We start from the raw sequence: 72,089 nt of genomic DNA, 5'->3' as shown, positions 1-72,089 counted from the left end.
GAAGCCACCATTGAGGTGGGGAAGAAGATCGCCAGGGCTTCCTTTCACATCCGAGATAAAATCAGAGAACAGACCAAGAGCAGAACGTTCGACCAGATGGCCCTGCAGGCCCAACTAAGTGCAAGCTTTATGAAAACCATCCCTTGAAGGAAAAGACCACCATGGGATGCAATAAATGGCAGATGAGATCATGTGCGGTAATGATGGTTATGACGTGTTTATTAGAATAGCAGACTATATGGAGCCGGTTAGAGCTCCCGAGAAGTAGCCAAGTCCAGATTCAAAGAACTTCTCTACACATAGAAGAACAAAACAGCTTTTTGGACTCAGTGTCAAAAGTTTAGGTATATCCTGACTTCTAGTGAAGAACCGGCCAAATACATGTCAGAAAATGGCTTTTTGGGGACTGTACGATATATGGCCTTCTCCCCCTGATCTGAGGGGCTCCCTAGGTTTGGACTCCCAACCGTTCACACATTGAAAGCCATCAATCTTAGACATGTATGTTTTTGCTGGATCCAGCAAAGGAGCACCAAAACGCATCCGATAAATAATACAACGCTCTGCATCCGTTCAGAACGGATCCGGTTGTATTATCTCTAAAATGAACAGTCGGGGAACTAAAACCAGTGTAAGTCAATGGGAGCCGGATCCGTTTTTTTTTCGTGTCTGGAAAAACCGATCCAGCACCATTGACTTACATTGTGCTTCATGCTGGATCCGTCTTGATCAGTATCCCATGACGCACACAAAAACCCTGTCCGGCATGGGAACGCAACAAACAGGAACGGAATGGATTCTGGTGCGTTCCATTCCGGTTTGTTCAGTTTTGTCCCCATTGACAATGAATGGAGACAAAACGGAAGGAAAAACTCGGATGTGAAAGTAGCCTTACATCCCGGAAAAAACTTTTTTTAGGGCACATCCACATGGACTGTATTTTGCTGAGAAAAATCTGTGGCGGATTTTGCTGCAACGAGTCCGAGTTGAAATTTCTGCGCGGATTTCACCCTGTGCAATACAAAGGGTGAAATCAGTGGCGGAAGTCCACAACGCGCTGATTTTTTTCGCAGTGCATTGATACTGTTCTGCGGATTCTCCACCCTATGTTTCTCAGCAGAAAAATCGCAGCATATACGCCCCATGTAGGTAAACCCTTAGGGTACATTCACACGTCCGTATGTGTTTCGCGGATACGCAAAACACGGACACCGGCACTCTCATAGAAAATGCCTTTTCTTGTCCTCAATTGCGGACAAGAATAGGACATGTTCTATTTTTTTGTGGAACGAAAGTGTGGATCCTCAAATGCGGATACGGACAGCACATTCCGGCCCCATTGAAAATGAATGGGTCCGCACCTGTTCCGCAAAATTACGGAACGGATGCGGACCCATTTTGCGGACGTGTGAATGGATGCTTAGGGTATGGTTGCACATGGCGAATGCGCTGCTGTGGACTTTTTGCACCAGAGCTGTGTGTGAAAAATGGGTGACATTTTAAAAAAAATGAAAAAAAATCTCATCCGCACGCTGCGTAAAATTTCCGCAAACAGAATCTGCACTTGTAACTTGACCTGTGGTGTCAATGTTAAACCTGCAGTGGTGCATTCACACGACCGTATGTATTTTTCGCGGATCTACAAAATACGGATGACGTCTGTGTTGCATCCGTTTTCTTTGCAGACCCATTGACTTCAATGAGTCCATGAACCGCGTTTTGCGGCCAAGTATAGGACACATTCTTCTTTTCTTCAACTTTTGTGGAACAGACATCCAGATGCGGAGGGCACGTGAATGTCTTCCTCTTCCGTGTGCTTTCTGCATCCGTATATCCGTTCCGCGGACCATAGAACATGTTCTGTTCTTGGCCGCAAATATGGTTCACGGACCCATTGAAGTCAATGGGCCTGCAAAGAAAACGGATGCAACAAGGACGTTATCTGTATTTTGCGGATCCGCGTCTTGAGCGGTGGTGTGAATGCCCCCTTATTCGCGGATTTCATCCTTTGCCATGCAGAAGGTCAAATCTGCGGCAAATCCTCGTGTTACTCTTGCAGATTTTGCCGTCTTCGGGGTTTTCTCTGCTCCAATACACGTCCCAATTCGAACGTATCCTGAAGAGGATTTCCATAAAAATGTTAACATTGACCATAATTGAATGTAAAGCAAGAGTGCCGCAGACACCGCAGTACCTGGCATAGAGCCGCCCATGTCCTTGTGGCTATGTGTGGTACTGCAGCTCAGCCCCAGTTCTAAGTTGTAGTACCAGACACAACCACAAGGACGAGCATGGCGCTATCTCATGTGCTGCAGTGATGTGAGTTCTGGCGGTCTCTTTCTACTGATCGTGGTGGTCCCAGGGGGTCGTACCCCTTAAAGGGAACCTGTCACCGGGATTTTGTGTACAGAGCTGAGGACATGGGTTGCTATATGGCCGCTAGCACATCCGCAATAACCAGTCCCCATAGCTCTGTGTGCTTTTATTGTGTAAAAAAAACTATTTTATAGATATGCAAATAACCTAGGATGAGTCCTGTCCCTGACTTATCTCAGGGACAGGACTCATCTCTGGTTAATTTGCATATGAATCAAATCGGTTTTTTTTACACAATAAAAGCACACAGAGCTATGGGGACTGGGTATTGCAGATGTGCTAGCGGCCATCTAGCAACCCATGTCCTCAGCTCTATACACAAAATCCCGGTGACAGGTTCCCTTTAATGACCGGTCCAAGGACAGACCATCAATCTTACATCCAAGAATTCTTCGTCTATGAAATTTAAATCTAATTTTCCGCCTTCCCTCGCGGTGTCTTATTACATTCAGGCGCCGCTAGGGATCTGCTTTACAGAAACTAGCAAGCATCGCAAACCTTTAATTCCGTTATGTTGTACGCCTCAGCCTGAGAACGGCATGCTGGGAGATTGCCTCCATGTAGCCTATCCATTTTCTGCCCCACTATTACTAAATTAAGTCACAGCGCTCCGCTCCAGTAGTGGCTGGGCCCGGTATTGCACCTCCGTCTTGGCCGTGCACATGATTCTCAGCAGAACCCACAGCTATGTAAGCCTAAGGCGACTTTCACATCTGCGCTTTCCATTTCCGTTATTGAGATCCGTCATAGGATCTCAATAGCGGATGAAAACGCTTCCGTTTTGTCCCCATTCATTGTCAATGGGGACAAATCTGAACTGAACTAAACGGAGTGCTCCAGAATGCGTCCCGTTCCGTTTGGTGGCGTCCCCATCGCGGCCAGAGTAACGCTGCCATGTGGTGTGGAGCAAGACGGATCCGTCCTGACACACAATGTAAGTCAAGGGGGACGGATCCGTTTTCTCTGAGACAATAGAAAAAACGGATCCGTCCCCCATTGACTTTTAACGGTGTTCATGGCGGATCCTTCATGGCTATTTTATAGATAATACAGCCGGATCTGTTCAGAACGGATGCAGACGGTTGTATTATCGTGACGGAAGCGTTTTTTGCTGATCCATGACGGATCCAGCAAAAACGCTAATGTGAAAGTAGCCTAAGGCCTCATGCACACGAACGTATTTTGTTTCCGTGTCCATTCCATTTTATCTGCGGATAGGATGCGGACCCACCCATTCATTTCAATGGGTCCGCAAAAAACGCGGACAGCACGCCGTGTGCTGTCCGCATCAGTATGTCCGTTCCGTTGCCCCGCAAAAAAAAATAGTGCATGTCCTATTTTTTTCTAGTTTGCGGAGAAGGATAGGCATTATTACAATGGATCCGCAAAAATAACGGATCCGGAAAAAAAAACGGATGCCATACGGTCATCCGTTTTTTTTTTTGCGGACTACAAAACACATACGGTCATGTGCATGTAGCCTTAAGGTTGTACTTAAGCTTAAGGCCTCATGCACACGAACGTATTTTGTTTCGGTGTCCATTCTGGTTTTTTTTTGCGGATAGGATGCGGACCCATACATTTCAATGGGTCCGCAAAAAATGCAGACAGTGCACCGAGTGCTGTCCGCATCCGTATGTCCGTTCCGTAGCCCTACAAAAAAAATAGAACGTCCTATTCTTGTCCGTTTTAGGCATTGTTACAATGGATCCCCCCCCCAAGAAAACGGATGGCATACGAATGTCATCCGTTTTTTTTTTTGGGCGGACCGCAAAACACTTACGGTCGTGTGCATGTAGCCTAAAGGAGTTCTCTGAGCCTGGAAACCAGGCAGGGTGCAAGGGTTAAAGAAAACGCCTGTCGCAGGACTCCGGCTCCAGGGTCACGCTCCCTTATCCACCACTTCGGGTCCCTGCTGAATCGGGAGTGTGACATGCCGGCTGCACATTCGGACAGAGCGGTGACAGAGGGCCGCGCTTGCACACGTCACCGCTGAGGACGTTGCTTGGCCAGCAGCAGCGACGCGCATAGACAGCACGGACTGGAGGTGGAGGACAAGGGGGCCTGGCACTGGAACCGGAGGCCCCTTTTATATCAAGGGGTTGGCGATCATGGAGAACCCCTTTAAATCAGGATCGGTCACCTCTCCTGACATATTTGTGTTTAGTAAATAATTGCATCCTCCATGAAATAACAATTCTGGAGCATCCTTACTTAAAACGGTGCATTGTGCCGTTCCCCTCTAATTCCTCCTAGAAATTTATGGCTACATTTCCAGTCGGGTGTCCCCTGTCCGAGGAGGGACTCCGCACCGTGTAGCATTGTCCAATCAGTGCTGACAGTTTCAGACTTTGTAAAGACAGAGAAACAAAGACGCCCAGGTGTCATTTTATTCCGACATATTCAGGGGGAATAAAAGAGGAACAGCGCGATGCAGAATCAGGAGAGAAGATGGTTCAGGATTGTGAATTCATGGGGATCACAAAGTATTTGCTATAATAGACATGTCAGGAGAGGAGACCCTTCCTCTGTGTTGTAATACCAGGCACGGCCACTACTAATGCATGGCGCTGTGAAGGGGAAATGGCACCCAGGCAGCTCATCTTCCGGGCTGCTGACAGCTGGACCCCTGTTAGGCCTCCTGCACACGAAGGTTTTTTTTTTCCGTTTCCGTTTTTTGCATTTCGTATATGGACCGTATATGGAACCATTCTTATTACTGGATCCGCCAAAAAAACGGAAGGTACTCTGTATGCCTTCCGTTTCCGTATTTCGGTTCCGTTCAAACATAGAACATGTCCTATTATTGGCCGGAAATCGCGTTCCGTGGCTCCATTCAAGTCATTGGTTCCGCAAAAAAAAAACGGAATGCATCCGTATGTCTTCAGTATCCGTTCCGTTTTTGCGGAACCATCTATTGGAAATGTTATGCCCAGCCCAATTTTTTTCATGTACTTACTGTTTAAGGCTACTTTCACACTAGCGGCAGGACGGTTCTGACAGGCTGTTCACCCTGTCGGATCCGTCTTTCCACTATTTCGCCCGTGTCGCCGGACCGCTGCTCCGTCCCAATTGACCATTAAGGGGGGCGGAGCTCTGGCGCAGCACGGCAGTTCACAGCGAAAGGCCGCCTGACTAAAAGTACCGCATGTCCGACTTTTTAGTCCGGCGGCCTCTCACCGCGAACTGCCGTACTGCACCGGAGCTCCGCCCCGTCCCCATTATAGTCAATGGGGACGGAGCGGCGGTCCGGCGAAATAGCGGAAGGACGGATCCGACAGGGTGAACAGCCTGTCGGATCCGTCCCGCCACAAGTGTCAAAAGTACCCTAAACATTATTGTATGCTTCCGTTTCCGCAAAAAAACGGATCACAAATGGAAAAACGGAACGGCAAAATGGAACGGAAATGGAAATACTACTGAAATAAAAAATAATAATATGAAAAACGGATCAGTTTAAAATGGACCACAAAACCATACGGTCGTGTGCAAGGGGCCTTAATCTGATGATGGCCTATACTAATGAAAGGCCATTTTTGGGGGTCCTGGAGAAGAACCCCTTTAATGTTTAGAGTCTGATAAAAGCCTGGGTTGTATTATAATGGATTTTATGTTGCTCTTTACTGTAAAAGTCGCCATCGCCATTGATTTGTATAAAGCTAGTTTTCCCGCACAAGCAAAATGCAAGCCGGAGCCAAGAGTATTGATGAGCCTGAGACGTGCATGACGCTGCAGACAGGCCGGTATCGCCATGTTATTTCCTGAACACTGGTCTTTAGGATGAACCTTTGTGCTAAAACATTACTCTCCTCCCGTCAGTGTGAAAACCTTCTTACCGACTCTCTGTTTTTTCCCTTCTAGTGATAATATGAGGATAATATTCAGCTTTACTACAGGCTGTAAAGTGAGGCGGCTCTCTGCTATCAGCCTGCAGTCTAATACACTGACATCTAGTGGACAATAATGAGCACTGCAATCACTGGATAATATGTTTTTTATATGAGTTAAAGAAAAATATGGCTACAGTATGGCAGATAACAGTGTTTGAAAAATAGTTAGGCATTTTTATAAAATCACGACTAAATAGAAGTGAAAGTGACAATAGGTTTTTGTTTGAATCTGCACTAAAATCATCAGTATTTCCATGGTACATAACCTGAAAAATAAAGGGCATCTGTCAGCAGTTTTGTCCCTATGACATTGGCTGACCTGTTACATGTGCGCTTGGCAGCTGAAGGCATCTGTGTTGGTCCCAAGTTCATATGTGCCCGCATTGCTGAGGAAAATTATGTTTTATTATATGCAAATGAGCCTCTAGGAGCAATGGGGGCGTTACCGTTACACCTAGAGACTCCTCTCTCTCTCTGCATTTGCCGAGTCCTCTGCACTTTGATTGACAGGGCCAGGCAGTGTAAACATCATCACACCTGGACCTGTCAATCATAGTGCAGAGAGAGCAGAGCCTCTAGGTGTAACGGCAACGCCCCCGTTGCTCCTAGAGGCTCATTTGCATATAGTAAAACATAATTTTTCTCGACCGTGCGGGCAACATATGAACATGGGACCAACACGGACGTCTTCAGCGCACATGGAACAGGTCAGCCGGTGTCAAAGGTACAAAACTGCTGACAGATGCCCTTTGAAGTGTGATTGCAAGGAACTCCAAATATCCAACTACCACACAACTGAGATATGGGGTGCTGTTTGATGAGCTCCTCATATTGCCTGTGATGTGAAGGAAAAAGAAAATCTCAGGTGACCTCAGCGTTTCCTCCATGTCACAGAGAGCACATGACAAATAACCGTGGAGCTCCAGTTATTATAGAGATCACCAGATCCACCATCGAGATCCAGCTCTGTTACAGACCAGTTACGGATGGCACATGGACGGCTCAACCAGTTCTACCTCATCAGACAGCACCCCGTGTCTCAGCTCCTGTCAGTGCCCTATAGGGCGAGGGTTTTAGGGGTTAAGTGGAGTCACCGCTTAATGCTCAGGTTTTGCACGGCGTGAGGTTGTGCTGCAGGAAACCAGTAGGCCGCGTTCATACAGAGCAGATTTGCGGTGGCCTCAGTGACCGTGTCATTTATTATATTATGATGCCTGATTGTGAATTGTTTTATATTAATATTAGATCAAATTATTTTAGAGGTTTATTTTTGTATGTTTGATACTTAACCAATAAATGTGTTGTTATACGGCTGGTGTGAAGCTTGTCGTGTGTGCGGAATAAGAAGAGGGAGAAGGATTACAATGGAGCTGAGAGGATCTGACCTGGTAACAGGAGCATCCATTGTACCCCCATCCAGTTACCAAAAGTCTATGGGCCAGATTTATCATTAGCTCAGGCCAGAATAATGGAGTGAAAAAGTCGCAAAAAAATGCGCAAACGCTAAAACTGCGCACAAATTTGCGACTTTTTTCTGCTCTGCACTATGCTCGCCAGTTTTCTGAAAGTGGGCGTGTTTTCTTATGTAAATGAATCTCTAGACAGATTTACTATTGGGACTATTTAAAAAGTCGCAAAAAAATTCGCAATTTCACTCCAGTGACGACCATGCTTATCTTATAAGACTTTTTAAAAGAACATGCGACTTTTTCATAAAAACGTGCAACTTCTTCATAAAAACATGCGACTTTTGTAAAGCTGCTTACTGACGGATAAACTGCTACCGTCAAACCACACTTATTACAGTCTTAAAAGGTCGATCATAAATCTGACTTGGCTAAAACTGACTTTAGCCATATGTGAAAGTGGAGTGAGCTGTCAGAGTCATGATAAATCTGGCCCTATGTCTACCTCTCAGCAGACAGAATTAACCTATAATCGTGAGTTACATCCTGTCTTATACTCCAGAGCTGCACTCACTATTCTGCTGGTGCAGTCACTGTGTACATACATTACATTACTTATCCTGTACTGATCCTGAGTTACATCCTGTATTATACTCCAGAGCGGCACTCACTATTCTGCTGGTGGAGTCACTGTGTACATACATTACTTATCCTGTACTGATCCTGAGTTACATCCTGTATTATACTCCAGAGCTGCACTCACTATTCTGCTGGTGCAGTCACTGTGTACATACATTACTTATCCTGTACTGATCCTTAGTTACATCCTGTATTATAATCCAGAGCTGCACTCACTATTCTGCTGGTGCAGTCAGTGTGTACATACATTACTTATCCTGTACTGATCCTGAGTTACATCCTGTATTATAATCCAGAGCTGCACTCACTATTCTGCTGGTGCAGTCAGTGTGTACATACATTACATTACTTATCCTGTACTGATCCTGAGTTACATCCTGTATTATACTCCAGAGCTGCACTCACTATTCTGCTGGTGCAGTCACTGTGTACATACATTACATTACTTATCCTGTACTGATCCTGAGTTACATCCTGTATTATACTCCAGAGCGGCACTCACTATTCTGCTGGTGGAGTCACTGTGTACATACATTACTTATCCTGTACTGATCCTGAGTTACATCCTGTATTATACTCCAGAGCTGCACTCACTATTCTGCTGGTGCAGTCACTGTGTACATACATTACTTATCCTGTACTGATCCTTAGTTACATCCTGTATTATAATCCAGAGCTGCACTCACTATTCTGCTGGTGCAGTCAGTGTGTACATACATTACTTATCCTGTACTGATCCTGAGTTACATCCTGTATTATAATCCAGAGCTGCACTCACTATTCTGCTGGTGCAGTCAGTGTGTACATACATTACATTACTTATCCTGTACTGATCCTGAGTTACATCCTGTATTATACTCCAGAGCTGCACTCACTATTCTGCTGGTGCAGTCACTGTGTACATACATTACATTACTTATCCTGTACTGATCCTGAGTTACATCCTGTATTATACTCCAGAGCTGCACTCACTATTCTGCTGGTGCAGTCAGTGTGTACATACATTACTTATCCTGTACTGATCCTGAGTTACATCCTGTATTATACTCCAGAGCTGCACTCACTATTCTGCTGGTGCAGTCACTGTGTACATACATTACTTATCCTGTACTGATCCTAAGTTACATCCTGTATTATACTCCAGAGCTGTACTCACTATTCTGCTGGTGGAGTCACTGTGTACATACATTACTTATCCTGTACTGATCCTGAGTTACATCCTATATTATACTCCAGAGCTGCACTCACTATTCTGCTGGTGCAGTCACTGTGTACATACATTACATTACTTATCCTGTACTGATCCTGAGTTACATCCTGTATTATACTCCAGAGCTGTACTCACTATTCTGCTGGTGGAGTCACTGTGTACATACATTACTTATCCTGTACTGATCCTGAGTAACATCCTGTATTATACTCCAGAGCTGCACTCACTATTCTGCTGGTGGAGTCACTGTGTACATACATTACTTATCCTGTACAGATCCTGAGTTACATCCTGTATTATACTCCAGAGCAGCACTCACTATTCTGCTGGTGGAGTCACTGTGTACATACATTACTTATCCTGTACTGATCCTGAGTAACATCCTGTATTCTACTCCAGAGCTGCACTCACTATTCTGCTGGTGCAGTCACTTTGCTACTATACCGACTAGTTGTCATGGCAGCTTGGGGCCTCCGATGTTCGAGAACCTGTTACACCCGGGTTTATAGACTGTAGGTAATTTTCCCCGTATACTGTATTGTCTGTTTCACACTAACTGCAAAACAGATCCGGCTGGTTTGTCAAATATGCCGAGGAGCGGGCAGACGAAAACTGCTGCGTGCAGCGGTATTAGTCCGCCGTTCCTCATCATATTTGCTGGGTTGCGGCTGGATCTCCACCGGACCCCAATATAGTCAATGGGGCCAGATGGATTGCCAGCTGCGCCCGGCAAGGACGGATCCGACAGCCCTAAAGCCTCTTTCTCACAGTCAGGCTACATGCACACGACCGTATGTGTTTTGCGATCCGTCCCCCAAAAAAACGTATGCCATCATTTTTTTTTGCGGATCCATTGTAACAATGCCTAAAACGGACAAAAATAGAACATGTTCTATTTTTTATTGCAAGGCTACGGAACGGACATACTGATGCGGACAGCACAAGGTGTGCTGTCCGCATTTTTTGTGGGTCCACATCCTATCCGGAAAAAAAAAACTGAATGGACACGGAAGCAAACAACATTCGTGTGCATGTAACCTCAGTGTTTGGTCAGTGATTGCGAGCCAAAGAGAGGATTGGGGCCTCCACACGGATAAGGTATAATATAAAGATCTGCACCACGTCTGTGCTTTTGACCTGCACCTGGCTTAGGCTACATTCACACTTGCGGCAGGACGGATACGACATGCTGTTCACCATGTCGGATCCGTCCTGCGGCTATTTCGCCGTGGCGCCGGACCGCCGCTCCGTCCCCATTGACTATAATGGGGACGGGGGCGGAGCTCCGGCGCAGCATGGCGGTGCACGGCGAAAGGCCGCCGGACTAAAATGACTGCATGTCAGGCTTTTTAGTCCGGCGGCTTTTACCGTGCTGCGCCGGAGCTCCGCCCCGTCCCCATTATAGTCAATGGGGACGGAGCGGCGGTCCGGCGGCACGGCGAAATAGCCGCAGGGCGGATCCGACATGGTGAACAGCCTGTCGGATCCGTCCTGCCGCAAGTGTGAAAGTAGCCTTAGGCTACATTCACACGACCGTAAGTGTTTTGCGGTATGCAAATTGCGGATCTGAAAAACACTGATGCTGGCCATGTGCGGTTCGCATTTTGCAGACCACACGTGGCCGACGCTATATATAAAAAAAATGCCTAGATGGCGGACAAGAATTGGACATGCTCTATCTTTTTGCGGGGCCGCCGAACGGAACAACGGATGCGGACGAAATTGCGGAACGGATGCGGACCCTTTCATACATTCGTGTGAATGAGCCCTTAGGCTCATAATGATGGAGATCACTGATCAAACTCTGAGGGTGCTGCTGCCACACGTCACAGCTGTGTTTCTTCCAGCAAAGGGAAAGACATAGCAGACTGAGGCCTCTTGCACATGACCGTGGTCCGCAAAAAATACGGATGACGTCCGTGTGCATTCCGTATTTTGTGGAACGGAACAGCTGGCCCCTAGTAGAACAGTCCTATCCTTGTCCGTAATGCGGACAATAATAGGACATGTTCTATATATTTTTGCGGAACAGAAATACGGGAACGGAATGCACACGGAGTACCTTCCGTTTTTTTTTTCTGCGGACCCATTGAAATGAATAGTTCCGTATACGGCCCGCAAAAAACCCGGAACGAACACAGAAAGAAAATACGTTTGTGTGCAAGAGGCCTAAAATGGGGACTAGCTTTTCAAACAACTTCTTCTCGAAGGTCAGTTTACAACCTGAACGATTCTGCAATTCATTTTGATTTTGGGTTGTCATCCACCCTAAAAACATTCTGGAATTTCTGCCACTTGGGGTCTCCCTTTTAGCAGTTTTCCACTCACTGTTGCAAGGTGTATCCAGCATAGACTGAAGGATATGGGTGTATCTTCCTTCTGTGGCCAGAGCTCAGTGCAGAGGCCCCTTCCCCATGCAGCGTTCAGAATGCTCAGCATCTCCGCCTGTTGTTTCCTGTGCATAGACAGATGCGTCTTCCCTTCAGTACAAAGTAAGTGCAGTTCTCACTCCAGTCCTCAGCGTCTCTACATGTGTGGACTGACCCCCAATGCACGGGCCACCATTCGCGTGGTTTCCGCAGACGGATGCAGGCCCATTCAACTTGAAGGGGTCCACGATCCGTCTGCACCACAAAAAAAAATTGAATAAGTTCAACTTTTTTGCTGAGCGGAGGCACGGAGAGAAACACCACGATAGATAGATCCTTCTATCTACATTCAGCAGGACCTGCGCTCACGTCACCGCGCTCACCATGATGACGTCAGCGAAGGTCCTTTTGCAGGTCCTTCAAGAAGAACAAAGAAGAGAATCCCGGCTGCGCCATCAAGTGGATGAGGTGAGTAATGTTTTTATTATTTTTTAACCCTCAATTGACCTTGTACTATGCATTCTGTATTAAAGAATGCTATTATTTTCTATTATAACCATGTTATAATGGAACATAATACAGTAAATGGGGTCCCGGGGACGCTCATCCCTCATCTCCTTACGTGAAAATCGCACCACCTCCGCACTTGCTTGCGATTTTCACGCAGCCCCATTCATTTCTATGGGGCCTGCGTTGCGTGAAAAATGCAGAATATAGAACATGCTGCGATTCAGGAACGTCCATTCAGAGATAGAGAACCACCTCCCGGACGTTTTTAGTCTATGGGCGGACGGGAGGTGGTGAAGGAGCTAATGGTAAGTAGGTTTTACTTGTACTTGCATGTAGTGGTTTGACATAGTTGAATGCAATTTAATGCTTTACTGCCATCTAGTGGCCATATTACTGATTACATTACTAGTGTTAACACAAGTTCGACGTACAATAAGTTATGGTCTTAGGTAGCGGAATCTATAACAGAATTCTTAGATATCCTGAACCTTTACGCCAAACTTAAAAACACAAGTTCGTTCATCCCTTGTTACCACACGTCAGTGATTCACGGATGTCACACGTCCCTATTCGTTTTATTGTGTGTATTCACTCATCAGTGTTTCAGCACGGGGGCATGCTCTGGTTTTGTCTGTGTTTACGGATCCATCAGACCCATTATAGTCTACGGGTCCGTGAAAAACAGATGCCATCCCTGTTTTGTCCGTGTTTCACAGACCATATATAAGAGATGCTCCTAAAATACATTTTCGGTGTTCTTGGAACATGGATGACACATGGAGAACAAAAAACAGACTATAATGGAAACGGCGGGAGATGCGGCCGCACCACGGCAAACATGCCAAGAAAAACCACACCTTTTTTTTTTTTTTAGAGGTCAGTGTTTTGTTTTTCTAATACAGAGCTCCAAATCCACTGCACAGACATGAGATTAAGAAAATCCAGCCACCACTAGGGGGAGCTTAGGTGCTGTTTTTACATTGAACTCAATAGTAATACAGTGAGCTCCCCCTAGTGGTGCCTTTAGAGCTAGAATTATTTACTTTAAAGGGGTTGTGTCATCTTAGACACTGGTGGCATATCGTTAGGATATGCCACCAATGTCAGATAGGTAGGAGAGTGCACTGTGCCAGCGTGGGGCTAGGTGCCCGGATGTTTTGCCCAGGGTGCTGAACATTGCGACTGCGGCAAATTCAGCTGTATTGCTGTGCTCAAGACAGCAATACAGTTGAAAACTGCGTGCAGCGTGGCTCACCATTCCCTCTAATATGCCACAGGCCACTAAGTCTGAAGCCCATTAGAGGACATAACATATCTACTGGGGCGCTATAGGGGTCAGGGGATGCATATCTACTGGGGCGCTATAGGGGTCAGGGGATGCATATCTACTGGGGCGCTATAGGGGTCAGGGGATGCATATCTACTGGGGCGCTATAGGGGTCAGGGGATGCATATCTACTGGGGCACTATAAGGGTCAGGGGATGCATATCTACTGGGGCGCTATAGGGGTCAGGGGATGCATATCTACTGGGGCGCTATAGGGGTCAGGGGATGCATATCTACTGGGGCGCTATAGGGGTCAGGGGATGCATATCTACTGGGGCGCTATAGGGGTCAGGGGATGCATATCTACTGGGGCGCTATAGGGGTCAGGGGATGCATATCTACTGGGGCGCTATAGGGGTCAGGGGATGCATATCTACTGGGGCGCTATAGGGGTCAGGGGATGCATATCTACTGGGGCGCTATAGGGGTCAGGTGATGCATATCTACTGGGGCGCTATAGGGGTCAAGGAATGCATATCTACTGGGGCACTATAGGGGTCAGGGGATGCATATCTACTGGGGCACTATAGGGGTCAGGGGATGCATATCTACTGGGGCACTATAGGGGTCAGGGGATGCATATCTACTGGGGCGCTATAGGGGTCAAGGAATGCATATCTACTGGGGCGCTATAGGGGTCAGGGGATGCATATCTACTGGGGCACTATAGGGGTCAGGGGATGCATATCTACTGGGGCGCTATAGGGGTCAAGGAATGCATATCTACTGGGGCGCTATAGGGGTCAGGGGATGCATATCTACTGGGGCACTATAGGGGTCAGGGGATGCATATCTACTGGGGCGCTATAGGGGTCAGGGGATGCATATCTACTGGGGCACTATAGGGGTCAGGGGATGCATATCTACTGGGGCACTATAGGGGTCAGGGGATGCATATCTACTGGGGCACTATAGGGGTCAGGGGATGCATATCTACTGGGGCGCTATAGGGGTCAGGGGATGCATATCTACTGGGGCACTATAGGGGTCAGGGGATGCATATCTACTGGGGCACTATAGGGGTCAGGGGATGCATATCTACTGGGGTACTATAGGGGTCAGGGGATGCATATCTACTGGGGCACTATAGGGGTCAGGGGATGCATATCTACTGGGGCGCTATAGGGGTCAGGGGATGCATATCTACTGGGGCGCTATAGGGGTCAGGGGATGCATATCTACTGGGGCACTATAGGGGTCAGGGGATGCATATCTACTGGGGCACTATAGGGGTCAGGGGATGCATATCTACTGGGGCACTATAGGGGTCAGGGGATGCATATCTACTGGGGCACTATAGGGGTCAGGGGATGCATATCTACTGGGGCACTATAGGGGTCAGGGGATGCATATCTACTGGGGCGCTATAAGGGTCAGGGGATGCATATCTACTGGGGTACTATAGGGGTCAAGGGATGCATAACTATTGGGGCGCTATAGGGGTCAAGGAATGCATATCTACTGGGGGCACTATAGGGGTCAGGGGATGCATATCTACTGGGGCGCTATAGGGGTCAGGGGATGCATATCTACTGGGGTACTATAGGGGTCAAGGGATGCATAACTATTGGGTCGCTATAGGGGTCAGGGGATGCATAACTATTGGGGTGCTGTAGCCATAAGGGGGTGCATAACTACTGGGGTGATTATAACTACTGAGGCATTGAAGGGGGCACTATAGGGGAATTTAAACTAGTGGTTGGCACTACAAGGGGGCCTTATTACTACTGGGGGCACTATAGGGGCCTAATGTCTACTGGGGCACTATAGAGATGCTGGGTGCACTATAGTGGGCACTACTACTAAGAGCCCACTCTTGGAAAGCAGTATTATTATTGGGGGCATTGTAGAAGGAATTTATTACTAACGAGGGCATTCTGGGAGAAAATTACTACTATTGGTGGGACTTCTGACGAAAAGCAGCTGGAAGAAGTTGTCATGGGCGGAATGAAGATGAGGAATAAGCACATCAGCATCAGAGGAGATATCACCTGTGATGCGCTGGATGTAAGAGGTATGTTTGGTAGTACTGAATGTAGTTTTCATTTAGCAAGTAAAATACTGTAAGTCCTTCGTGGTAGGATGGGTGGTGGGGGAGCGATTGGTTGAAAAATTTGGCATTAGGGTTCAGGCTCCAGATCTTTTGAGACCCTGGATACAGTCCAATAGTGCATTGGAGCAGAGGAACCAATGGTACCCGGCCCCACCGTTCACTCCCATAGGCCACAGGCAGCTGGGCCTGAAGTCTATCAAGCAGTGCAGACAGTCGAGAGGTGATGACATCGTTGTGACCATTGTACCAGGTCTCTGGTGGTCACGATTTGGCACTAATATTATTGGGAGGGCACTACTACTAAAAGTGTCACTCTCAGGGAGCATTATCACTGTAGGAGGCACAATAAGTAATGAGGGGGTAGCAGCAGGATAACACTGTTGGGGCACCAGGAGGGGGAGGATGATAGAAAAGTGATGAATCAAAGATGTCTGTGTGGTAAACTGCAGCGACGAGACATGGCTGAAAGATGTTATCATGGTGGTCTGCTCCCAATTGAGAAGACGAGGAAAAAGAACATCTACATTAGAGGAGACATCAGTGGATGTAATAGGTATGTGGTGCAGTATTCTACTGTATGTTTGGTAGTGGTGAATGTAATATCTATCCAAATATACCATTATCACGGGGTATATTTACCACACACAACATGGCCCTGCATGGTGGTCACTGGAAGTCTTGCTGTTAGGGTCTTGCAATAGTACAGTGGTTGCCAGCTGAGCACGCCTGGTCCCACCCCGGGAACACAACCAGACTGTCCTGCCGCATAGGATATGTAGAACTATATGGCACCCATTCTTACAAAACTCCATCCATGTAATGTAAGGAGTATTTGAGTCCACCAGAATAGAAGCCACATTTTCCCCATGTCCCTTCTATTTGTGGCTGCCAGAAAACTAAAACTGTGGGACTTACCGTATGTGCCCGGTCTCCTATTGCAATCAGTGCGTTGTGGGAGGACTTCTGCTGCAACCAGTTGTCTTACAGCCAAAGATCTAAGGTTTGTGTTTAGCTGGAGGGTGGCTGATCTCCCGAGACACATAGGGGATATTTATCAAGACCTTTATCATTCCACTGCTTGCTGTAGATGCACCACAATTATTAAGAGGCACATCCCTCTTAGTATTTGTGGTGCACCTGTACAGGTCCATAAGCCAAAGATAGGATCTACACCATAGGTTTCCTATATAATCTAGGTCAGTTTCCTGGTGTAGATTATGATAAATGTGATGGACCTCCTACTCCGGGCCCCTTCACCACCCACCGTAAAACCCCAAAACAGTTGCAAAGTCTAGCGCAACAGCAGCGTGCACCACAGTTTTGATTGTTGTATGAGAGAAGATGGGAATCAAAGAAAAGGAATTGATGGAATATACATATATTTTTTTTAAGTGTATTGTCTAGAATTGTAGCCAGAATTCCCCCTCATTGTTTGTAGGGAATTTTTGATGAATGTAATAACTAGTAAAGAGACTGGTACGAGGAGGACAATGCCCGGCATTCAGAACTATCTGAGTCATGGGGCATCACTGCCCTGAGTAATCTGATGATCTTTCTATCATCTGTAGCACATTTAAGGGGTGGTCTTGGGGATTGCGGTAGATTGCAAAGTTTTGACTTGAACTTTTTTTTTTACTTTTCTTCTTATTTTTTTGGGCAAATTTCCTATTTTAGACCCACCTACACTTTTTTTTCTTATCTAGAAAGCTCCCCTTAAATCAATACCATACATCAGTGAGTTTTCCATCTGACACGTCTGGTAAAAGCATCTTTTGGTTTTCTGGACTTCATTATTTAAAGAGTAATTTTTTTATTTTAGCATATGTTACTGCTGCAGCAGCATTATGCCTAAAGCAATCTGTAGTTTCTTCACATACCACTGTTTTCCTTGAGTTTTTCCCTTAGTTATGGCTGTTTAAACATTTTTGCAATATGAGGACCTTCTCAAGATGGCTCCTCTGCCAGTTCTCTGAGGCCAAAACTGCTTTCCCTCACTTCCCTTACACACTTGCTGTAGCCAGCAGCTCACTGCCAGCCAATCAGATTGGATCACTGAGAGACACGCCTCCTCACTCTGAAGCCTAATGCAGGCATGCAGGGTGAAGGACCGCCCCTGTCTTCTGTTTATACTAAAGGGAAGACAGACAAGCCCTAGCAAAGGTGGAAAGGGACAGAGGACATTAATGAAAGCTGTTATTATAAGGTAATTACAGATCTTTTGACAATCAGTGACAGAATAACTCAGCTCTAATAGACTAGCAAAAAAATAAATAAAAATATGACAGTTAGACTTTAAAGACATACCACGAGCTAGTGCTGAATTTCACATCTCCATGTTGTAACATGACCTCCGAGCACATGTTCAGCTGTAATAACAGACGCCACTTCCCAGTGACTGGAGACACCGGAGTGTTATATGGTATAATGGTCTCAGCTCCTGGAACTAAGAATATAAATGACCATAAATTGCCATATAACAGCTGGCTCTTAGAGTGTACACCACGACCACCCATGATGCCAGGATGCAGTTGTTTGATGGCAGTGCTATTTAGTATAATGGTTTCCGCTTCTGGAATCTGTTCACCTCTGATATATTGTACTGTGCCATGTACGAATCAAAAAACTATGGGGGGCATTTATGAAGACCGGTGATTTAGACTCCAGTCTTCGTCCTGCGCTGGCGGTTTATCCCCCTAAGTTATATAGAGGCCCCGGCCCAAAAGTGTAAAAAGTTGCAAAGAGTGGAGTATATCTGTTCTTAAATGACCCCCTATATGTTTTATTTGGTGCAATTTTTTACCATAAATTACCCCATAACAGCTGCCTCTGTGTCATGTACACCATGACAACCCATGATGCCCGGATACAGAGATTACATTGTCTAGGTCAGGCATCCTCAAACTTAGGCCCTCCAGCTGTTGTAAAACTACAACTCCCACAATGCCCTGCTGTAGGCTGATACCTGTAGGCTGTTCGGGCATGCTGGGAGTTGTAGTTTTGCAACAGCTGGAGGGCCGCAGTTTGAGGATGCCTGGTCTAGGTAGTAGTCTTCTGCTGGGAGAAGGGAAGGCAAAGCTTTATGGTGAGATGACCCAGACCAGAGGGGCACCTGAGAACATTACAGTTCTTACAGTCCTCTCTATATTATGACATAAGTAGCGTTGAGCGACCTTGTGTTTCAAGTTCAGCATAAAAAGTTCAGGTTCGGGTTAACTAAGAATTCCGTTATGGATTCCACTACTATGGACCATAGTGGTATCGGAATCCATAACGGAATTATTAGATAACCCGAACTTTGTATGCCGAACTTGAAACACAAGTTCGCTCAACACTATACATAACTCCATTAGACTCCATACTACAATATAAACTGTACTAAGTTCCCACTATACCCATGGGTGCAGAAGAAGACGATCACTGCTAAGGCCCTATTGTTTTTCTGCTCTTCTATGGCTATTAGGGATGAGCGAATCGACTTCGGATGAAGCATCCAAAGTTGATTCGCATAAAACTTCAGTCCAATACTGTACGGAGCGAGCACTCGGTACAGTACTAGAATGTATTGGCTCAGATGAACCGAAGTTATTACTTTGCGAAGTCTCGCGTGACTTTGCATAATAACTTCATAGATTTTTTTTTATTTTTTACAATAAAAATTAAACATTTCCCAACTCAGGGTCGGTTCCAGAGTTTGGGAAATGTTTTTTTTTTGCAGTATAAATAATTTTCTGACGTTATTATGCAAAGTCTCGCAAGACTTCGCAAAGTAATAACTTTGGCTCATCTGAGCCAATACATTCTAGTACTGTACCGAGTGCTCGCTCCGTACAGTATTGGACCGAAGTTTTATGCAAATCGACTTCGGATGTTTCATCCGAAGTCGATTTGCTCATCCCTAATGGCTATGATTTTGCAGCCACTGGCAACAACAACTTTCTTCAATCCTCGTGCTCATGGCCTTTGATAAAAACTTACAAGTTGCCCCTACGGTCCCATCTTAGGTCTCCATAGTAGAGGACACTCTATTCGTTGTTACTCACCTGCTTACAAAGACATATTTGCATACACAAAATGTTACCATAGGTTTTATTAGAAAAATACATTTTAGCTGCGAAAGACTCACCGGACAGTTTAATTTCAGTTTCTCAAATATGAATAGAATGCGAAATACAACACGGATACGTACTGACACAGCCTACAGTTAGTGTAGGAATGACAAAATGAGAATGTGAACAAACACTGGAATGTTACAGCCTTACTCTACTATAAACCAAAAATTCTGGAGTGATACCAGTTAAACCCATCCCTAACCCCAACTGGGGATCTAGGAAGCCGAGATATCGGACGATATCTGGTCCCTGGTGCTTCCCCCTCCTCCTGACTTACAAAAATACCAACTTCATAGGGTTAGAAAATAGATCGACTACTAACCCCAGCAGGGCACCTATTTACTGCAAGGACCTTGCAAACAGCTGCTCTTATCTCCGCTTCCTGAAAAGTGTCACATTGACGGAACGGGATGTTAACTGCAGCCTCCAGAATTTTTAGGTTAGGCTTTAAAACATAGTTAAGTTAGGCTTTAAGAAAAAACTTACAAAAAAAACAAAAACTGATATTCTAGTAAATTCTATACCCCCCCCCCCCCTTGCCAGCTATAATCACTCAATTGACATTTACAGAGGAAGCACCAATTTGGCCCGATATAGAAGAGGCACCGAGTTACTGTTGTTTCTCCTGGTTCTAAAAGAGTGACAGGTAGGGGCCCGACCTCCAAGTCCTCATTTGGGATCAGACAGCTGGCCATGCTATTGCCGCTGATCTCCACTGAGAAAATTTGGTGTGAAGAGGACAGCCCCCTTAATAATTAGAAAGTCTGATGATCATATGCCAAGAGAGGATCCCCCTTCTAGGTAATTCCTATTTATAGTTGCTACACCATATCTACCCCGAGCCTACGCCTTGGTGCTCAGATACAACATAGCATACAATCTTCCTTGCTGCGTCACATTTTCCACCCATCTAACCAGTGGAAGGGGCCTACAATAATTCAATATAACATGGGAATGACTTGTACATTAGGTAGGACTTCCTGTGGTCACATGTAGACAGATGGTGGTCACCCAGACAGGAAGTAAGCGACTGGTAGGCAACCCGAACTCACAATATCCTGTAGAGTAAAGGGAAGCTGTAAGAAGAGAAATTCAGATACAGTCAGGTCCATAAATATTGGGACATCGACACAATTCTAACATTTTTGGCTCTATACACCGCCACAATGGATTTGAAATTAAACAAACAAGATGTGCTTTACCTGCAGACTGTCAGCTTTAATTTGAGGTATTTACATCCAAATCAGGTGAACGGTGCAGGAATTACAACAGTTTGCATGTGTGCCTCCCACTGGTTAAGGGACCAAAAGTAATGGGACAATTGGCTTCTTAGCTGTTCCATGGCCGGTGTGTGTTATTCCCTCATTATCCCAATTACAATGAGCAGATAAAAGGTCCAGAGGTCATTTCCAGTCTGCTATTTGCATTTGGAATCTGTCGCCGTCATCTCTCAAGATGAGATCCAAAGAGCTGTCACCATCAGTGAAGCAAGCCATCATTAGGCTGAAAAAACACAACAAACCCATCAGAGAGATAGCAAAAACATTAGGCGCGGCCAAAACAACTGTTTGGGACATTTTTAAAAAGAAGGAACGCACCGGTGAGCTCAGCAACACCAAAAGACCCAGAAGACCACCGAAAACAACTGTGGTGGATGACCGAAAAATTATTTCCCTGGTGAAGAAAACACCCTTCACAACAGTTGGCCAGATCAAGAACACTCTCCAGGAGGTAGGTGTATGTGTGTCAAAGTCAACAATCAAGAGAAGACTTCACCAGAGTGAACACAGAGGGTTCAACACAAGATGTAAACCATTGGTGAGCCTCAAAAACAGGAAGGCCGGATTAGAGTTTGCCAAACATCTAAAAAAGCCTTCACAGTTCTGGAACAACATCCTATGGACAGATGAGACCAAGATAAACTTGTACCAGAGTGATGGGAAGAGAAGAGTATGGAGAAGGAAAGGAACTGCTCATGATGCCAAGCATACCACCTCGTCAGTGAAGCATGGTGGTGGTAGTGTCATAGCGTGGGCATGTATGGCTGCCAATGGAACTGCTTCTCTTGTATTTATTGATGATGTGACTGCTGACAAAAGCCGCAGGATGAATTCTGAAGTGTTTCGGGCAATATTATCTGCTCATATTCAGCCCAATGCTTCAGAACTCATTGGACGGCGCTTCACAGTGCAGATGGACAATGACCCAAAGCATACTGCAAAAGCAACCAAAGAGTTTTTTAAGAGAAAGAAGTGGAATGTTATGCAATGGCCAAGTCAATCACCGGACCCGAATCCGATTGAGCATGCATTTCACTTGCTGAAGACAAAACTGAAGGGAAAATGCCCCAAGAACAAGCAGGAACTGAAGACAGTTGCAGTAGAGGCCTGGCAGAGCATCACCAGGGATGAAACCCAGCGTCTGGTGAGGTCTATGCGTTCCAGACTTCAGGCTCTAATTGACTGCAAAGGATTTGCAACCAAGTATTAAAAAGTTTGATTTATGATTATTATTCTGTCCCATAACTTTTGGTCCCTTAACAAGTGGGAGGCAAATATGCAAAGTGTTGTAATTCCTACACCATTCACCTGATTTGGCTGTAAATACCCTCAAATTAAAGCTGGGAGGTCTGCAGGTAAAGCGCATCTTGTTCGTTTCATTTCAAATCCATTGTGGTGGTGTATAGAGCCAAAAAATTTAGAATTGCATCGATGTCCCAATATTTAGAGATTCAGCAAAGATACAAAGGCCAAGTAGAGCACAAAATATTAGAGACCAAGAATCTACTGTGTAAAACTAGTTGCATTTTGCCTGACACTCATTCAGTAATTAAAGGGATAGAGAACTCCACCTGGAATTCTAACATTCCTTCCCATTGGCAGAGTAAACTTGGCCTTGGAAGCTTCACAGGCAAGAAAAGAAGGCCTTAGAGCAGGGATCAGCAACCTCCTGCTGCTGTGAGACTACAACTCCCAGCATGCACATTTGCTTGGCTGTACTTGTAACTCCCATAGAAGTGAAAGAAGGACTCTGTGAGTAGTTGTAGTCCTAGAACAGCTGGAGCGCCAAAGGTTGCTGATTTGCCTTAAAGGCCTGGGTTTGGATCACAAGAAGTCCTACTACTGGAACCCCCATTGATCACCAGCCATTGGCATGGGAACCTGGCAGCAACTGCTCGATTCACCTGCAGCGCCACCATAGGAGAAGTGAAGAATTACACTGGCTCGTGTAATGCACAGCTGTGTTGGTCCTCCAGAGTGACAGCTGCTCTTCAGCACTGATGGAGGACCTTCCACTATTAATTCTGACGTCTCTAATGGGCATTTTGAAATAGGTGTTCTTAACTACTTCAAAGGCAACCTCCAGGTTCCTTTTTTTCATCTTACATATTCGCATTTACTCTGAGGGTAAAAACCACATATTTCAATTCAGCCTTACCTTTCAGGTCTCAGTGACCACTGCTGTGGCCTGTTCATCAATATGCCACAATGAAAGTTAACCCAGGGCCTCAAACCCTAAAATAATAGGGCAACATGGTCTAATAAGAGTCCATGAGTCCACGCCCTGACACCCCATAACCTTCTTGAGATGTTGGAAGTATACCACCCATTACTATTACTACTATGAGGAGCATACAGTGAAGATGGATTTTTATATCTAGAGTGACATCACTTCCCAAGGGGCTTTCCGCCCACAGGGTCCTTTTCTTTGTTACTGCATGTGGTATCAACAAGGGTTCAATTAAATGAGCCTAAAAACATTCAATTAAAAAATAATAAGAAAACAGTCCCTCACTCATCATTTTATGTCCCCGTCCTCAGAAATACTGCAGCACTTATGTTGTTACTACACTACAACTCTCAACATGTGCATCTTAAAACATACAAAAAGTTTATCCCAATGGATTGAATGCTTCATTCACCGGTCATTGTTGTGCATCTCTTAAAAAAATGGCAGCATCTACTACAGGCACTATGAATGGAGCAGACGCTCCAGACATTTTTTTCAGCCATCGTGAAGTCCTAAGGAAAGCAGAACCGGCAGGAAAGCTCCAACCACCAGCGTCAGGCTCTCCAAAAGTCCTAGGCCTTGAGGTCTGTATTCTGATTCTCCTTGGTGTTGATGGTGCCCCCTGCCGCTAATCTCTGGTAACACGTGAACAGTCGCCACGTAAAGGAAAGTCCCGGCAGAGAACAACATCCCGTTTCCTGTTGCACTTAGTCTGTGCTGTAGGGAGCCCCCCGTCTGAAGAAAACAAGAAAAACAAAAATGAGTAATAGGTGCAGATGGAAGTATATAATAAACCTGTAATTCATCCCTATACCCTGCTCCACCATTCTGTTGGGTGGGAGGCGTATTGTCCTAGGTGGTCTAGATGGTTATGGTTCCTATCAAGTGGTCCAGTTCTTTACCTTCCCTACCTACCTCTTCTTTTCAGGTGATCCAGTCCTTTTGCCACTTCTGGATATCCAGGGATCAATAGTGGTAGTCTAGTTGTTGAGGGGGTTACCATTAGAAGATTGGCCCGTATTAAGGTACATGAAAAGGTCTCGATGAGATCTGTCCCTGCGTGCAACCAACTTCTATGGTTCTATCGGTCAGAAGCTGATCCATCGACAAGAGATGGTATACCTCACTGATGGAAGGAATAGCCTTTCAGGATCTGATATATGATATGATATGAGTAACACCACCAAATAGAGGACAGATTATGAAACGCTCTGGATTATTGGCTGGTCATCCTAAAAAGTTATCATCATGACAATCAAAAGTAGAGCAATAACACAATCTGCTGCTACCACTTGGCCTATGCTTAGTCTTCAGTTCCAGGTCTACATTTTCCACTTACCATACTAAGAATTAAGTAAGTTGTTATTGTAAGGAGCGGAGCAGCTACTGAGAACGCCAGGAGATGCTTCTGAATTTGTTTCTTCTCTAATCCCGCATGCATGAGAAACGAGACCAGACCAAATGCTGCTGGTGCCTACAGAAGAAGAAGAGTCAGAACAGAGTCAGCGATCTGTCATGTAATATCACACAGTGGTGTGGCTTTAAAGGAAACCACCATTATTTATTTATTCTTTTTGTACTACAAACACAAATTTTTCATAAATGTATTTTGTGCACTTAGTTCCTCTGGGGTGGTCCTTAAAAGAACTACTCTTCGCCCTTTCTTCACAGCATGAGAAGGTTTGCTTTGCAGCAGGTCTTTCCTGTCCTCTGCTCAATATTGGCCTTCTACACTTTCCTATTTTCAGTGTAAAAGCTGCTTATCTTGGTTCAGGCAGCACAATAGGGTGGTTCTTAAGCTGGCCATACACATAAAATAGCTGTCAGATGAACACTCATTCAACTGACAGCTATCACTCCTTAAGCCCTGAATACACATGGCCAAGCGGGCAAGTGTTATTAATAGGAAAATGTAGAGAGCTGCAGTCCGGCTCCTCTGGCAGCGGCCTATCACCCTGAAAACTAAAGGATTAGGTAGTTAAAATCTAATTGCTTGATTCTCATATCCCCCAAATCTGTTCAGTTATCTGCCGGCCAAGCATTTAAGCCACGGTGCCGCATCATAACTTAGAGTATGGTAAACAGAATATACCGGCCAAGTTAAGCAAGGTGCACACAACAAACACCATAACAGGCTGCATTCACTCTTAGAATGAAATCTTTGTTACCTTGTGTAATATTACTGCAAAGAAGACAATAACTTGTACCGACACCTGAGAGGATGCAACGGCTGCTCCGAGGGCAACTCCATCGGCTATGGAGAAAAAGGAAAGGCTGGTAACTATATTATGAGAGTATGCACCCCAGACTGGTTTAAAAAGAATACTAGTGCCACCAAGTGGTCAGATAGGTTGCCAGTTTGAAACTAGATAACTGGTGATGAAGGGTGGGAGAGGCTTGGCACCATGACCATCTTGTGTTGCACAAGAACATCCTTCTTGAATATAGAATAAAACTACTAAAATACTGCTCCCATGTACAAGAATATAACTACTATAATACTGCCTCCTATGTACAGAATATAACTACTATAATACTGCTCCTATGTACAAGAATATAACTACTATAATACTGCTCCTATGTACAAGAATATAACTACTATAATACTGCTCCAATGTACAAGAATATAACTACTATAATACTGCTCCTTTATACAAGAATATAACTACTATAATACTGCTCCTATGTACAAGAATATAACTACTATAATACTGCCTCCTATGTACAAGAATATAACTACTATAATATTGCTCCTATGTACAAGAATATAACTACTATAATACTGCCTCCTATGTACAGGAATATAACTACTATAATACTGCCTCCTATGTACAAGAATATAACTACTATAATATTGCTCCTATGTACAAGAATATAACTACTATAATATTGCTCCTATGTACAAGACTATAACTACTATAATATTGCTCCTATGTACAAGACTATAACTACTATAATATTGCCTCCTATGTACAAGAATATAATTCCTATAATACTGCCCCTATGTACAAGAATATAACTACTATAATACTGTTCCTATATACAAGAATATAACTACTATAATACTGCCTCCTATGTACAAAAATATAACTACTATAATACTGCTCCTATGTACAAGAATATAACTACTATAATACTGCCCCTATGTACAAGAATATAACTACTATAATACTGCTCCTATGTACAAGAATATAACTACTATAATACTGCCTCCTATGTACAGGAATATAACAACTATAATACTGCTCCTATGTACAAGAATATAACTACTATAATACTGCTCCTATGTACAAGAATATAACTGCTATAATACTGCTCCTATGTACAAGAATATAACTACTATAATACTGCTCCTATGTACAGGAATATAACTACTATAATACTGCTCCTATGTACAAGAATATAACTACTATAATACTGCCTCCTATGTACAGGAATATAACTACTATAATACTGCTCCTATGTACAAGAATATAACTACTATAATACTGCTCCTATGTACAAGAATATAACTACTATAATACCGCCTCCTATGTACAAGAATATAACTACTATAATACTGCTCCTATGTACAAGAATATAACTACTATAATACTGCCTCCTATGTACAAGAATATAACTACTATAATACCTGCTCCTATGTACAAGAATATAACTACTATAATACTGCTCCTATGTACAAGAATATAACTACTATAATACTGCTCCTATGTACAAGAATATAACTACTATAATACTGCCTCCTATGTACAAGAATATAACTACTATAATACTGCTCCTATGTACAAGAATATAACTACTATAATACTGCTCCTATGATACAAGAATATAACTACTATAATACTGCTCCTATATACAAGAATATAACTACTATAATACTGCTCCTATATACAAGAATATAACTACTATAATACTGCTCCTATGTACAAGAATATAACTACTATAATACGGCCTCCTATATACAAGAATATAACTACTATAATACTGCTCCTATGTACAAGTATATAACTACTATAGTACTGCTCCTATGTACAAGAATATAACTACTATAATACTGCCTCCTATGTACAAGAATATAACTACTATAATACTGCCTCCTATGTACAAGAATATAACTACTATATTACTGCTCCTATGTACAAGAATATAACTACTATAATACTGCCTCCTAGCTGTGAGGACGTGTGTGAGTAGCTCTCCTGAGCCTGTGGATGTCTGTCCAGAGCCCAGGGTGTGGCCAGCCCGGGCGGGGAACTTCCCTCAGCAAGGCCCAGGCTTCCAGGCCTACACTGGGAGAAAACTCCCAAACCATTCCTAAAGTGGATACTAATCCCAAAGTTTCCAGTCAGCAGCAGAATGAAGGAAGTATTGTTGTTCTGAAGAAAGAAGAAGAGAGGAAAGTGAGTGCAGTGAAGATGCAAGCGGATCCCAAGTCCAGCCAGCAAGGTGCAGGGGTGATGAGCACAGGCCGTGCAGCAGGTGAGCAGCTCCCCTCTCCTGCACACAGACAGAGACGGACATCACTGGAGAAACAAACACTGCAAGAAAACCTGAAACAGCAAGTTGTGGCTTCCAGCATGGCCTGTCAGGGCCGCACCAGATCTGCAGCAATGCCTCTGCAGGTAACCAGGAATGCCATGTCTACAAACACTGCAAAGTGTGAACAGGCCTCAGCAGATGCAACCGCAAGTACTAGCAGTAAAGCTGGGAAGGCAAAGCTGCAGGAGACCGGTGAATCCAAACAGCCTAGACCCCTGCCCGGACCAGGGCAGCAGGTGAAGGAGACCACGAGAGCACCTGAGCTGCAGATGGCGGAGGAGATCCCGGCACTGGTAAGGAGAATGGGGGAGTTAAGGCACCACAAACAACTGCTACAGATGCAGATAGACTGTATATATAACCTGAAAACTGCACACCCCGATAGTAAGACATTGTACGATACCAAGCTGCACTCACTGAGCATAGAGCTGGCACAGGTGGTGAAGGAGATGGACTGTGTCCTGGAGAGGATGGGGCCCCTGGCCGAGTCCTACGGGAACCAGGAACGCTTCTCACAGCAGAGACAGAACAGTGACTCTGGATCCCGCTCCTCTAGAGCACAATCAGGGTCCGTGTCCCCAGATGAGGCCCGGCGAGTGACACAACCAATACTGAAGCCTGCAAGTTTCTCTTTCCAGAAGGGAGGTGGGCAAGAGCAGCAGCAAGAACCTTCAGCTGTCCCTGAGCAACATCCTGGATATGTGGCACCACAAGTCCCAGCAGAGCCAGCCCAACAGCAGGACAGTGGACATGTATCCATGGGTCAGGGTGATGCGGTGACGCAGGAGAGCTCTGTTACTGGGGCACAGACCGGGGACATTGATATTGTACCTGAGGGGTTGGGGGCTGGGGATACTGTACAGTCTGTGTGGGATATAGAGGTGGATGGTGGTCAGGAGGGTGTACGGAATGATGTCTGTAATTTCCCCCCCTTAACACAACCCACGTCGGATGAGACTGTCCTCTCTAGTGCAGACGCGCGGCCCAATACTCAAGGTAGTGAGCCCAGTCAGGATCCTCCCAGAAATGCCTGGAGCCGCGGCGCTCCATCCTTCACCTCCAGTGCAGGCTATACAGGCCAGGCGTTTAAGAGGAGGAACGTGGTAAGGTTTAAGCACCGAGGCACCAAAGAGGACCTCCCCGATAGGAGGTTTGTGGTGAGGGAACTCCTGTGCCACCAGATGGGGTTTGCTCCAGAGGACATCCTGGCGGTGATAAATCTACCAGACAGGCAGGGCTATGATGTGAGCTTTAAGCTTATGTCTAGTCTGGATAGGTTCTGGGCAAACTTTGCCAGGGTTAGAGACACCGAGGGCTGGAATAAGTTCATTTTCATTCCCATTTCCAAGCCAGACACTGTTATTGTGAATGTTATTTTCTGGAATGAATCTGTTCCTCCCCAGGACATTGTGGTGTGGCTCCGGAGGCACTGTGACCTCGTGTCCGATCTCACTAAGAACAGGGACGATGATGGTGTCTGGACTGGAGGGTGGAAGGTGCTGGTGAAGCTGCGCCAGCACAATAACATCACCTTACATCTCCCTAACTCCTTCTTTATCGGTAGAGAGAAGGCCGTCTGTTTTTATCCTGGGCAACCTAGAAAGTGCTTCAAGTGTGGCAAAGTCGGTCATGTGGCAAATGTGTGCACAGTGGTCAAGTGCAACCTGTGCGGTGAGCTCGGCCATCTGAGTGCCACATGTAAGAACGTTAGGTGCAATCTCTGCGGGCAGATTGGCCACTCACATAAGGATTGCCCAGATGCCTGGCATAACGTATGCAGGGAGCTTCCAGATGAGGAGTTAGCGGAGGCCGCAGACGCTATAGAGGAGGAGGCTTTGATGTCAGGGACCATACTGACGAGGCACGAGGTACAACAGGGGTCAGGTGAGACAACACCCGAACCTCAGCCTTCAGATAGCACACAGGGCACCATGGAGGTGGTCACTCAGGACCAGTCTCAGGCAGCCGCCTCTGTATCACCGTCTGTATATGAAGAGGCCAAGAGGAACAAAAGGAGGAAAAAAGATAAGTCTTCCCGTAAGTCTGAGGAGGAACATAACCTGGGCCAAAACACCAGGAAAAAAGTCAGTACCGGTGCAGGTGTCATGGTCCTATCAAACAGATATGAGGCGTTATCAGAGTCTGATGGGGATTATGAGGAAGAGCAACAGAGAATAGATAATGAGTGTGAGGCAGACACAGGGGACCCCCCAACAAAGAAGAAGCCCCCTCCTGTAGAAGCCCTTGTAGAGTCAGATAAGGAGACCGGTGGTAGGCAGGAAGCCTCTGATCCTGACCTATGTTGATGGGAGTCACTTATCTGCTCTTTCTATGTTGTCTTGTGATGGCTGGGTTTTTTCTAAAAGTTGCTTCGAGCAATGTGAACAGCATCAAAGTAAGAAGGACCAGACACGCGGTATACGATCACCTCAGATACCTGGATGCAGATGTCATCTTTCTGCAGGAGACACGTTTGAACACCTTGGGGCATCTACGTGAGGCTGAGAGTGAATGGCGGTCTGGTCCTTCTTGCTGGTCGCTGGCTGTGGAGCCTTATACCGGGGTGGCCATATTGTTTAACACAAATGACGTGACTGTGCACAGGTTAACGGAGGTAGCTATGGGAAGGTGCCTGGTGCTGGAAGTGACCATCCATGGTAGACGGCTCCGCTTTATTAACATCTACGGCCCACAGACAGTGGCTGAGAGAATCCAGCTGTTTAATGATGTGAAGCAGTATCTTTTCACCTCTATACCTGTAGTAATGGCGGGGGACTTTAATGTCACTTTGTCATCAGGTGACCGGTCCTCGGGCAGGGCGGTGGTCAGAGACTCCAGAGTCTTAAGTAATATAATATCGCAGGCTGGCCTAAGTGATGTCTTCACATGGGGTGGCAGGAAGCCAAACTTCACATATTCTTGTGCTGACAGAAGCAGTAGAATTGACATGGCGTTTGTGAACCCCACAGAGACTGTTAGCGGGATAAGTGAGAAGGTCGTCCCCTACTCTGACCACCTGGCTTTGTTTTTTTGCTTGGGAGCCACTAGACGCTCTGATATTGGTAGAGGGCTATGGAGGCTTAATTCTAGCCTCCTGGATGATGTCTATGTCCAGGATTGTGTCCACTCTCTTTTCCAGGTTCAGCTTGAGAGAGTGGACTTTTATAACAACGTGGCCGACTGGTGGGAGGATGTCAAGGTGGAGATCAGATCCCTCTTACAGGGACTGTCAATTAAAAGAGGGAAGAGTAAGTATAGCCAGTATCTCAGGCTGCGGAAAGAATTGGAGTCACTGTATTCGGCGGGTGGGGATGAAAAACAAAAGATCGACCAACTGAAATCTGAGATAAGTCAGTATCAGTACAGCAGGTACACCTCCCTGGTTCTGGAACGGGATTATGGGACCTTAGGGGCTCCTGATCCCTTTGAGAATTGCAGGGAACGTGTGGCTAATAGATCGGTGGCAGGTCTCACTGACTCCCAGGGTGTTTTGCAGGAATCTCGGGAGGGTATCCTGGGGGTGGTGAGATCTTACTATGCTGGCTTATTTCAGAAGAAGGTTTTGGATAAAGAGAAGATGACTCAATTCTTGGAGGCAACTCCAGGTCCTGATACTAATGATGTGGACTTTTCTCCTTTGACAGCAGAATTAACGGTGGAGGAAGTTAAAGTGGCCATTGATCAGTTACATCTGAAGAAGGCACCAGGTCCAGATGGTATAACAGCAGAATTCTATAAGAAGTTCGTAGACCACTTGGCCCCAATCCTCGTGGACGTGTACAAAAATTGTCTAGAAAATCACCTGATGCCTCCGTCCATGAGGGTGTCCTCGCTAATTCTGCTGTCTAAAGGTAAGGAGCCTAGTGACATCAAGAACTGGAGGCCGATTGCCCTCTTGAATGTTGACAGGAAGATTCTGGCAAAAATCATGTTCTCTAGGTTAGTCTGTTTGTCCCGGGCACTGTTGGCAGGCTGTCAGTTTGGCACAGTAAAAGGGCGGAACATCTCTGGAGCAGTCATCTCGATAAGGGAGATGTTTGAGAGATGTAAAGCTCTGAGGTGTGGGAGATATGTTGTAGGTCTGGACCAGGCTAAAGCTTTTGACAGAGTGGATCACGAGTATCTATGGGCCACTTTGTCAAAGTACGGTATTCCAGGACAATTTGTAGATTGGCTGAAAACTTTATATTGTGAGGCGAAGAGCTTTCCTCTAATCAATGGTTGGCAAGGGGACACTTTTGAAGTAGAGGCAGGGGTGAGACAGGGTTGCCCTTTGAGTCCACTGCTGTATGTGTTTGCCTTGGACCCGTTCCTGAGGTCACTGCAGGAGTGCGATTTTCAGGGGGTGCCGGTCCCCCACTGCTTGCCTTTGAAAGTAGTTGCCTATGCGGATGATGTGACTGTGGTGATATCTGAGCCTCGTGAGGTGCAGATGTTGTCTGCAGCCATCAGAAGCTACTCGGAGGCCTCGGGGTCTCTAGTCAACCTTGAGAAGAGTCAAGCTCTCTGGACTTTAAGTACTGATCCAGACTTTGATCTGCCACAATTTGCAAAGGCCTCCACCTATATTAAAATCCTTGGGGTCAAATTTGGGAGGGAAGATAATGCCAAACTAAATTGGGAAGAAAAGTTGGATTCCGGAAATGCAAAGGTTCAGCGATGGAAGAACTGGAGGCTGACCTATAGAGAAAGGGTTACTATGTTGAAGACTTACCTGGTCCCCGTCTTCTTGTACGTCTCTGTTGTCTTTCCTTTGCCAGAACCTTTCTCGGCTAGGCTCTTTAGCCTGTTCTTCCAACTTTTGTGGGGGAACAGGTTGAACCCAATAAAAAGAGGGATCACCTACCTACAGAGGAGAGAGGGTGGGCTGGATATGTTAAATCCAAGGGTGTTCTTTGACTCCATGTTTCTGAAAGTAATTTTGGTTGCCTGGACTCAAACAGCAGCTCCCTGTGGGCCGAACAGTGTCAGGGACTGGATATTGCCTTTTGCAGAGTCTTGGGTGCGAGGCGGCAGTCTCAAGAGGGGTCGGTTTACTCGTGGCTTCCTCCCCCAGTACCTGGAATATGGTCTAAAGTGTGTGAAGAAATGGGGAATAGACAAGGTGTATCTGGAGACTAAGACCAGGAAGGATCTCTATATAAAGATCTGTAGGGCCTTCTATAACTTGCAGCCAGCACTGAGAGACTGTACAACGGCCACCTTGCAGGAAAGTCTCAGGTTCCTCAACGGACCAAGGCTTCCTGCAAAGTTGTTTGACATTGCCTGGCTGTCATTCCATGGGAAGCTTTTTGTCAGAGGCAATTTAAAGTTCCTGAGTGTTCTAGATCGCATGTGTCCCTTGGGCTGTCAGCAGGAGGAGACTATGGAACATTTTATAACCGAGTGCTGGGGAGGGCGACAGATATGGCAGGAGATAGCCAGCAAGCTAAAAATCCCAAGGCTGCAGTCTCTGACCTACCCAGACATTGTATATGGTGTGACATCACAGGTAGCTGACATTGACCGGGGGACCCTGCATTTGATTATAACCATCGTTAAATACTATCACTGGCAGACAAGAACAAGAGTGTCCATCCACAGTGAGCCCTTCAACCATGAGAAAGCCGTAAACCTCATCCTGTCGGAGCTAAGGTGGGTCAGATCTATAGAAGTTAGGAGAAAGGGCGGGAATGAAAAATTATGGAAGAATGTATATTTGGAGTAATTTCTGGTTCATGTATCCTGGAATTATGTTTATTTATTCATCTTTTCTCCCATTTATTTGCAATGGACTCTTAAGTTAAAGTTATTATAAACTTATTATTTTGATGATATGTATGATTTCAGTTTAATAATTGTTTGTTCATTCTCATTTCGGAATGTACTATTGTATTTTTGCTTGTTTTATACTAATAAAAATTGCCTCCTATCTACAGGAATATAACTACTATAATACTGCTCCTATGTACAAGAATATAACTACTATAATACTGCTCCTATGTACAAGAATATAACTACTATAATACTGCTCCTATATACAAGAATATAACTACTATAATACTGCTCCTATATACAAGAATATAACTACTATAATACTGCTCCTATATACAAGAATATAACTACTATAATACTGCTCCTATATACAAGAATATAACTACTATAATACTGCTCCTATGTACAGGAATATAACTACTATAATACTGCTCCTATGTACAAGAATATAACTACTATAATACTGCTCCTATGTACAAGAATATAACTACTATAATACTGCCTCCTATGTACAAGAATATAACTACTATAATACTGCCTCCTATGTACAAGAATATAACTACTATAATACTGCTCCTATGTACAGGAATATAACTACTATAATACTGCCTCCTATGTACAAGAATATACTACTATAATACTGCTCCTATGTACAAGAATATAACTACTATAATACTGCTCCTATGTACAAGAATATAACTACTATAATACTGCTCCTATGTACAAGAATATAACTACTATAATACTGCTCCTATGTACAAGAATATAGCTACTATAATACTGCTCCTATGTACAAGAATATAACTACTATAATACTGCTCCTATGTACAAGAATATAACTACTATAATACTGCTCCTATGTACAAGAATATAACTACTATAATACTGCTCCTATGTACAAGAATATAACTACTATAATACTGCTCCTATGTACAGGAATATAACTACTATAATACTGCCTCCTATGTACAAGAATATAACTACTATATTACTGCTCCTATGTACAAGAATATAACTACTATAGGGGCGGAGCTTGGCTGCCTTCCTGAATGGCTGCCTGTTGCTGAGCTCCTCCGACTAGCTGGTGATTAACCCCATTAAAAGCACTTTTTTACCTGCGCAAATGGGCAAAGTGGGGAGAGACCGCAGCAAGGACCCTTTAGAGACCACCCAGGTCCGCTCCAAGCAGCCAGACATGGAGCAATACTTGAAAAAGCAGCCCAAGGCCCGTGGAGCTGAGACTCCCAAGATGGCGCCGGCTGCTTCTCAGCATTCTGAGGGAGAAGACTATTCTGAAGCAGGAAGCGCTTCTGACATCTCGGATTACAAAGCCCGAAAACGGAGTGGAACTTTATCAAAGAAGGCACTTCGGGAGGTCCTGGACTCCGCTCTGGCTCCCCTGCGACAAGACCTAGCAGAGATCAAGGTAGATCTGCGCAGCATGGGGCAGCGGGTGGCGGACTTAGAAAATTCGCATGATGCGATTATTCGCCATGAGGGAGAAATATGCGCAGTATTAAATTCGCAAAAAGACTTGCTTAATGATGCTTTGCTGCGCATCGAGGATCAAGAAAATCGCAGCCGCAGGCGAAATATTCGCATCCGGGGCCTGCCTGAATCATTCGCATCGGAAGCTCTGGAAAAAAAAAAAAAAAAAAAAAAAAAAAATCGCATGCAAAATTTTTGCGAATCTTTTGGGAACGGACAGAGCTGCGAAAATCACAATTGAGAGGATACACAGAGCTTTGAGACCTAAACCTAAAGGCTCTGAGCCGCCGAGAGATGTTGTTTGTGGCCTTCTTAGTTATGTGGACACTGCGGCTCTGCTGAAAGCAAGTAGAGAAGCAGACAGCTTGGGATTTGAAGGCACACCGATCTTGTTTTTTCAAGACCTGGCTCCTACTACGCTGGCGAAACGCCAAATTCTCCGGCCACTCCTAGAAGCTCTCAAGGCCTCTGCCATCCAGTTCAGATGGCTTTACCCATTCGGCCTGGCCGTTATGAAGAACGGGAGACAGATTACTATACGCTCCCCTCAGGATCTAAACGCTGCCTGGGTTCACATGGGTATTTCACCGCTGGAAATACTGTCCTGGATGCCTGCCGACCAGGGAGAGCCAATACCCTCGCCTCCAAGCCCGGCCCAGTGGAATACTGTCACCTCGGGTAAAGCTACCAGACCCAACCGGGAACACCATCTTCCCGCCACTTCCGAGTTTCCTCCGCACCGCTGAGATGATATGCCGCCTATGGGACACTAACCAATTCTACAGCCCACTAAAAGGGCACTTCCTTCGGCGGTCACCCAGCCTGTGACCCCTGATGACACCCAGATGGCGTCCTTTGTTACAGCACGGAAAAGACTTTCCCTTTTCGTTCTATTTGGGACCTTGTTACTGCTAAGTTTTATGGTTCACATTACCTTTCCCCCCCCCTCCCCCCCGAGAAGCTGGGGTTTAGCCAGCATCTGACCTGGTTCACGACCCTACCCCCTGATGGCCTCCTTTTGGCCCCCAAGGGCTCCACGAGACCCCCCGCCCGGTGGATCCCGGCTGTCCGCCGTCATGCAAAAGGATCGTTTCAACATCGGGCGCCCTGTGGAGCTTTCATCTCTCTGTGTTTTATGCTGGTTTTTGCATTTAACTTTCTTTTATTTTATTTGCAGATGTTTTATTCATTTTGTCTGTGTCCTCCCTTCTCCTACCGTGTCTTTCCCTCCTTCTTCCACGCTCGATTGGTCTACAACTGATGATATGCACTGTACCCAACCACTACCCGGGGATGGCTGAAGTCATAGTTTCTTCTTTCAACGTGAGAGGTCTGAATGAGCCATGTAAGAGATCGCAGATCCTATCTCTACTGCAGAAAGACAAAGTCTCCATAGCATTCTTCCAAGAGACCCACTTCCGGTCGGGTAAGATACCTAATCTTCCACCCAAAAAATTCTCACAATGGTACCACAGCACACATAGCTCGGCTAGCAGAGGTGTTAGCATCGCCATTCACAAGCAACTACCCTTCGTAGTCTCGGCTTCTTCCTCAGACCCGGATGGTCGGTACTTGTTTGTGAAGGGCGCAATTGCTGACACCCAGATCACACTGGCTAACGTCTACGCTCCAAATAGGGGACAGGTCCAATGGCTGATTCAGACCCTCACGCTCCTATCCTCCTTCAAAGAGGGCATTGTCATTTTAGGGGGAGATTTTAATGTATCCCTTGACCCTAGCTTAGACTCCTCCTCCGGGAAATTGGCTATTACACACATACGCCTGAGGCGTTTGAAACTGGCCTTGAAAAAGCTAGGTGTGTTTGACACATGGCGCACTCTAAACCCCTCTGGTAGGGATTATACCTTCTTCTCCCATGCCAAGTCCTCATACCATAGACTGGATCACTTCTTCTTATCCTCAAAACATGCCCAACTGCTCCTGCACGCCAAAATAGGTAATATTACTTTGTCAGATCACTCCCCAATTTTTATACATTTCACCTTGACCTCTCTTCCAAAACGGGAATGGAATTGGCGCCTCAATGACACCCTCATCTTAGATCAAGCCAACTCCCAGAAACTAGCTTCCTCACTGACCGAGTTCTTCCAGCGGAATAATGCAGGCCCCACACCTCCCTCACCACCGATTGTATGGGAGACCCATAAAGCGGTGATCCGAGGTGAACTTATCGCCCTCGGCTCCCACGTTAAAAAACAACGCTCTCAAGCCATTGCCACCCTTATGTCCCAAATTGAGTCGCTCGAACTTACGCACAAACAATCGCAGGCACTTAGTTGTGCCACTGAACTTAGTGATGCCAGAACTAAGCTTAAGAACTTACTAAATGTTACATCGGCCAAACTGCTCCTACGCTCTAGATTTAAATCGTACGCTCATGGCGATAAGGGGAACAAACTTATGGCAGCGCTAGTTAAAAAACAACATTCTGATTCTTTTATCTCTGCTATCAAAGATGCTAAAGGAACTCACCTGAAGTCCACCCCTGACATTGCGATGGCCTTTAGCACCTTTTATACGGAGCTCTACAATCTTCCACCCTCCTCGCTCAGTCGCTTAATACCCTCACGGACGCCACGGAAAAATTCCTTTCCTCCCTACATCTCCCTAATATCACCCAATCCCAGGCAACTCAGCTAGTAGCCCCAATAACAGATGCTGAAGCGCGGAAAGTACTGGCCTCTATTCCTTCAGGGAAGAGCCCTGGACCTGATGGCTTCTCCATTACGTACTATAAAAATTTTCAAGATATTCTTGTCCCCCACTTCCGCTCCATGTGTAATCACCTTCTGAACGGTGGCCAACTCCCCCCCCCCAATCGCTTTCGGCCCACATTACGATTATTCATAAAGAGAACAAAGATCCTCTAAATTGTGGTAGTTATCGCCCAATCTCCCTCCTTAACACGGACATAAAGTGGTGGGCTAAGATATTGGCTCAGCGAATTCAGCAGATTCTCCCCGATATGATCCATAGGGAGCAAGTTGGGTTTGTCTCTGGCAGACAGGGGAACGAAAATACCGTCCGCCTCCTCCACCTCATGAATTGGGCGCGTAGCACTTCAACTCCGCTAGCCTTGCTCAGCACAGACGCGGAAAAGGCCTTCGACAGGGTCAGTTGGCAGTACATGTCTGCGGCACTGTCGAAATTTGGCTTCCCTGATCAGTTTATCGCGGCTATTTTCTCTTTATACTCGTCCCCCTCTGCCAGAGTCAAAGTCAACGGCACTCTTTCCCCTGCCTTTGCCATATCCAATGGCACTAGACAGGGATCCCCCCTCTCCCCGTCTCTTTTTGTCATAGTAATGGAAACGCTGCTATGCAAGATCAGACAAGACCCTGCAATTGAAGGCATCAAGATGGGCTCTTGTATGCATACCACCGCAGCATTTGCAGATGATCTATTAATTATGACCACCAACCCCACGATTTCTTTCCCACGGCTTCATTCTCTGTTCGAAGAGTTCGGATGGATTTCTAATTTCAAGATTAATTATAGCAAATCCATGGCCCTGAATGTTTCATGCAAATCCTCTGTAGTCAAGGACCTTAAACGCACCACCTCCTTTGCTTGGGCCCCCCGTGATATTACGTTTCTAGGGATACGAATCTCAGCTAACCAAGATGATCTATTTAGTCTGAACTACGGCCCCCTACTCAAAGATATTAGAACACATCTACAGTCCCTTAAACTCCCCTTCATCTCCTGGATAGGCAGGAAGAACTTCCTTAAAGCCTTCATTGTACCCAAACTTCTATATTTAGTTCAGACACTACCAATTTGGATACCCCGCTCCTTTTTTATGGAAATACGCTGTGTGTTCCCTTTGTTCATGTGGGCAGGCAAGTCCTCCAGGATAGCGTACTCAATATTGACAAGAGAAAAGAGGTTTGGGGGCTTTGGTATGCCCGACATCCAAACTTATTATACAGCGTCGCTCCTGAACAGGTGCTTTTCTCTCCTCTCACGCCAACCCCCGAATCTTTGTGTACAACTGGAACGTGCTCTTCTCACCTACAAAGAAGGACTTATCCTATGGGGAATCCGCACATGCACCCCGAATAACGCATATGCCTCTCCCATTTGGAAAGGCATGTTAGTGGAATGGGCCAAACTGTATAAATCCCGAGACATCAGGTTCCCTAATATCCACCTCCCCCTGCATCTACTACAGAACTATATTCACCCCGATATACTCAAACCCTCCGGAGTCTGGAGCATACTATCTGACCTTACCTTACAAGATATCGCTTCTACGTCTGGGGACTTGGCATGGGACAAGATTCAGGCTCTGCCAAGGGTCAAAGCCCTCTCCTTCCTTTCTATTGGGGCTTTTAGTCGTGATGTTAAAGCTCTCAAGCTACCTTCCCCCACTGATGATACATCTACTTGGCTAGAGAAGAAGCTTTGTGTTCCCGAGTTACCGAAAAAGCCCCTCTCGACACTCTACAGGGAGCTGCTCTCTTCTGCTCCTCCGGCACTGCACTTTATGTCTGCCTGGGAAAAGGAGCTCACAATCCAACTGACTGAGCCGGAGAAGGCCTTTATCTTAGCCCACTCACATGGCTTCAACCGATGCATCAAAATTTCGGAGAATTCCTACAAGTTACTGACCCGCTGGTACAAAACACCAGAATTCCTACATAGGCTCAACCCAGATATTCCATCGCAGTGCTGGAGGTGTGGAACAGAAGTCGGCTCCTTGTCACACATATGGTGGTCCTGCAGTAAAATTTGCCCCTTTTGGTCTCAAATAGAGAACACAATTAACCGGATATGCGCCTCTGAGGTACGTCTGGATGCAAAACTAGTACTCCTCTGGTGTCCCAATGATTCCCTTACCCCTGCCAAAGCTGACTTCCCGACCATGCTTCTCACTGCAGCGCGTATGTTGATACCCCTCCTCTGGAAGAATGACTCACCGCCTTCTATGTTAATGTGGACCGAGAAAACAGATCAACTGTTTAGATTTGAGGAATTAGCCCATTGGGAAACACGCACACGTTCCAAATTTCTCAAACTGTGGCGACCATGGGAGAAATACCGCAATCCCGAGTGAATTGGAAGAACTCCCTCTCCTCCTCTACCCACCCCATTCTACCCCTCCTCCCAACTTCCCACTCTTGTCCGTGTCTTTTTCTTTCATTTGTTGTTAACTTAATTTGTTTATACTCACTATGTTAGTAGATCTGATATGGTCTGTAAGAATATTTGCACCCATTCTACTGCTGCCATTTGCATATGGCTATATAATGATACGTAATTTTTTGACCGACCATTTGCACTCTCAATAAAAAAGAGTTTTGGTTAAGAATATAACTACTATAATACTGCTCCTATGTACAAGAATATAACTACTATAATACTGCTCCTATGTACAAGAATATAACTACTATAATACTGCCCCTGTGTACAAGAATATAACTACTATAATACTGCCTCCTATGTACAAGAATATAACTATTATAATACTGCTCCTATGTACAAGAATATAACTGCTATAATACTGCTCCTATGTACAAGAATATAACTGCTATAATACTGCTCCTATGTACAAGAATATAACTACTATAATACTGCTCCTATGTACAAGAATATAACTACTATAATACTGCCTCCTATGTACAAGAATATAAGTACTATAATACTGCTCCTATGTACAAGAATATAACTACTATAATACTGCTCCTATGTACAAGAATATAACTACTATAATACTGCCCCTGTGTACAAGAATATAACTACTATAATACTGCCTCCTATGTACAAGAATATAACTATTATAATACTGCTCCTATGTACAAGAATATAACTGCTATAATACTGCTCCTATGTACAAGAATATAACTGCTATAATACTGCTCCTATGTACAAGAATATAACTACTATAATACTGCTCCTATGTACAAGAATATAACTACTATAATACTGCCTCCTATGTACAAGAATATAGCTACTATAATACTGCTCCTATGTACAAGAATATAACTACTATAATACTGCCTCCTATGTACAAGAATATAGCTACTATAATACTGCTCCTATCTACAAGAATATAACTACTATAATACTGCTCCTATGTACAAGAATATAACTACTATAATACTGCTCCTATGTACAAGAATATAAGTACTATAATACTGCCTCCTATGTACAATAATATACCTACTATAATACTGCTCCTGTGTACAAGAATATACCTACTATAATCATATCTTATTATACACTTTACCATTGTGCAGATATTAGTACAGGAACAGATAGATAAGAATAATCCGCTTTATGCGATTGTCTTATTCAGGATTTATATTTTATAGGTGACACACAAGTCGATTATTGTTAGAAAGAAAAGCACAAATCCTCCAAGATAAAATCCCGGTACAGGCCCCGGGTGTGATAGGAGATAATAGAGCGGATTAATGGTGCGGAGCCCGGCAGCTGTTATCAGATCGGAGACCTGTCCCTGGGATAACAACAAGTGCAGTCATTACAGAATTAATCCACTTTGACCAGGACCTGTCCCGATAAGGGTTAATTACCCGTGTAATTCTCCCTAATTGATGAACACCAGGCCATTGCTATTCATTTTATATTATGGTCAGGTCGGGTTAATTAGGTTCTGGATTATAATTAGATTGTAGATTTATTCAGACCGCCTCATCAGTAGCTTTTCCTTTAAAGGGATTTCCAGGGGGAATATTAAAAAAAAAAAAAAAAAAAAAAAGGGGGGGGGGTTAAAAATAACAATAATCATGACGCACCGCACTGACCATCCAGGGCCCGGCACTGGCTGCTCTGATCCCGTCTGCATTACAGGCAGGAAATGACTCGGACTACTCAATCAATGGACGTTGCGGGTCACTGCAGCACCCACTGCTGACTGGCTAAGTGGGCCATTTCCTGGGCGTCGGGCCTGGCACCGGAAAGTGGGGAGCAGTGGGCACAAGAGCAGAAGCAGAGGGGGGAGGGGGTGAGGGCAGCAGCAGTCAGTGTGGAGCGCGTTTCCACAGTTCAGTAAATAGAAGACAGATGGGCATAGCTAATGCACAAAATGGGTAGAAATGTATGATTTCAGTAATTAAAGTATATTACAAAAATAGTCAGCATCACTGCCCTATCCAAAAAAAAAAAAAAGAAATGTCGGTTAGCCGGTTACACTTTCAATTTTTATTTTTTTCTAAAGCAGAATTTCTTACTCCCAGATTGGTGGTCTTCCTCTCTCTAGGAAAACGTTGCATCAGGAGTTCAATTTCCCTGCAGTGCCACCACTGGGGGAAAAAGGAATTACACGTTTCCTGCTGAAATCAATAGGCCGTTCAGGACCTCCATCAATTAGCGGAGTAGAGATCAGTGACATAGAGCATCTCTAATCCTGGAGGAGCTGGCATAGAGACGCTCTATGTCGCCGCTGTCTACCCCGGCTGATGGATGGGGGTCCTGAGCAGCAGACCCCCTTCCCCCTCTGTTATCTCACAGTTTGGTGATAGGGCTTCCATATGTCTGACATGTCCGTGGGAAAAATTCATGTAAAAAGACTGAACCCACAAAATAAGAGATCAGACAAGAAGACTGCAGAGACAGAGACGTGGAGGGTTTACTTGTAGTGTGAAAGAAAGCGGTCGCCCAAAAAGTGACGCCACTTCTCCATTTCTACAGTTGTCTCATATGGTTTAGAGACGCCCTTTATATTTTAGGGCTTGTTTGCATGTGCATTGGGGGACTCCTCCACAGACTCCAATGTATTGAATAGGATCTGTTCGGCTTAGTTCAGCTCCATTATCTGCCGACTCCGGCACTTCTGTAATTTTAATTGTTCTGCTCGTATAACGGAAAACAATACCGCTGGTGCCTTATAGGACGACAGAGAGGCGTATGGTAAGATGAATTTCCTGGGCCCCAGTGCAAAATCTGAAACAGGCCTCCCCCCCCTACCATGTGGCCCCTATCAGGCTCTAGGACCCGTGTGCCACCCCCTAGAGCTATGCTCTTATTGGCAACCTACTGTATAAGGCCTCTTTCAGACATGCGTTGCGGGAAAATGTGCGGGTGCGTTGCGGGAACATGCGCGATTTTTCCGTGCGAGTGCAAAACATTGTAATGCGTTTTGCACTCGCGTGAGAAAAATCGCGCATGTTTGGTACCCAAACCCAAACTTCTTCACAGAAGTTCGGGCTTGGGATCGGTGTTCTGTAGATTGTATTATTTTCCCTTATCACATGGTTATAAGGGAAAATAATAGCATTCTGAATACAGAATGCATAGTACAATAGCACTGGAGGGGTTAAAAAATAAAAATTTAACTCACCTTAATCCAGCCGGCATCTCTTCTGTCTTCTTTCTTTGCTGTGTGCAGTAACAGGACCTGTGGTGACGTCACTCCGGTCATCACATGATCCATCACCATGGTAAAAGATCATGTGACGGACCATGTGATGACCGGAGAGACGTCACCACAGGTCCTTTTCCTGCACACAGCACAGAAGACAGACAGAAGAGAAGCCGGGCTGCGCGATCAAGTGGATTAAGGGGAGTTAAATATTTTTTTGTTTTTTTTAACCCCTCCAGCGCTATTGTACTATGCATTCTATATTCAGAATGCTATTATTTTCCCTTAAAACCATGTTATAAGGGAAAATAATAATGATCGGGTCCCCATCCCGATCGTCTCCTAGCAACCGTGCGTGAAAATCGCACCGCATCCGCACTTGCTTGCGATTTTCACGCAGCCCCATTCACTTCTATGGGGCCTGCGTTGCGTGGAAAACGCACAATATAGAGCATGCTGCGATTTTCACACAACGCACAAGTGATGTGTGAAAATCACTGCTCATGTGCACAGTCCCATAGAAATGAATGGGTCCGGATACAGTGCGGGTGCAATGCGTTCAACTCACGCATCGCATCTGCGCGGAAAACTCGCCCGTGTGAAAGGGGCCTAATGCCAACTGGATACGTATCACTGCAAACAAGACGGATGAACGAGTAAGTATGAGATGGATATTACATAGATAAATGATAGATCTTTGTTAATATTATATGTAACATATGTTATAACCATTTATCACCTGCAGCGTGGATCACCAGTCCCAGTGTGGCCGTTATACTGGTACCAGCGGACATTCCTGTCCGGGGATCTGTAATATAATATAAACGGTACAGTAAGCGCCCAACTGTCAGAGCTCCGGTCCAGGACACCAGCGATCACAGAGACATCACGTACATGGAGACCCCCCACCAGTCCTCATTCTGGAGGGGGGGAGGGGGTCATTGAAATCCACCTTCATAACCTCACCATGATAGGAGCAGTAGCTGCCGATCTGATCCACAATGAACATGAGGACAAATCCAGTCACCAGGAAGACCCCAATGAAGAAGTGCGGGGGCACAGAGCTGACCTCGGCTACCTCCTCCTCTGCAGCGGACGTCAGGTTCACATTCACACATTTCACTGCAGAACCTGCAAAAACACGCACGATGGTGCAGAATAAGACGGAGAAATCGAAACAGGCGCCGCTTATCAGATAATCGCAGGAAACTAGAACCTTGCGTTATCTTTTCCATAGGATTTATCTAATCCTTGTTCTTATCCAGTTACAAAAGCTGAAGAATAATAAAGCAACTGAAAATAATATGTTCAATGTGATCTTTATCCGGCAGGAGCTTTCTGCGCTCAGTGGCGCCCTCTGCTGCTTTCAATAAGCTGTCAAGGGTAAGAATATTCCCCCCCAAAACATTGTCAAAGGGAATATATCATCAGATAATAACACTGTACTAGTCACCAGAACACATACAAAATAGGCTGCACTTCCTGTTTTATGAGATTTGCTATATAGACTGGGACAGAGTAAGCAGAGTCAGAGCATTGGAGACTGGACAAGGTAATGACAGCGCTATTGTCCCGCTTGAGGCCTAGGTAACACAGGATAGTAACACTATGTATACAGATAAGACTTGGTATGCAGCTCCCCTGTCCCTTCCTTGTCTATAGGGGAGGGGCCGCACTCCATCACTATTTCTCTTCTACTTAGGCAAGATTAAGAGCCCATAGTTATGAGAGTAAACAAACTATACTTGTCAAGTCATGGATGGGGTTAAAAAAAGAAAAAGGAGGCCCACTGTGAGGTCCTACATACACTTGGAGCCAGTCCAGTAGCTATACGATACTGACTTTTGGCTCATTGGCTTTGCTGTATAGAATGGGACAGAACAAGTAGAGTCATATTATTTGAGACTGGACATGTTTCTGACAGCGCTATTGTCCTGCTTGAGGTCTACATAAGGCAGGATAGTAACACTATGTACAGCTAAGGCTCAGTATTCAACTCCCTTGGTCTATGGAGTAGGGGAAGCACTCCGATTATGATTTCTCTTCTACCTAGGCAAGATTGGTGGGCCATTGTTATCAGGGTAAAAATGATCTATACTTGCCAAGCTATGGATGGGTTAAAAAAAAAAAAAAAAAGGGGCCCACCGTGAAGTCCTACATCCACTTGGAGCAAGCCCAGTAGCTGTAGGATACTGATACGATACTGCACTAGTCACCAGAACACATACACAATAGGATGGAACTTTCTGTTTTCTGCAGCTTTGCTATATAGACTGGGACAGAAAAGCAGAGACATAGCATTCGAGACTGGACAAGGTAATGACAGCGCTATTGTCCTGCTTGAGGCCTAGGTAACACAGGATAGTAACACTATGTATACAGATAAGGCTTGGTATGCAGCTCCCCTGTCCCTCCCTGGTCTACGGGCTAGGTTCTGCACTCTATCACTATTTCTCTTCTACTTAGGCAAGATTAAGAGCCCATCATTATCAGGGTAAACATGCTCTATACTTGTCAAGCCAAGGGTGGGGTGAAAAGGCTCTCACTGTGAGGTCCTACATACACTTGGAGCCAGCCCAGTAGGTCTCTATTTTTTTAAATCCTGACACAGCACCACTCTTGTCTACAGGCCGTATCTGGTATTGCAGCTCAGATTCCTTTCATCATCTGTCATGTTTAAAAAAAAATCATAATAAAACTAAATCATATAATAAAAATGTACAAGTGTTTGCTTCCCTTTCTTATTTTAATCACTTATGTCCAGGTTTAGGGTTCCTTTATGTCGGTGGTCTCCAACCTGTTGCAAAACTACAACTCCCAGCATGCTCGGAATTGTAGTTTTGTATCAGGCTGGAGACCACTGACTTAAAAAAAGTTGGTACAGGATTAGAAAAACATGGCTGCTTTCTTCCAGAACCAGTGCCCCCACCTGTCTATGGGTTGTGACTGGTATTGCAGGCTGAACTGCAATGCCACCTACCACCTCTGGACAGTTGTGGTGGTCGTTCTGGAAAAAGTCGTTTAGTTTATTTTTTTTTTTATTCTGGACAACCCCTTTAAGAGTTCTATATATATATTTCTCTCCCTTCCCAGTCCCACGGGACTGTTTGTACTGGCTCCGACATCTTTAGAGGCTGGATCCAGCCAAGTGGCTGTCCGGATACAACAAAGCCGTCTGAAGCATTGGTTTTTCTAACCTTTGGAGGAGCCGTCCAGCAGTTCAATCCCTTCTGGTATAATTATAGCCAGCGCCGTCCCACACAGTAATCCGGCTCCCAGGACGCTCACAAACTGCAGCTTTTGCTGGAAGAAAGTAGGACAGACGTCAGTGACGGGGCCTCGCAGATGTGGGATCCATCAGAAATAGTTCTTTAATGTCTCCTTTCCGAGTTGAAAATGTCACCTGTCGGAGATCAGTGGCGCCGAGTAGTATGGTGGCCGCCTATCTCCAAAGTTCTGCAAAAGCGATGAAGATGTGATGAAAAGCTTCATTTAAATGCAACCTGCGGCCCTCCAGCTGTTGTAAAACTACAACTCCCACTGCTTTAGGCTGCTCAGGCATGCTGGGAGTTGTAGTTTTGCAACAGCTGGAGGGCCGCAGGTTGAGCATGCCTGCATTAGAGCAATATGTTAACTTGTTTGCAATAGTATGCACACCCTTTATGAAAGCACTTCTCTAAATACCTTATGCTCTCCAGTACATAACCTTTCGAAGCTGAAAGCGATACCTGTTGGAGATCAGCAGTGCCAGATAGTATGGTAGCCGCTTATCTCCAAAGTTAAAGGGGTTGGGTCACTTCACCAAGTGGAATTTATCATGTAGAGAAAGTTAATACAAGCCACTTACTAATGTATTGTCATTCTCCATATTGCTACCTTCACTGGCTGGATTCATTTGCCCATCACATTATGCACTGCTTGTTTCCATGGTTACGACCACCCTGCAATCAATCAGTAGTGGTCGTGCTTGCACACTATAGGAAAAAGTGCCGGCCTCTCTGCTGGCCGGGGCTGTGGGAGCGCACATAGGCCGATGCTTTTTTTTTTTTTTGTATATTGTGCAAGCACGACCACTGCTTATGAATTTCAGGGTGGTCGTAACCATGGAAACGAGCAGTGTATAATGTAATGGAAGAATTAATCCAGCCAGTGAAAGTAGCAATTTGGACAATCACAATACATTAGTAAGTGCCTCGTATTCACTTCCTCTACATGATAAATGCTACTTGCTGAAGTGACACAGCCCCTTTAAGCAAAAGCAATGATGTTGGTTTAATTTAACTGCAGTGGAGAAATATACTGACAGTTTGTGCAATAGTATACACACCCTTTAGGGAGGCCATGTTCTAACGAGCATATTCTCTAGTGCATCTCTTCTTGAGGTGGAATTTTTACCTGTTGGAGATCAGCGGCGCCACACAGCGATGAAGACTATGGTGGTGACCTGCTTCATTTTCGCATTGGAGCAATGTGTTAACTTGTTTGCAATAGTATACATAACCCTTAATAAAGCAATTATCTAACTACTATATGTTAAAAAAAACATTACCTGTTGGAGATCAGCGGCACCGGCACCTGCTTATCTCCAAAGCCATACTGAAATGATGACGATGCTTCTTCCCCCCCCCCCCCCCCAGTTAAACGCACTGGAGTGATAGATTAACTTGTTTGCAATAGTATACAAACCCTTTAAGACGCCCATGATCTAACTAGCATGTGCTCTCCTGTACATCTCCTTGTTGCCTGTTGGAGATTAGCGGCGCCATGTAGACCGTTTGCTGCTTTTCTCTAAGCTCATGGAAAAATGATGAAGACGCCGCGTGTATTAACGTGTTTTCGAAAGTATACACGCCTATTAAGAAGGCCACAAGCTAAGGTGTCATGCGCACACAAACGTATTTTATTTCCGTTTTTATTTTTTTTCGGACCATATGCAGAACCATTAATTTCAATGGGTCCTCAAAAAAAAAAAACCCAAAGTAACCCCGTGTGCATTCCGTTTCCGTATGTCCATTCCACATTATGGACACGGATAGTACTGTTCTATGAAGGGCCAGCTGTTCTGTTCCGCAACATACATTCCGCACACGGACATCATCCGTATTTTTTTGCGGATCCGTTTTTTTGCGGACCGCTAACTACATACGGTCATGTGCATGAGCCCTAACTAGCATGTGCTCTGCAGCAGCCGCTGAACACATACACAGAATACAGAATCCCATTCAGGAGGTGCAGGCGGGGGTGGGGGTGGGGGGGTGAATATTTTTGCACAGGAAAGTGGGGCGCGAGCTTTGTTCTCCAGAAGCTGCTTTTATATTGTAATCACACAGAAGATTTCCTCCGATGTCGCTTTCACAGCCTGACCCTTCAAAGCGGGTTTTAAAATGAAGGCAATTTCAAAGAGATTTCACCCCGGGGCGGTTCTATAATATCGCTGGCGCTCGCGGAGTGTCAGCCATTGTGTCCGCGAATGGCGATAATTGGCTCATTAATGCAGACATATGGAGTCATCTCCTTCTGAGCTTAAAGAGGTTCTCCGCTAACACAATGATTTTATTTTATCTGCCTAGATCTAATCTGTTTAAGGGCTCATTAATTTCACGGGGGCCACATAGCGCGCCGTCCGCGTCCGTTCCGGACAGACAAAGAAGATAGAACATGTCCTGTTCTTGTCTGTTTTTGCAGAAAAGGATAGGACATTTCTATTAAAGTGAGAAAGAAAAAAATCTCAGCATCCACACGACCGTATTTTTTACTTAAATTTTCGCTGACTGCACGCAAACCTATTCGTTTCTACGGGGCCGCAAAAAAACACGTGCTGCCAGTATCTGTATGTCCGTTCCGCAGCCTCGCAACAAGAGACAGAACATGTCCTGTTCTTGTCCGTTTTTCTGACAAACATAGAAATTGTTACAATGGCTCCGCAAAAAAATCAAAAACAAAATAAACGGATGTCATTCATACTTTTTGTGGAAGTGTTTTGCAGACCGCAAAATACCTATGGTTGTATGAATGCGACACAGTTTGACACATCCGCGGTTTCTACACTATTTTCCGACATGTTTGACAAGGGAGCGGGTCGAAAGATGGAGCTTAGTGGGACGGGGGCGGACCTAATGTGCGCCATTTTTAGTGTTCCTTTAAAGGCGCTTTCCAAGATTTTGATATTGACGAGCTCTCCTCAGGATCGGTCATCAGTATGTGATCGGTGGGGGTCCGACACCCAAACAGCTGTCCGAGGCCTCCTCGCAGCTCACCAAGCACAGCGCCATTCATTGTATAGTGGCCGTGCCTGGTATCGCAGCTCAGCCCCCCCCATTCACTTGAACGTGACCGAGCTGCACTTTGGCCAATGAATGACAGATAAACGCGACGTCACTGGTCTAGGAAGCTCAGTCGGTTCCGGGAGTTGGACCCCAGCCTATCTGATATTGATGACCTAAGGATAGATATCAAAGTGTTGGAGAACCCCTTTAATCTCCCTATAGAGAAGATTCAGCCCTTACAAGATGACGGCAATTATATTTTGTACTGTTAATGACCTCGCACTGTGCTGCTCCTCAAGTGCCAAGTCCATCCCCTGAGGAAGGTAAAGGCTTCCACCCTTGACCCAACTGAACGTGTCCTACAGCCTTTTGATGGAGTTAAAGGGTTATTCCCATTCCAGGCATTCATGGCGGACAGGTATTCTCATCACAGCCAAGAACGTCAGGTTGATCATCATGGACCTGACAGGTTATGGGGTCCGTCAGGACGGCAGTTAGATCTCCGATACCTCCCCATCACCAGACACGTGCCCAACGCATGATGAGATGCCACCCAACCTATGGCCAGCCCTATAACCCCTGTACAGCCTGTAGGCTCCAGCTTCTGCTTCCCGTGGACAAACATATCACACAATCTACGGGGATGACTAGGAGGGAGCCGTCAGCCTCAGTCAAAGTACAACTACTGACACAGGCTTTACAGCAGCTGCCTGACGTCACCGAGCTGGAATGGAACCATTTCATGCGGGTTGTATTATACTGGTCTGATTAGACAGATCTCAAGAGTCAGGAGGTATGACGTCTGCCATCCCACTACTCAGTACGGGCGAAACCCGAAAAATTTGAATATTGTGCAAAAGTTTATTTATTTCATTTCATTATTGCAACTTAAAATTAGAATTTTGTGAAAAGGTTCAATATTCCAGACTCTAGTCCGCTAATTAACCCATACCCCCTAAGCAAAGGGGACCTGAGAGGGTGACTTTGGGGTCTTCATAAACTATGAGCCATAATCATCCAAATTATAGCAAATAAAGGCTCAGAATGTCTCACTTTGCAGGTAATGAGTCTCATATGTTAGTTTCACCTTTTAAGTTGCATTACTGGAATAACGGAACTTTGCACGAGATTCTAATTTTTGGAGTTTCACCTGTAGGCGCCGCTCACCGAGGTATCTGCTCCGAGATGTTGGACTCCAGTGCAGGAGTTAAACCAGTTTATTCTAAGAGTGAGGCCAACGAGTCCAGGATCTAAACAAGGATCAGGAAGAAACCACAAACCGACGAGCCGGGGTCTGACTAGTCATGATGTCACCCAGAGACAAGCAGGATCCTCTCATTCTCTTAAACCAGTAAAGGGTGTGTATACTTTTGGAACTTTTTCATTTATTTATTTATTTTATTGCTCCAGTGCATAAAAAATATCAAATAAAGCAACGCTGCCAATAATTTTCCCTAAATTTTGTTCTACCGTTTTGCGCCTCCAGCTCCCTTGCAGAGCTCTGCGTCACCATGGTGACAGACTACAAGCCTAGTGTAGTCAGATCCTGCAGCCATGTGCCTCTTCTCCTACCATCTGTCCGTTCACCTATGTCGTTCTCTCTGACAAAAGAGCTGCCTTCTGGCAACGTGTCATGGTCTGGCACACGACTAGGATGTGTATACAGCAGGGAGTCGCTGACCTGCGCGACGTCTGCGCACCGCTGATTACTGTACACGGATCTATTAATCCTCCCGGGGCGCCTTCCGCAGAGACACAAGCAAACATCATCAGGATGCAGCGACGTTCACGTGGTTACAGTCTGACTCCGGATACCAAAGCTAATAGGAATAATACATTTCCCACCGTTTTGTGTCTACAGCTCCTGGCAGACCTATGTATCTCCATGGTTACAGGCAATAAACAAACTGTTTAGTCTCACCCCGCCGTCTTGTTACCCTACTCCATCTGCCCCATCTTCTACTTTCCAAAGAAGGATTCCATCTGCCCCCCTCTTACGCTTTATGTAGATGACCGAAAGAGGGCGTTGACTGCCCGATCAGACTACAAAGGGCTTGTTTGTAGTCTGTTACCATGGAGACACCTAAGTCTGAATAGGAGCTGTACCCACAAAATGAGAGGCAATTATTATTATTTATTTATTTTTTTAGCAATTTGGCTTCATTTTTTTTTTTTATGTTACATGTACTGGAGTAATATAAAAAAAAAAAAAAAAAACTTGCTGCAAAAGTCTACACACCCACAGGTTTATTGGTTCTAATTCGACCAGAACCTTGAAACAAACTTCTGATCTGGTTCTTCTATTTGGTCCCTTAGGCCTCTTGCACACGAACGCGTGCGTCTCGCAAATTGCGGGCCGCAATGCACGAACACCAACCGTGGGGCAGCCGCAGCGGATCGCGGACCCATTCACTTTAATGGGTCCGCGATCCGCCCGTTCCGCAAATAGATAGGACATGTCCTATCTTTTTGCGGAACGGAAGTACGGGACGGAACCCCACGGAAGCACTCCGTAGGGTTCTGTTCTTTTCCATTTCGCATCTCCGGATTTGCAGACACATTCAAGTGAATGGGTCCGCATCCCTGATGCGGAATGCCCACGGAACGGCGCCCCCGTGTATTGCGGATCCGCAAATGCGGTCTGCAATACGGCCACGGAGCGCACACGTTCGTGTGAAAGAGGCCTTAACGCTGGGTTCAGACCTGAGCGTTCTGAAACGAGCGCTCTGTATGCGCGATTGTACGGGCGTTTACAATCGCGCATACAGAGACTGGCTTTCACACATTGTCGCGCGTTCCCGAATTTCTATGTGCGGGTACGCACGACAAACGCCCAAAAAAAAGCTCAAGCACTTGTTTGAGCGTCGGGCGTTTTACAGCGCGATCGTACGCGCTGTAAAACGCTCAGGTGAGAACCATTTCCATAGGGAATCATTGGTTCTTGCCTGTTGTGCGTTTTACAGCGCGTAGGAACGCGCTGTAAAACGCTCAGGTGTGAACCCAGCGTAAGACGCAATATTCCCCTGAGCTCCAGACGAACAGGTAGGAGGCGCTGGGCGTCACCTGTCCTGTCCGGCTTCCTGGACTATGCTCCATAGAGATCATTACTATGGCTGCTCTTTCTAATAATCCCCTTGTTGTCAGCAGCATACCTCTTCACCAGACATACTGTATGCAGACAGATGACGGTATACAGCTCACCCTGCTCTAAGGACGGGTTTATTATACACTAGGCGGAGATCCAACTTGTGATCAGATTACTATAATTATTACAATTGTGAATAGTTTTGCCCACACAGTGATTATAGTATAGCGCAGGGATGCCCAACCTGCGGCCCTCCAGCTGTTGCAAAACTACAACCACCCTCTATTCACTTCTGTGGAAGTGCTGAAAATCGATGAGCCCCGGCTTGCCTATTTCCGTATTTCCCATGGAGGTGAATGGAGCGGTGGCTGCGCTTGCGCTGTAAGCTCTTCAGTCGCTTTTATGGGAGATCCGTCGCGCTTTCTCAGCTCTTTTCGGAACTCCGATAGAAGTGAATGGAGGTCCCACCACATGGTGTGCTCTCCTTCACTTCGGGGGTCCTATTCCAGAGGTGGCGGTCCCAGAAGTGCGAGATGGGACAACCCCTTTAAGTTACATTTTGTGATATTGTGAAACCCAAAAGTGAGAGGATCTGTGAAGGAGTTATCCAAGAGTACGACAGACCTCGTAGAGTGGCGGCTCCTCGGCGGACATCATACGTGGTCCGCGCTGCAGGGCTCGGTGTCTGACGCTAAGGCCTCATGCACACAACCTTATTTTGCTTCCGTGTCCGTTCCATTTTTTTTTGCGGATAGGATGCGGACCCATTCATTTCAACAGGTCCGCAAAAAACGCGGACAGCACACCGTGTTCTGTCCGCATCAGTATGTCCGTTCCGTTGCTCCGCAGCGTTCCGCAGCGTTTTTTTTTGGCGGTCCGCAAATTGCGGATCTGCAAAACACATACGGTCGTGTGCATGAGGCCTTATATGTAGGAATAAATGACCGAGTCATCTGCTTCTCTGTGAGATCACTACACTGAGGAGTGAGCAGGGAAGCTACTGAGCATGTCCGTCCACCTCTGAAGGCAGGAGAAGGTGGACCAGAAGGATAAACAGCAGGGGGCGCTACCAGAGAGGAGCATGTACTGTATATAAACAATCTAATAATATTCATATATTTATAGTTCAATAATCCTTTACTTTATTCATTGCATAGTAATACTTCTCATGGGATAACCTCTTTAAGATCTCCGCTGGCTGTCAGTAAACGGATGAGAAGCTGTCCTCGGTCCTGCGGCCATAAAGCTCGTTATGGTTTTACTTGTGGCAAACCGAAAAGGACCCCCACCGATCACAATAAGGGGGGATCCAGATTTCCCCAAACGAATGGAGCTGCAGGTTGAGGATGCGTGTCCATTCAAAAGGCAGAACATGGGCTCCCGTTCTAGTGATTCGCGGGGGGGGGGGGGGGGTCCCAAGTAGTCAGTTCAGACACTTATCGGCTAGGGGATAAGTTGTCGTCGTGGGACAGCCCCTTTAAAGCTGGGGCTACGTGGCCATTGCGGGATCGCACTGCAGCCAAATAAAAGTGAACGGGGTCGCAATGCGACGTGTAAGCTGCCGCAACGCGACTGTCACGGTAAATCCAGCAGGTTTGGATTTCTTGTGACTGTCGGGTCACCGCAACTTGAGGGTCAGACTGTGACCCCAATCATTTACAGCAGGAATGCCCAACCTGCGGCCCTCCAGCTATTGCAAAACTGCAACTCCCATCATGGCCAGACAGCCTACAGCAGGGCATGGTGGGAGTTGTAGTAGTTTTACAACATCTGGACGGCCCCAGCTTGAGCATCCCTGATTTACAGTAATTAAATGCTGCAGTCTACACTGCGACCCCCAGCGACCAAGTAGCCCCCCCACATTTATCGCATGTCGTAGTCGGTGGTGCAGCTTGTCACACAGTGATATTGCTACATTGTAGCAGAAGCTTCTGACACGGATACATTGTAACAACACCAGCAGCACAACATTCCACGACCTCTGCCCTAGAGATTAACCCCCTCCCTGCCAGCAGGAATAACACACTCACCTCCGAAAGTTTCACAACCAAAGGGATCAGACCCAAGAGAAAGCAGCCCAGGAACATGCCCAGGGAGATGAGGAAGACAACAAGCAGCCCGTCCATGCTGGCAGAGAGTTACACAAGGGAGGCAGCACACAGCTTCACTTCATCTCCAAGGGGAAGTCCACAGAGAGCTCCTCGCAGAGCACAGGCTGCTCCCTCATGCTTTACACGTCGCCTCCTTCCACCCAGCAGCCAACAACTGAATGGAAACTGAAGCCCCAGCTTCAATAGAATGAGATCATAGCAAACCTCAAAGGCCGCTGCGCCCTCTGCTGGATGCTGTGTGGGAACTGCAGCTGAAAATAGTGCAAACCCGCGCCCTCTGCTGGATGCTATGTGGGAACTGCAGCGGAAAACATTAGAAACCTGCGCCCTCTGCTGGATGCTATGTGGGAACTGCAGCTGAAAACATTACAAACCTGCGCCCTCTGCTGGATGCTATGTGGGAACTGCAGCTGAAAACATTACAAACCTGCGCCCTCTGCTGAGTGCTGTGTGGGAACTGCAGCTGAAAACATTACAAACCTGCGCCCTCTGCTGGAAGCTATGTGGGAACTGCAACTGTAAAAAATACAAACCTGCTGAGTGCTGTGTGGGAACTGCAACTGTAAATACTGCAAACCTGGTGGAAGCTGAATTGGGTACTGCAACTCTTTGCGCCCTCTGCTGGATGCTGGCTGCACTGTGGCTGGTTTTGACTTTGTGTCATTATTTCCAGCAGTGAAAGGTCAAATGGCAACTTCATGCCACATTTCAACTTACCCCCTATTGGTGATAACTATTAGATCAATGTGGGCCTGATTATTGGACCCCACTGATCATGATAAACTGGGGCCACTTAATACGGGGGGGGTGTCACCAGTATGAACAGAGCAGCAGGTAAAGCATGTACACCGCTACTCCATTCATCTATGGGTACAAGTGCTCAGCTATTTCCACATTGTGCCCCTTCACAGTTGTTATGCCCTCCTTTTAGTAGTGCCCCCCGTATTATAAAAAACAAACAAAAAACAAAACAAAACAAAGCAACAACACTCATCTAGGGAGCATACACACCATGGGGAGTGCGGAAGTTGAGTGGACGGCTCCATGCCTCATCATTGCAATTAAGGCTACTTCCACATTAGTGGCAGCCTTCTCCGGCAAACATGTCGTTGTATTATTCCAGCCGCCTCTCGGCATGTTTACCGTACTGCGGCCTGACCTCCGGCCTGCCCCCATTACAGTCAAGGGGGCCAGAGTGGACCTCCGGCGGCACACGTGCACTAACAGCAGCACGGATCCGCTAATGTGAAAGTAGCCTAACCATCTCGGTGTCCTGAAGAGACAGTTGAAAGCAGGACAGCCACCGAAATCCAGGACTGTCTGACCGGAGACGGGATGGTTGGGGGGTGTGCATATATTGTAGGGATCTGCTCTGAAGGCAGGGTAAGCGGGCGCAGTACAGAGGCAAGAACACGGTAATAAAGCAAAAGTTCAGTGTTTATTCACACAAAAAGTAACAAAGCAAAAATAACACTGTGCAGAGTCCTGGTGTTAATTCACACCACATAAAGTGTCACCTGGCGGACTGTTTTGTCCAGGGCAATCCTCAGCCGTCCACCGCAGGCTTTACGGCGCCTGATTTTCAGCATGTGGCTCTCCAGCACGCTACCAACTGGTTGGAACCCAAAAACCACATCTGCTTCACAGATCCACTATGAAAGTGCAGGGTAATCCACATCCAGCTGAGTTGCTGGCTGGGTTTTTAAACCCATCCCAAAACCTGGCCTGGATGTGGGGAACAGCCACCCACCCTGCTCCTCGGCTGCTCCCAATAAGAACCGGCCCGGATCGGCTTTACAGCCACACTAAGTAAAACAGTGTCAGCGAGCACTAGCTGGTGCTGACACACTAAACTACCGGTTCTTATCTCACCGAGGCCAGGAAGTTCGGTGACACGTACCTTCCGTCAATGACCGACCCCTGCGCCTTCCTACATACCTCCCCCTTTGTTCAACCCTGAGGGGGTGAACACACGCCAGACAGTGTACTCGGGACAGGGCATCCGCGTTTCCCTGTAACCGGCCTGCCCTGTGTTCTACTGTTTGTAGAGACCAGAACTACCTGGTGACCCGAGTATTCCTCTCCTTGGTCTGGCTCATCCACTTGAGAGGAGAGTGGTCGGTCACCAGACGGAACTTCCTACCCAACAGATAATAGCGGAGAGACTCGAGTGCCCACTTGATGGCCAGGCACTCTCTCTCCACTATACTGTACCTAGTCTCGGCTGGAGTAAGCTTACGACTTCCTGAGACAGTACAACACCGAGGCCTACTTTGGAGGAAACAATCTGTACCACAAATTCCCTCTAGAAGTCGGGCGTCACCAAAACCGGGGACCCACACAGGGCAGACTTCAAAGCGGAGAAAGCCTCTTCCGCCTGGTCCTTCCAGCGGACTAGCACGGACTTCCGTCTCTTTAAGAGCCCTGTCAACGGAGCCGCTAAAGGGGCAAAATGGGGGACAAACCTCATGTAATAGCCCACCATTCCCAGGAACGACTTTTCTTGTCTAGTGGTGACAGGTCGGGGCCAATTCCGTATCACCTCTATTTTGTTCACTTTGGGTTTGATGACTCCGCGCCCAATGACATACCCCAGGTACTTAGTCTCCTCTAACCCTATCGCACATTTCTTTAGGTTAGCTGTTAGACCAGCCTTTCGAAGGGAGTCCACTACAGCCTGCACTTTGGGCAGGTGACTTTCCCAGTCGGTACTGTGGATGACAATATCTTTCAGGTAAGCCGAGGCGTACCGCCGATGTGGACGAAGTACGATATCCATTAGACGTTGGAGAAAGTGGCAGGGGCGCCATGCAGACCAAAGGGTAACACCTTATACTGGTACAGCCCCTCAGGCGTGATGAAGGCAGTTTTCTCTTTGGCAGCCTCCGTCAAAGGTATCTGCCAGTACCCTTTGGTGAGATCCAAAACAGAAAAATACCGGGCTTGGCCTAACCTCTCAATAAGTTCATCTACCCGAGGCATGGGATACGCATCGAACTTAGATATTTTGTTTAATTTCCGAAAATCGTTACAAAATCGCAACGTCCCGTCTGGCTTGGGAAATAAGACTATAGGACTGGCCCACTCAATTCTAGACTCCTCAATGACGTCAAGCCAGGGGCGTAGCTTTAGGGGGTGCAGAGGTAGCAGTCGATACCCGGCCCAGGAGCCTGAGGGGGCCCAAAGACCCTTGTGCCACATAAGACTGCAGTATTATAGCAAATGCATACTGGAAAAGTTGCCGGCTAGAGGGAAGGGGTTAGGTCAGGAATTTGGCATGGGGGGGGGAGGGAAGTGCCGTTTCAATTTTTGCCTAAGGCAGCATGAAGGCTATGTGCTCCCCCGCCCCTGGCCACAAAGCACGGAGGGAAGGGGGGCCCAAGCTGAACTCTTGCACCAGGGCCCATGAGCCTTTAGCTACGCCCCTGCGTCAAGCCGCAACATGAGCTGCACTTCCTCCGATATGGCTTTTCGCCGAGCCTCGGGTTCCCGGTTTGGCTTTAAGTGGACTTTTGCCTGAGGCTCAGTGACAATGTCATGTTGGATTACGGAAGTGCGTCCAGGGAGGTCCGAGAACACATCTGTGTTCCAACTACTGAACTCCCTGGCCTCCTGAGCCTGTTTAAAGGAGAGGCTGTCAGCAACTTTTATTGTGGCAACCGCTTCCTTTGCATCAGACAGAGGGGCCGGTACCTCTTCCGTACAGGTTTCCCTATCCTTCCAAGGTTTTAGTAGAATAACATGGTCAGGGCTGGCCTTAGGTGTTTAGGCGCCCCCCCATTCACCTAAACATACACAAAGGGGAAAACAATCTTTGTAACAAATAGTTTTTCACACAATCTCGGGCCGGCCTGCTGTAAGAGACCGACTGCGAGCTGTGTCCAGTGGCGGATCCAGAGCTTGGTCTCAGGAGGGGCACTTCCAGATTATTTTCTGTCCGCCGCAACAAAACAATGGTGCTTATAGAACAGACTATACAGTGTAGCGGTATACTGTACATTGTGGGGCTCAGTGTAGCGGTATACTGTACATTGTGGGGCTCAGTGTAGCGGTATACTGTACATTGTGGGGCACAGTGTAGCGGTATACTGTGGCACAGTGTAGCGGTATACTGTGGCACAGTGTAGCGGTATACTGTGGCACAGTGTAGCGGTATACTGTGGCACAGTGTAGCGGTACATTGTGGGGCACAGTGTAGCGGTATACTGTGGCACAGTGTAGCGGTATACTGTGGCACAGTGTAGCGGTATACTGTGGCACAGTGTAGCGGTATACTGTGGCACAGTGTAGCGGTACATTGTGGGGCACAGTGTAGCGGTATACTGTATATTGTGGGGCACAGTGTAGAGGTATACTGTATATTGTGTGGCACAGTGTAGCGGTATACTGTACATTGTGGGGCACAGTGTAGCGGTATACTGTACATTGTGGGGCACAGTGTAGCGGTATACTGTACATTGTGGGGCACAGTGTAGCGGTATACTGTACATTGTGGGGCACAGTGTAGCGGTATACTGTACATTGTGGGGCACAGTGTAGCGGTATACTGTACATTGTGGGGCACAGTGTAGCGGTATACTGTACATTGTGGGGCACAGTGTAGCGGTATACTGTACATTGTGGGGCACAGTGTAGCGGTATACTGTACATTGTGGGGCACAGTGTAGCGGTATACTGTACATTGTGGGGCACAGTGTAGCGGTATACTGTGGCACAGTGTAGCGGTATACTGTGGCACAGTGTAGCGGTACATTGTGGGGCACAGTGTAGCGGTATACTGTATATTGTGGGGCACAGTGTAGAGGTATACTGTATATTGTGTGGCACAGTGTAGCGGTATACTGTACATTGTGGGGCACAGTGTAGCGGTATACTGTACATTGTGGGGCACAGTGTAGCGGTATACTGTACATTGTGGGGCACAGTGTAGCGGTATACTGTACATTGTGGGGCACAGTGTAGCGGTATACTGTACATTGTGGGGCACAGTGTAGCGGTATACTGTACATTGTGGGGCACAGTGTAGCGGTATACTGTACATTGTGGGGCACAGTGTAGCGGTATACTGTACATTGTGGGGCACAGTGTAGCGGTATACTGTACATTGTGGGGCACAGTGTAGCGGTATACTGTACATTGTGTGGCACAGTGTAGCGGTATACTGTACATTGTGGGGCACAGTGTAGCGGTATACTGTACATTGTGTGGCACAGTGTAGATGTATACTGTATATTGTGTGGCACAGTGTAGAGGTATACTGTATATTGTGTGGCACAGTGTAGATGTATACTGTATATTGTGGGGCACAGTGTAGAGGTATACTGTGTGGCACAGTGTAGCGGTATACTGTATATTGTGGGGCACAGTGTAGAGGTATACTGTATACTGTGGGGCACAGTGTAGCGGTATACTGTATACTGTGGGGCACAGTGTAGCGGTATACTGTATATTGTGGTGCACAGTGTAGCGGTATACTGTATACTGTGGGGCACAGTGTAGCGGTATACTGTATACTGTGGGGCACAGTGTAGAGGTATACTGTATATTGTGTGGCACAGTGTAGAGGTATACTGTATATTGTGAGGCACAGTGTAGAGGTATACTGTATATTGTGGTGCACAGTGTAGCGGTATACTGTATATTGTGGTGCACAGTGTAGCGGTATACTGTATATTGTGGTGCACAGTGTAGCGGTATACTGTATATTGTGGTGCACAGTGTAGCGGTATACTGTATATTGTGGTGCACAGTGTAGCGGTATACTGTATATTGTGGTGCACAGTGTAGCGGTATACTGTATATTGTGGTGCACAGTGTAGAGGTATACTGTATATTGTGGGGCACAGTGTAGCGGTATACTGTATATTGTGGTGCACAGTGTAGCGGTATACTGTATATTGTGGTGCACAGTGTAGGCTATATGTGTATAACAAACATATTTCACATGAACACTCACAGTTACTTGGCCCTTGGGGATCTCGGACTCCACTTCCACACTTTGGCCGGGGGCTCGGCGGAGCTGATGTTGTGCTTTATCCTAATGAGAAAGATTTCATAATAAGGATTTGGAGAAGGGGCAGAGGGATAGCAGAGCAGGGAGAGGCCGGTGCTGCTACTAGGGGGTCATACCATGGGGGAGTAATAAAGCCCACCATAATGCCCCCCAGTAGAAATAATTCTCCTTATAATGTGACAGTGCAAAAAATACCCCCCTTGTAATGCCCCCAGTTGAGCTAATGTCCCCCATAATGTGCCATTATAAAATACCCCTATACAGTGCCCCCAGTAAATGCCCCCATAGTGCTCCTCTCCCCCCTCCCTCCTAGTGCCCCCCATAATGTACCAGTATAAAATCCCCCAGTAGATGCCCTCAGTGTCTGCCGCCAGGTGCCCCTGTTGCCATGGCGCCCTGTGCGGCCGCACAGCTCGCACACCCCAAAGGCCGGCCCTGAACATGGTAAACCTTCTCCGGTTTTCGCCTCCCCGGCTGGTGTACTTTGTAATTTACCTCTCCAATTTTTTCACGTATCTCGTAGGGCCCCTGCCACCTGGCTAGGAACTTATGGTCCACGGTCGGCACCAGAACCAAAAACCGATCACCCGGGTTAAAGATCCGGACACGGGCCTGCCGATTGTAGATCCGACTCTGGGCTCGCTGAGCGGCCTCCATATGCTCCCTGACACGAGGCAAAACAGTCTCTATCCGCTGTTGCATCTTGGTAACATATTCAAGGACGCTTTTTTGCGGAGTGGGTTGTTGTTCCCACGCCTCTTTGGCTACGTCCAACAAACCACGAGGATGTCTGCCATATAGCAATTCGAAGGGCGAGAACCCAGTAGAGGCCTGGAGCACCTCTCACACTGCGAACATGAGATAGGGCAGAAGAAGGTCCCAATCCCTTCCATCTTTGGACACCACCCTTTTAACATGGTTTTTAGAGTTTTATTAAACCTTTCAATCAGACCGTTCGTTTGTGGATGGTACACGGACGTTCGTAAATTGTTTAATACGCAGTAACTTACAGAGTTCCCTCATGACCTTGGACATAAAAGGGGTCCCCTGGTCAGTCAGAACCTCTTTAGGTAAACCCACTCAGGAGAACATTTCCATTAGCTGTTTAGCTACAAGTCTCGTCAATATATGTCACAGTGGCACTGCCTCCGGGTACCGAGTGGCGTAATCAAGGACAACCAAGATGTGTTGATGTCCCCTAGCGGACTTCGGTACTGGGCCTACTAGGTCCATAGCGATTCGCTCAAACGGTACCTCGATGATCGGGAGAGGCACCAAGGGACTGCGAAAAAGGTGCTGGGGGCTAGTTGCCTGGCAGGTCGGGCAAGACTTACAGAACTCGTCCACCTCCTTAAACACACTGGGCCAGTAAAACCGTTGTAGTATCCAGTCCTGAGTTTTCTGCATTCCCAGATGACCCCCCAAGAACATGCTGGTGGGCTAACTCTAACATGAGTTTGCGATAAGCCTGGGGCACCACGAACTGTTCAATGGATTAACCTCGCTGATTTACTCGATACAACATATCCTGATGAACTACAAAACGGGGGAACACTGGTTGTTGTGGTTTACCATCTACTATTAATACATTTTCCCAGGCTCGGGATAGGGTTGGGTCCCGGTGCTGGGCAGTACCAAAATTATCCCCGGAGACATTGAGGTCTGCCAGCTCAGAACCCAGTGGCAAGTCCTCGATGTCTCCCCCTCTTCCACCGAAGTGATTGTCACCCCTACCGCTGGCCCTTCGGACTCAGGTTACCAGGGTTCTGGTCTCCCCCCTGAGCTGGGCAATTCTGCAAGGGTTACCCCTGTCTCATGGGTATCAGTCACTCTCGTAACCGGCCACAGTGCAGGGAAGCAAGGGAAGTCTCTCCCTATTATCAGTTCATAGTGTAGGTTGGTTGCGACAACCACCTCATGGGTCCACCTGCTGGAAACCATGGACAGAGACACCATAGCAGTAGGGTAGTCTTTTAAGTTCCCATGTATACACATGACCCCAGTATATTCAGCGGAGCGTACCAGTGAAGCCCTTACCAGGGTCACCAGACTCTCTGAGTCCAATAGAGCCTCCGCTGGAGTGTCGCCCACCTCCACCTGGCACAGGTGGTTCAGAGACTCCGGAGCACCCACTGCACACAGTTTTGTGGCATACAATGATTGACAGAAGCCATAGTTCGTGTCCATGGGTTCCCCCTGATGTGGACAGTCAGCTCGAACATGGCCAGGCTCCCGACACCGCCAGCAGATTATTGGAGCAGGGATCCACAGGGGGTTACATCCCGGGCGGGTTTGGGGGGCCCCTGTCGCCGGGGCGGAGAGTTATGGGATTTGACTGCCCCCCTCCAAAGGAAACCCCCTGCAAGTTCTGGGTCGACTCATAACGCTCCACCAAGTCGACCATCTCAAGCGCATTACCTGGAGAGACCTGGCCAATCTATTGTTGGAGAGGGGGTGGCAGAGCCCTCCAGAAAATATCTGCTAACAACCGGTCCAGCATAGCAGTGGGGCTCAGCATGTCAGGCTGCAGCCACTTTTGCAAAAGGTTGAGCAGGTTATAATACTGGGGTCTCACTGGCTCAGCCGGGTTGAATCCCCACTGATGCACCTGCTGGGCAACGACCAGCACATTCACCACCAGTCTTGCCAAAATCTCACCCTTTACCTTTGGGTAGTCGACTGCTTGATCGTCCGGCAAGTCGAAAAACATCCGCTGAGACTCTGATGTCAGGAAAGGAGCGACGACCCCAGCCCACTGGTCCTGGGGCAGCCTTTCCCTGGTGACCACTTACTCAGACATCGCCAGGTAGGTTTCGATGTCATCTATGGGTGTCATCTTAGGGATCGCTGCACGGACTGCTTTCCAGGCATCGTGGTTGCTCCTGCTGACTGCAAAGCCATCACATGTTGTAGCAGCAACTGGTTGGTCTCTTGCTGCTGCTTATTAGCCTCTCGCTGATGCAAATTAGCCTCCATGAGGGCCTTCACAACAGCCTCCATTTTGTCGTGTGACAGGTTGGAATTTAGCTGGCTTGATAACTGACATAGAACCGTGGCCAAAAAAGCAAAACAAAAATATTTTGAAGTTCATGTCAGCCTCACTGCGCTTGCCCGCTCCAAGCCACCAATTGTATGGATTTGCTCTGGAAGGCAGGGTAAGCGGGCGCAGTACAGAGGCAAGAACGCGGTAATAAAGCAAAAGTTCAGTGTTTATTCACACAAAAAGCAACAAAGCAAAAATAACACTGTGCAGAGTCCTGGTGTTAATTCACACCACATAAAGTGTCACCTGGCGGACTGTTTTGTCCAGGGCAATCCTCAGCCGTCCACCGCAGGCTTTACAGCGCCTGATTTTCAGCGTGTGGCTCTCCAGCACGCTACCAACTGGTTGGAACCCAAAAACCACATCTGCTTCACAGATCCACTATGAAAGTGCAAGGTAATCCACACCCAGCTGAGCTGCTGGCTGGGTTTTTAAACCCATCCCAAAACCTGGCCTGGATGTGGGGAACAGCCACCCACCCTGCTCCTTGGCTGCTCCCAATAAGAACCGGCCCAGATTGGCTTTACAGCCACACTAAGTAAAACAGTGTCAGCGAGCACTAGCTGCCGCTGACACACTAAACTACCAGTTCTTATCTAACCAAGGCCAGGAAGCTCGGTGACACGTACCTTCCGTCAATGACGGACCCCTGCGCCTTCCTACAATATACACAGCACTGCTATACACACACCTAACAAACACAGTTCTGCTACATATACACTATCATCTTTATTAAAAGATCACATTTCTGTACACTTACACCACAGTCTTCTCTTCCAGGTTCTGGCCTCTACCACTTGTGACATCATCAAAGGTCCTTCAGCTTCCAGTGATCAGCGTTTTCATCTCCTCTCACTCTACCTTAGGATCTTTCAGCATGGAGATGGCCGTGTTCCTCTTCAAGATTGTGCTTCCTCCACTGATTATTGATCTAGCTGAGTGCTGTCTGAGCGCTCTGCCCGATCATTAAAGGCGTTATCCAAGAGTATAAAATTCCCCCATATGCCCGGGACCCCCCCACTAAAAATACTTACCCCGCTCCCCACTCCCTGTGGCGCTCCTAGTCCCTGCAATGCTAGGGAGGCCCATCCCCGCCTGCCATTGGCTGCTCCCACCACTGGATGTTTTCACCCGCGCACGGGGAGAAACAGCAGCGGCGGTGCGGGCACCAGGAGCACCGCAGGGAGCGGGATAAGTATATTCGGGGGGGGGGGGGGGGGGGGCCTATAGGGGGAATGGATAACACCTTTAAGAAGGCGGTCTATAGTCTGTGGACTATATGAGGCAGACACTTTATAGTAAGGAAAATACAGTAACTGCTGTAGTGTGTCAGAGGAATATATATATATTAGTTCCTTTTTTTAACTATTGGGATCAATGGGTGATGCGTGCCAGCAATTGGTCTACCCTGAAGGCTTCTGAATTGATGATGTCCCGTCTCTGGTGACATGGAATGCTACAACTAATCAGTGGCCTCAGCAGTGATGTGTCCCGGAGCGGTTCATGACCACTGAGTCCATGGCTGCAGCATCAACGTGACCAGAGACTGGATGTCATCATTTCTGGTCCACTAGGGAACATATAGCATACAGTCACACAGAGGTCCATACACAGTTGGCTCCCTCTAGTGGTTGATGCAGGCAAGTAAATCCTGTGTTCAAATGTTTGAAATGTTACAAAATAAATCAGCAGGAGATGTTCATTGAGCCCACAGGACAGATTTTATTTTACATCAAGAGCCTCCAGTAATAATAATGTCCTCAAATATAGTGTTCCTCAGTATTAATAATGTCCCCTATAGTGCTGCCAGAAATAACACCCCCTATTGTACCCCCAGTAATAATGACCCAGAACTAAAATCCCCTATAGTGCCCAAGTATTAAGATGTCCCCAGTGCCTCCAGTGATGTCTCCTATAATGTCCCAGTATTAAAAGTCTCTGGTGACTCCAGTAATGCCCCTTACTATCCCCAGCATTACAAATTCCCCCATAGTGCCCCCAGTAATGTCCTCTATAGTGCCCCCAGTAATGTCTCCTTTAATGTTGCCAGTAATGTCCCCCACAGTACCTCCCCCAGTAGTAATGTCTCCCACAGTAGTAAGCTCTCCTCCATAGTAATGTCCTGCATGGTGCCCTCCAGTAGTAATATCCCCCAAAGTGTCTCCACAGTAGTAATGGCTTTCACAGTCATCTGACAGTAGGATAGTTGCCAACTGTCCCGAATTTGGCAGAACTGTCCCTGATTTTCACAGACAGTCCCGGCAAATTCACGTTGTCCCTGGCTAAAAATAGGCAGGCCTAGCATAAACCCCATAAGTTGGTGTTCTTGGGCAGGGTTTGGGGCATTGCAGGGGGTGGGGCTTATGTGCCCACATTTTACCAGGTGAAATGTTGGTAAGTATGCCCCCACAGTAGTAATGTCCTCCACAGTGCCCCCACAGTAGTAATGTCCCCCACAGTGCCCCCACAGTAGTAATGTCCCCCACAGTAGTAATGTCCTCCACAGTAGTAAGTAATAGCATCCACAGTGCCTTCACAGTACTAATGTCCTCCACAGTGCCCCCACAGTAGTAATGGCCTCTACAGTGCCCCCAACATAGTAATGTCCTCCACAATGACTCCACAGTAGTAATGGCCTCCACAGTGCCCTCCCAGTAATAATGTCCTCTACAGTGCCCCCACAGTAGTAATATCCTCCAAAGTGCCCCCACAGTAGTAATATCCTCCACAGTAGTAAGGTCCTCAACAATGCTCCCACAGTAGTAATGTCCTCCACAGGGACTCCGCAGTAGTAATGGCCTCCACAGTGCCCTCCCAGTAATAATGTCCTCTACAGTGCCCCCACAGTAGTAATATCCTCCACAGTGCCCCCACAGTAGTAATGTCCTCCACAGTGCCCCCACAGTAGTAATGGCCTCCACAGTGCCCTCCCAGTAATAATGTCCTCTACAGTGCCCCCACAGTAGTAATGTCCTCCACAGTGCCCCCACAGTAGTAATGTCCTCCACAGTGCCCCCACAGTAGTAATGTCCTCCACAGTGCCCCCACAGTAGTAATGTCCTCCACAGTGCCCCCACAGTAGTAATGTCCTCCACAGTGCCCCCACAGTAGTAATGTCCTCCACAGTGCCCCCGCAGTAGTAATGGCCTCCACAGTGACTCCGCAGTAGTAATGGCCTCCACAGTGCCCCCACAGTAGTAATGGCCCCCACATTAGTAATGTCCCTCACAGTAGTAATGTCCTCAACAATGCCCCTACAGTAGTAATGTCCTCAACAATGCCCCCACAGTAGTAATGTCATTAACAATGCCCCCACAGTAGTAATGTCCTCCACAGTGACTCCACAGTAGTAATGGCCTCCACAGTGCCCCCACAGTAGTAATAGCCCCCACATTAGTAATGTCCCTCACAGTGCCCCCACAGTAGTAATGTCCTCAACAATGCCCCCACAGTAGTAATGTCCTCAACAATTCCCCCACAGTAGTAATGTCCTCCACAGTGACTCCACAGTAGTAATGGCCTCCACAGTGACTCCACAGTAGTATTGGCCTCCACAGTGCCCCCACAGTAGTAATGGCCTCCACAGTAGTAATGGCCTCCACAGTGCCCCCACAGTAGTAATATCCTCCACAGTGCCCCCACAGTAGTAATGGCCTTCACAGTGCCCCCAACGTAGTAATGTCCTCCACAGTGCCCCCACAGTAGTAATGGCCTCCACAGTGCCCCCACAGCAGTAATGTCACTTACAGTGCCAACTCCAGTAGTAATGGCCTCCACAGTAATTTGGAAAAGAATGTTGCAAGAAAGGCGCTCCATGGTGAAATTGTCACGCCACCCCGGAAGGAGCGAGGGAGAGCACCCACTAGTCTGCCACCCACGCCCCTGTCCCTGCCTACTTGCACTTACCTGTACAAGGCGACAGAGCGCAACTGGGCAGCGATCCCTAACTTGAGTAAGTGCGGGAGGGACACAGGAAAGCAGAGACAGGCAACGGGCGGCGTCAGGAGCGTACAGCAGTGGAGAAGGGTCAGCAAACTAGCAAAGGTCACGTCAAACTACGAGGGAGATGCAAAGACAATACCAATAACAAGCCGGAGGTCAAACTTGGAGGTCGCGTCAGAGTACAAGGGAGAAGCAGCAGCGTGGTCAAATAACTAGCCGTCGGTCAAATTCAAGAGCAATGGAGCAAAGTATCAAGAGCCTATATAAACATTATAACAGGCAACCTGTGGCCAGCAGGTTGCCTGCTTATATACTGAAGGGCTAAGGTCATGTGACAAGGCCAGCGCCACATGACCTGTCCCAGGACTGATAGCTGAGTGCCGAGTGTCCAGCTCAGCGCTCAGCCCACACAGGTATCCTGGCAACAGAGGACGCCGGCCGCACATAGAAGGAGCGTGCGGTTGGACGCGCAATGCCCTCCGTTGCTATGGCAGCAGAGACGCCGAGCGGCTCCCCGCACTGCGCGGAGGGCGCCTCCTGCAGCTTCCAGAGAGGAACAGGATGCCAGCAGTGCAAGGGGAAGGACGCGCGTCACCGGTGTCCTGTGACAGTACCCCCCCTTCCACGGGGGGCCTCAGGACCCCAGGACCGCAGGAGTGGTTTCTCTGGATGTTCCCGGTGGAACTTTCTAACCAAAGAAGAGGCATGCATCCGATGCGCTGGCACCCAGGACCTCTCCTCAGGTCCAAAACCCCTCCAATGCACTAAGTACTGCAAGGAGTTTCGAACCTTTCTGACATCAAGGACCTTAGATATAACAAACTCGTCATGGCCTTCTACTTCCACGGGAGAGGGAGGACCTTGTGAAGGAACCACAGGTGAAATGTACCTCTTTAACAGTGACTTATGAAACACATTGTGGATGCGGAGGGAGTCGGGCAATTTCAGTCTAAAAGACACTGGATTGAGAATCTCGGTAAGGTCCTACAAAACCCGGCGCAAACTTCCTGACAACCCCTTTCAGAGACAAATTTTTGGTGGATAACACCTCATCACCGATCACGAATTCAACCCCCTTGGAGCGCTTCCTATTGGCTCAAACTTTTTGAGCCTCCTGGGACTTCTCCAGGTTCGATTGAACCTGGGCCCAGACTGTGCACAGGTCTGATGTGAAGCTATCGGCCTCCGGGTTGAGAGAGGACACAGAAACATTTGAGCTAAAACGAGGATGATAACCCAGGTTACAGAAAAAACGGGACACTCCCGTGGAGGAATTTACCCGATTATTGATGGCGAACTCCGCCAAAGGAAGATATGCCACCCAGCGATGCCGATTATCGGACACATAACATCTGAGAAACTGTTCAACTGCCTGGTTTAACCTTTATGTCTGCCCGTTGGTCTCGGGATGGAAGGCTGACGAAAAGGATAAAGAAATCTTACACCTTTGACAGAAACTTGGATACAAACTGAACACCTCTGTCAGAAACAACATTCTCAGGAACGCCATGCAGCCGTACAATGTGGTCAACAAATAAGGACGCTAGCTTCTTGGCATTGGGTAGTCTAGCCAGCGGGACGAAATGCACCATTTTACTAAAACGGTTGACCACTACCCACACCACTGACATCCCCTCAGAGACGGGCAAATCGGTGATAAAGTTCATGGAGATATGAGACCATGGCCTGCAGGGAATGGGTAGAGGTCGAAGTTCCCCAGCAGGGCGAGTTTTAGGAGACTTGGATCTCGCACATACCTCACAAGCGGACACATAGGAACGGACATCTCTGGACAAGGTGGGCCACCAGAAAGATCTAGACACCAGCTCCATGGTAGCATTGATATCGGGATGGCCGCAAAAAACAGAGTCATGACACTCACCCAACAGTCGAAGACAGAAGTGCCCAGGGACAAACAACTTATCTGAGGGGGTTCGTGCAGGTGCGAGATGCTGTGTAGAAATAATTTCGGAAGAGAGGTCAGCAGAAACCGAAGCCACAATGATATCAGCCGGCAGGATGGGTTCAGGAGGGGTGTCAGATTGCTGGAAAGCGCAAAAACTTCGGGACAAGGCGTCCGCCTTGATGTTCTTACTTCCTGGCCTGAAAGTAATGGAAAAGTTAAAACGAATGAAGAACAAGGTCCATCTAGCTTGTCTAGGATTAAGGCGTTTGGCGGTTTCAAGAAACACTAGGTTTTTATGGTCAGTAAGAACCGTAACACAGTGTTTGGCCCCCTCTAAAAAATGTCTCCATTCCTCGAAAGCCCATTTGATAGCCAGTAGTTCCCGGTTTCCTATGTCATAATTCCTCTCGGTGGGAGAGAATTTACGGGAAAAGAATGCACAGGGTCTTAAATTGGTGAAATTAGAAGACCCCTGGGAAAGGATGGCCCCCACCCCATCCTCCGATGCGTCAACCTCAACAACGAATGGTACCTCTGGATCTGGCTGAATCAAGACTGGAGCATTCTGAAAACACATCTTAAGGGATTCGAAGGCCTTGAGAGCATCAGGTGGCCAGTTAACAAGGTCCGCTCCCTTCTTAGTTAATCGGTCAAGGGCTTGGCGATAACAGAAAAATGTTTAATACATTTTCGATAGTAATTGGAGAACCCCAAAAGCGTTGTAATGCTTTAAGGGAGGATGGTCTCACCCAGTCTTGAATAGCCTGAACCTTCTTAGGATCCATTTTAAATGAGTGTGGAGTAAGGATATACCCTAAATACAAAATTTCCTGTACTCCAAACACGCATTTTTCAAGTTTGACCGACAATTGATTCCCTCTGAGGATACCAAGCACTTGTTTAAGATGGGAGACATGGGATCTCCAACCCGGAGAGAAAATCAAGATATCGTCAAGGTAAACAATAACGAATCTACCAATAAGCTCCCTGAAAATATCATTCATGAAGTTTTGGAGAACTGCCGGGGCGTTGCTAAGGCCGAAAGGCATGACTAAATACTCAAAGTGCCCCTCTGGGGTGTTGAAGGCAGTTTTCCATTCATCTCCCTCTTTAATGTGTATAAGATTATAAGCCCCTTTCAAGTCAAGCTTGGAAAACCAGGAAGCCCCCAAAACCTGGTTGAACAAGTCAGGTATCAACGGGAAAGAATACTGATTCCTAATTGTGATCTTGTTAAATTTTCCGAAATTGATACAGGGCCTGAGACCACCATCTTTCTTTTTGACAAAAAAGAACCCTGCACCCATGGGGGATGTGGAAGGCCTAATATGTCCTTTTTCTAAACTCTCTTTTAAGTATTCCTTCATGGCGTTGCGTTCAGGGCCAGAAAGGTTGTAAATACGCCCCTTGGGGAACTTAGAACCAACCTTTAATTCAATGGTGCAGTCATAGGGTCTATGAGGAGGGAGAGTCTCAAATTTGGATGAGGAGAAGAAATCTCGGAACTCTTCTAAATAAGGAGGAATTGACATAACATCAGAAGAAACCCCTGCCTGGACAAGGGTTAGACTAGAGCTATAATTGGGACCCCACCTTTCTAACTCTCCCGTAGTCCAGTTAAAGACCAGGTTGTGAAGCTGCAACCAGGGCATCCCTAACACCATCTCCACAGGTAAATTCTTGAGAACGAAGAACGAACACCTTTCTGAATGACATACTCCAACAGACAAGGTTAATTCGGGAATGCATAATTTGACGGTTCCTCCCAACAAGGGAGTGAAGTCAATGGCCCACAATGCGGATGGGAGTGGGCAGATTCAAGACTGGAATTCCCACCTGACCTGCGAACCTAAGATAAAGGGAGAACCGGAATCAATAAAAGCTCTACCTGTTCCCCTGACAGTACCAAAAGTAAAAATAGGTAATAACTTTTTTCTTACCACCTCCGGGAGTACCTTGCTTTTGGATCCCTCAAACTTGGATGGTCTTCCAGAGGGAGGGATCTTTGGACATTGACGAACCCAATGTTCCGAGTCGCCACAGTAGAAACAGGCACCCTGTAGTCGGCGCCGTTCTCTACGAGTCATACCCAGCTGCATAGGCTCGTCCAAGTGAGACTCCTGGCTAGGTCCCATGGGTGCGGGTTCAGGTCTGGAGGGTCCCTGGGGAAAGAAAAGATGTTCCCGCTGTCTCTCT

The 72,089-nt window shown here is 46.7% G+C and overlaps 1 protein-coding gene across 1 annotated transcript; it reads right to left on the bottom strand.

Annotated features, from left to right (window-relative positions):
* Nucleotides 1-22,579: 22,579 nt before the first annotated feature.
* On the bottom strand, nt 22,580-55,179 carry LOC122934389 (zinc transporter ZIP9-like). The gene is made up of 7 exons (XM_044289814.1): nt 54,909-55,179; nt 46,725-46,830; nt 44,494-44,658; nt 44,267-44,335; nt 25,568-25,653; nt 24,739-24,873; nt 22,580-24,134 (listed from the first exon to the last, which is right to left on the bottom strand). The coding sequence occupies exons 1-7, from the start codon at nt 55,002-55,004 to the stop codon at nt 23,895-23,897; spliced, it is 897 nt and encodes a 298-aa protein (XP_044145749.1). The 5' UTR covers nt 55,005-55,179; the 3' UTR covers nt 22,580-23,894.
* Nucleotides 55,180-72,089: the final 16,910 nt, after the last annotated feature.

This window comes from Bufo gargarizans, chromosome 4, assembly GCF_014858855.1.
Source record: "Bufo gargarizans isolate SCDJY-AF-19 chromosome 4, ASM1485885v1, whole genome shotgun sequence".
In the NCBI taxonomy this organism is placed as follows: domain Eukaryota; kingdom Metazoa; phylum Chordata; class Amphibia; order Anura; family Bufonidae; genus Bufo; species Bufo gargarizans.
The sequence above is the reverse complement of the archived record's forward strand: the minus strand, read 5'-3'. Positions and strand labels throughout refer to the sequence as shown.

Coding starts and splice junctions, on each gene's coding strand:
- LOC122934389 (XM_044289814.1), bottom strand. CDS start 55,004: ATGGACGGGCTGCTTGTTGTCTTCCTCATCTCCCTGGGCATGTTCCTG. Junction 44,336..44,493: donor CAGCTACTGCTCCTATCATG/GTGAGGTTATGA, acceptor ATTATATTACAG/ATCCCCGGACAGGAATGTCC. Junction 25,654..44,266: donor ACTGGTGATCCACGCTGCAG/GTGATAAATGGT, acceptor TTTTCTCCATAG/CCGATGGAGTTGCCCTCGGA.